A 65,391-nucleotide genomic window follows, 5' to 3' on the forward strand; every position below is an offset into this window, starting at 1 on the left:
AATTTAATAATGGAGCGGTAGAATGAGAATAGAAAGGATATTGATTTGACCAATATTTACATAAAGTTGAATATATTACATATTAATTATTTTCTTTAAAAAAAAAAAGCACAATTATTTTTGTTGTTATATGAAGTACAATATACATCAAAATATCTCAAAATTTTGTTTTATATATTGGCTTATATCACAACTTGATTACTTGACCATTTTTATCAACCAAACATTTACTTTAGAGACTTTTACAGAAAAAAGTATGAGAAACTCAATTCAGTTTACCACCATTTAAGTTTAATTCTGTGTTCTGATCTTAAGTACATTATCATACATGTTTTCATATATATGTAGATTGTAAAAGTACACACTTAACAACATTACGTAAGGAAATTAAAACTTTTTATTGTATAATAACTCCATTTGCTAATTTACACCATAATAAATGTTAAACACACAATCAATTAAAAATATGTCAATGTATTCGTCAAAACATGTAAGATGGAGTAAAAAAGAATAGGGGCCGAGGTGCAGTGTATACCTGCTGAGGAGTGGTGGAGCCATAAGAATCGTCCGACGGTTTCGAAAGTGCTTCTCGTGGTGGTGGACGGGTGTACGCTGTCACTTCACCGGAAAATGCACCCCAGATGATGGCTAAGAATAGTACTAATAATACACTAGCATTTGCCATTAATTAAGATTATTATTAAAGGAATTATCTCACAATCTCTTAACAATAATGTAAGAAATAAAATGGGAATGTGATTTGGTTGATTTATGATGAAATATAGTATGTATTTATAGACGAAGTATGTGAGAGGAGATGTATGTGTAGTGTGGCTTTGGTTATGTAGGGTGCAATAAATATTTGTTACGTCGACAACCGATTAATTGTAAGTACTACAATCTTGCCATGCTCTCGCAACTTCCCGCCGTAGCCAAACTCTATGCGGGCTCCACTTCTTCTTGGTGTATTTCATACGCGGAGGAATGTGTCTCCCAGTTAGATATTTTACAAATATTTAAATTGAAGTTGCGTTATATTCATCTGATTTTTATATAAAAAAGAAATTAATTATTTCAATTTTCAATGCAGACAATTTGGACACCTTTGCAGCACTAGAAAATAATTTGTTTGTATGCTAAATATAGAATATAATTTTTGAAGATCTCTAATTTATATATAGCATGTAGGTAAAACAAATAAAACAAAAGGTTCGATATTATGTAGAATTCAACAAAAAATAGAATTTTGTAAAAAAATAGAATTTTGTAAAAAAATAGAATTTTGTAAAAAAATTTATCTAAATAAAGACAAAAATAATGAGTAAGGCCCTGTTTGATTCACCTTAATTTTGCTGAAATGAACTTATTTTTACTGAATTGAACTTAATTTTACTGAACTGAAATTATTTTTACTGAACTTAAATTATTTTTACTGAACTGAAATTATTTTTACTGAACTTAAATTATTTTTACCGATTTTCTATTATAATTCTTCTTTAAGAAAACTGAATTTTACTGAATTGAACTTAATTTTACTGAACTGAAATTATTTTTACTGAACTTAAATTATTTTTACTGAACTGAAATTATTTTTACTGAACTTAAATTATTTTTACCGATTTTCTATTATAATTCTTCTTTAAGAAAACTGAATTTTACTGAATTGAACTTATTTTTACTGAACTGAAATTATTTTTACTGAGCTGAAATTAATTTTACTGAACTGAACTTATTTTTACTGAACTGGAATTATTTTTACTTAATATTATTTTTTTAAGGTGAAGAGAACAGAGCCTAAAAGCAATCATACTTGGGAATAATGGATAAGATTACGGAATAATTTCTTATACAGGAAAGAATTGTGGTCTTATTATTATGGTAAAAAAAAAATACTTATTCTTCTAAAATCATCAAGATTTTACATGAAAAAAGGTAAGAAATTGTATACAATAATACAGCAGGATGAAGATGGAAATGATTTCCAAATCACATAAAAGTCTAATTTTATGGAGATAAGAGATTGACAGATTGTATATATACAACTAGTGAACTAGGATGACTATAACTCTATAATCATGATTTCCAAATCACATTAAAGTCTAATTTTATGGAGGTAATTAAGAGATTGCATACAATAAATACAATAGGATGAATATGATCATGATTTAATTTCCAAGTCACATAAAAGTCTAATTATGGACAACAATTATTCAATTAATTCAATTGTTTGTAGTTAAAAAGATAAGGCTAAGATATGATATTGAATCTTGTTTGGTTTAATTTCTCCGTCATTTCCCTACGCAAATAACTCAATATAAATATTTTTTAAGTTTTTTCTTCCATATGAGTTTGAGGGGTTTTCAATTTTTATTCCATTCGTTTCATAATTGTTGAAACTAAAGATGGGCATGGGCTGTGCCGGCATGCGGGCGACACGGGCCCAGCACGATTCCGGCACGGCACGGCGGCCCACCTGTGGGCCGTGGGCCGTGCCGTGAACAAAAATCTGGGAATCGGCACGAGCACGGGACGGTGGCCGGCCCGTGGGTCGGCACGCCGGCACGACACGTGGCACGGTCTGGCACGGCAGTGGTAATTTAATTTTTATTATATGTATTGTTGTTTTTTGCTAAATTAATAAAATTATTTATATTAACTTAAACATAATTAGATAAATAATTTTTATAACCTTAATTAAAATAAAGTTTGTTCAAAACAAAATATACTAACATTAACATAAACATAAATTAATAACATTATTTATATAAAATTAAGTTGTACTAAACAATATTTATATATCGTTTTTTTTTTTTTACGTTCATTTAAAAAAAAAAAAAAAAAAAAAGTGGCACGGTTTAGCCTGAGGTCCGGCACGGCACGGCCCGCCAGACACGTGGGCCGTGCCGTGGGCCGGGGTGTGCCAAATTTAGGCACGGCACGCCCACCACCGCGGCACGGCACGGCCCGTTGCCCATGTTTAGTTGAAACTATAAAGAAAGGGATAAGAGATACGAATTTGATTAATCTGATTGCAATTTGTAACACACTTAAACAAAACATCACTGCCTTGCCTTATATAGGCCAATATCACATACAAAACAAAGCTGGAAAATATGCCAACTAATTACTTAATAATAGGAGCATGACTCCACTAACAAACCCACTATATCTTCTAATATTTCTCAACAACATTAAACATGCAAATGACTAATAAACAAATTGACCCACTAACATACTCCTAAATCCTTTAGGCATGACCAAGTACAGGTAACTACTACTCCTAATAATAAGGCATAACTATTTTGAAGCAATATACCAACAATAATAATGTTAGTCTCATTTAAAATCTTTTGACTATTAAAGTTAAATGATTTCTTCTAAATTTCTCTCTATATAAAACAAACATTAGATATTTAATTTTTATCTAATAGGAAATATATTTTTATCATCTTCGTGAGTAAATTAATACTTAATTTTTAAAATCTTTGTTGGTGTGAAATTAAAGATACAAAGGGGGTGTTTGGAAACCAGCTTTTCAGCTGGCTTTTGGCTTTTGGCTTGTTCAAGTTGGTCAAACAGCCAAAAAACATGTTTGGTTAGTGGCTTTTTTAACTAGCTGAAAAGCTGGCTTTTAAACCAAAAGCCAAAAGCTAGTTGGAGCAGCTTTTGGCTAATGGCTTTTGGCTTGTTGACATAATTAACTTTTGATTAATAATAATTAGTCATAATATATGATAATTAATAATTAATAATTAATAATTAATAATTAATAATTAATAATTAATAATTAATAATTAATAATTAATAATTAATAATTAATAATTAATAATTAATAATTAATAATTAATAATTAATAATTAATAATTAATAATTAATAATTAATAATTAATAATTAATAATTAATAATTAATAATTAATAATTAATAATTAATAATTAATAATTAATAATTAATAATTAATAATTAATAATTAATAATTAATAATTAATAATTAATAATTAATAATTAATAATTAATAATTAATAATTAATAATTAATAATTAATAATTAATAATTAATAATTAATAATTAATAATTAATAATTAATAATTAATAATTAATAATTAATAATTAATAATTAATAATTAATAATTAATAATTAATAATTAATAATTAATAATTAATAATTAATAATTAATAATTAATAATTAATAATTAATAATTAATAATTAATAATTAATAATTAATAATTAATAATTAATAATTAATAATTAATAATTAATAATTAATAATTAATAATTAATAATTAATAATTAATAATTAATAATTAATAATTAATAATTAATAATTAATAATTAATAATTAATAATTAATAATTAATAATTAATAATTAATAATTAATAATTAACAATTAATAATTAATAATTAATAATTTACAATTAATAATTAATAATTAATAATTTACAATTAATAGTTAATAATTAACAATTAATAATTAACAATTAAAAATTAATAATTAACAACTAATAATTAACAATTAACAATTAACAATTAACAATTAATAATTAGTATTTAATAATTAATAATTAGTATTTAATAATTAATTATTAGTATTTAATAATTAATAATTATTATTTAATAATTAGTATGCAATAATTAAGTATTATTATTATTCAATAATTAGTTTTTAATAATTAGTATTAAAACGGAGTAATATTAGTAATTTATAGTATATTACTATTGATAAATATCAATTTATAACTTATATAAAATTATTGTTAATTAATAACCAATAATTAATTTGAATTATAACTAGTTATTATAAAATTATTGTAAACTTATTGTAAATAATTAATAATTAATTTACAATTATTATTACCAATAATTTATTATTTTAATTAATATTAAAGTACTATATTAGTTCATTAGCGTTGATATTGTTTAACAACATCTAGCACCCAACAACCAATTTACCAAACACTACAACTCTAGTAAAACAGCCAACTCAAAAGCCAGTCAAAACAGCCAGTCAAACCAGCCAAGTAAAACAGCCGACACCCAACAGCCAACAGCCAACAGCCAATTGCCATACAGGGCCAAAATATATATATTTACGATCAAAGTTTTACATCAATTACATAAATTAGACTAACATTATAAAATGAAGAGAGTACTACTCACATGTTCTATTAATGAGATATTTGCCTAATAGTTAGAGCATTCCCACCAATGAGCAAAAATTGGTTTCCTCATTCTCTCTCTACCCACTTTCTCTCTCTTTCAACCCATGAGCATTTTTGTGATTATATTTTTTTCCCACCAATGATCAAAAAAAAAAATTCTTCCCCATTCTCTCTCTAGTACGTCTTCTCTCTTACTTTTACTAATACCCTTTTATATTTCTCTCTACTATATTATTTTTAATTCTTTTTTTTACTTGTATTGTGGACCCCACATGATTACTATTCATCTTAAAAAATGCTCATCCTATGAGCAATTTTCATTTTGCTCATGAGCATTTTTCAATATGCTCATTGATGGGGAACATCTTCTACCATTTTTGCTCACCATTTTTGCTCATGAGCAAAAAAATGCTCATTAATGGGGATGCTCGACATGAGTTTTTTTTTTTTTTTTTTTTTTTTTTTTTTTTTTGAAAAGTTAGGACATGAGTTTCGTGTACGATAAGTCACAAATTTGAACTCTTAGTTCTCATTTGTAATAATCATGTATATACTATATATTGAGCTTGTGGCTCATTCAAAAAAAAAATAAAAAATAAATGTAAATGAACACAGTGGAATTGAACCCGGCGGATTCAATGGGTCGGACGGCTAATGATCCCAAAAATCCACTTGATAATTATTACAAACTTTTGCATCTACTATTTAGCATTTGAATGCAATACACTCGAAGAATTTCAGTCGTTGGATCTAGTATCCTCCTTTCCGACAAGGAAGGTGGCATCATCTCAGCCGTTGAATGTTCAAATTTGTTCATTAACTATCAACTTATATTTAAAATGATTATTTCCCATCTAAGTTGACTTTTTTAAGACTAGTTATTGATAATTTTTAGGACTAATGTAAGAATATCCTTTTCTTATCCCGTACATTATATTCCGTTTGAAATTATTTTGTGTAAGCAATCACAGACATTTACATCAAGAGATACATGGACAAGGCTAAATTTATGCTAGTATATACGGATGGCATATTCCATTTTTCACTATTATGTTGACTTTATTATAAGGAAAAAGATATATGCAGTTCTTAAGGCTGCATATAATAAGCTAAAAATGGAAAAAAATTGACAATAAATAAACATTTATTATACCGATTTACTTGTGAGTTGTTGATAAATTCTCAACTTAATACTAAAAAATAAAGTATATTAAACTCTTATTATAATGACATAAACAAAAACTTCCTATTAATGAAAAACAAACAATGACACACAAATTCCATATTTTGATTTTTTTTTTCTGTCTTTTACTACTTTACATGGAACATTTGCTTAAAAATAAATAAATAAATGACAAAATAAATCTCGTTTGAAGAACATTGTCATTTAATTGGAACTTGTTGAAGAATAAAACCTCTCAAGTGTCACCACATGTAAGTGTCTCACATTGGTTGAAGAAGAGAGAAATAAACACTTTATAAGGCTAAGGGGCTACTCCTCCTATTGCCATATGGTTTTGGAATGGAATCTCTTTGGACTTGTGAAGTGGACTCTCTCTCTTGATTTGCGGGTGCGGCCCAGACCCGCGTTTAATAGAACTTTACCATGTCGGCATGCTCTAGCTAGGACTCATGTGGTAGAGATACAAGCATACAACGATCTTGGTGAAGTCACCAATCACCAGGAAATAATTCAAGCCTTTTCTACCACAATAAGACAATAGTTCTAAATTCGACTAATGTAATGATAACATACAAGAATCGGCTACGAACATTAAATTATTTAAAAATTTTCATGAAAAATTTGTCAGAAAGATAACTTATATGTTCAACTTTTGTTTTTGTTTTTTTTTTTTCAAGGAAGACCTAATATGTTTAAAGTGATGAAAAAGTTATTATATAAGTCATTTTTGTTATAAAGAGGGATCTTAACGTCGAAATATAGTATTAACTTTACTTTTTCGGTATTGACCATCATATGAAATGCTCATGATGTTTAAAAAGTAACATATAAAGACCTTTTTTTACCACTTTGAACATATAAGGTCCTTGTTCAAAAAAAAAAAAACAAAAAGAATACATTCAGCCATTCAAAAGCAAGTTGCAAAGTGTTATAGACGAGGTACCTTTGCGCTCCTCTTTCATGTTTCTGTCTTTTCAAAATAGGTGAGGCATATATACTGTATTTATGTAAATATTTGCTACATTTAGTACTGAAATTAATTAGTGTGATAAATTCATCATGTACGTGTTACAGTCCTTAAGGATTACTTGTAATTGATCATACAAGCTAGCTTACGCTAATTTTAATTTTGGGACAATGCATGCATGTATATATCTTCCTTTTCATAATTTAATTAAGCAATTAAAGCTTAGAAAGCTTATGCTTAGCTACTTGAAGAATAAATTGAAAACTTGCACAAGAAAATATAGAAGCTAGACGCTTAGATAGATGGTTAGATACCTCGATCTATACATAGTTGTGAATAAGATGGTCCATTTCAACTGTCTTTGAATAATATTTTCTGTTAAATATGTTGATTAATAACATGTCATTTTCATAGAATGATTAGACTTGCTTCACGTCATTAGAATCCCACCACAATAATATAAAACTTAACAACATAAATATATGTACATTTTACACATACCCTCAAATCAACCAACATAAACCCATTTTTGCAACAAAGAATGGCGACACCAAAGACTTGGTGCACAAATTTACTCCTTTCTCTCCTCCTCAAGTCCTTTCTTTTCTTCTCCTTCGCCCCTCGACCTCTCATCGCTGCATCCTCCGATGAATTTGTCCGGCCACCAGCTCGGAACATTGTCCTTACTCCCCACAAGCGCTCCGCTTCAGATCCCCAACAGGTTCATCATCTATCTCTTTCGAATTTAAATATAAGACAGGCTTATGCCAACCCGTATAGTCTATTTAAAAGATGAAACTATTTTAAGTCTTTGACTCGACTCTATAGTCTTGTCTGGGTAACATTTTAACTTTCACCCATGATCAACTTTACAATTTATCTTAAACTAATAGAGTTTCAAAATGCGTGTTAGGTACATGTGTCACTGGTTGGAAATGATCGAATGAGGGTGTCATGGATAACGGAAGGCAAAGGAATGGCACCATCAATAGTAGAATATGGAACAAAGTCGGGAGATTATGAGTCAAATGCGAAAGGAGATCACAAGACGTACCATTATTTTTTGTATAGTTCGGGAAGAATACACAATGTTGTAATAGGACCATTGAAGCCTAACACAACTTATTATTATCGATGTAGCAAAAAACAGCCCGAGTTTTCCTTCAAAACACCTCCTTCCTCTTTTCCCATCGAGTTTGTCGTTGTTGGTAAGTTATTTATTTTATTTTCTTGCTTTTTTTGTTTTTCAATTCTTTTTTTTTAATTTGTGCTAAAGTTTTAAATTTGATTACGTGGAATTTAAGTGTGCCATTCATTTTTATTTATTTATTTTTTTCCAATATGTGGCTTACATGTGCACAATAATTGTATTATATGTGAATATGTAGCTCGTTAATTCGTTATTAAGAGGTTATAGTCAATAATTCATGATTTTTTTGTATTAGACATAAAAAAATTCATACATCTTTCATGCCATTAAGAAAGGTCCTTATTAAAAAAATTTATAAGCCATATTATATAAGACCCTCATATTAAGTATAAACGAAGTAATTTTTTTTTTATTAGTATAATTTTAGAGAAATATAATTTAAATATATGATCTTAATGGGTGCCTTATTAAGATTCTGTGAAGGAATATGGCTTTGTATTTGTGTTACAAGAATAAAAAAAAATGCGTTTAATCGTTTAAAGATGAACATTTGCTAAGGCATTGAAGATGGTAACATGGATTTGATGACTTATATTCTACACCATATATTTTAATGAGCTCAATGGTCCAAAAATATTATGCATAATAGGTAAATTATATCACATCTATTGATGCATACCCTTAAAAGTATAATTGTATAAAACTAAATTTTGCTCGTACGTTCCTCCACACACACACACAAAAAAAATAAATAAACAAAAGGGTTCCTATGAGTGTGAAATGTTAATCAAGAAGACTACACATTCGTAATGAGCTAGTTACAAATGACCTATAATCTAATCATTCTAACATTACAACTAATTTACCAAAAATGTATTTAACCTTAATATAATACATATATATATATCCGAGTATGATTATTTTACATTTTACACTATACACTCGAGTGTAGAATGGACACCCTGTTTGCAAGTGGCCACATAAATAAATTAAAAAAAAAAAAAAAAAAAAAAAGTGGAGTAAGAAATTGTCTATTAGTACTTTTTTTTTTTTTTTTTTTTTAAGGAAATTGTCTATTAGTACTTGGGTTTCACTTTACGGCACAACTTCCTATCCCATTTAACAAATTGGGCTTGGCGTTTTGTTTTCTAATGTTTGGCAATATGAACAATCAATAACATAATACTAAAGGCGAATCTGATATGACATTTGTCATGTTTTGATTAAAAAAATTCCCGCCACTTTTACTTTCCTTTTTTTAACAATATTTATGAACATTATTTTATAATATCCTATAATATTTAACTTTCAATTTGACAACTATATATAAATATATTCTATATGCATTCAATCAATGAAAATATTTTGACATATAATATTTTATAATAGGTATTTTTCTATATCAAACAAACATATATGTACTACATATAAGGTAATATAAGGAATATTGGAATCAATAACATAATCAATAACATAATACTAAAGGCGAATCTGATATGACATTTGTCATGTTTTGACTAAAAAAATTCCCGCCACTTTTACTTTCCTTTTTTTAACAATATTTATGAACATTATTTTATAATATCCTATAATATTTAACTTTCAATTTGACAACTATATATAAAGTATATTCTATATGCATTCAATCAATGAAAATATTTTGACATATATATAATATTTTATAATAGGTATTTTTCTAAATCAAACAAACATATACTACATATAAGGTAATATAAGGAATATTGGAATAATGTAAAACTCCAGTTTTCCATAGTTCATATCATTCTACATCATATTTTTTTTTCCTTTGAAAGATTTTTTTGCTCCAACCGGGATTGTTACATTTCCTTTTATTTATTATTTATATATATATATATATATATATTTTTAGAATTGTTGATTTATTTATAAAAATAACACTACAATTCAATAACTATAAAATAAAAATTAAAAAACCTTGATTATTAATTGTCACAAAAAAAATATTCAATTAAATTTGTATAAAACATTATACCGTCAAAGTATGCTATAAAACATTGTGCCAGTCAAAACATGCCAACAAAATAGGGATATATGGGGTACATAAGTACATTTCACGGGTTATAATTAACATAACATTTTAATCTTATATAAAACCCTATAATCATTAAATATTGCTTCTTTTTTTTTAAAATAACTTTTGATATCAATATAATATAAAATTCAATGGAAAAGAAAATCAAGTATTGTTTCAATTAAAAATATTAATTTTTATTATTTTTAATTATTGTTAAATTAACATTATAATTTATAAATATGCTAAGTAAAAACCGTGTATTGCACGGGACTTAAACTAGTATTTTGCTTAAAGTGGGTTTCTGTTTGGCCTTTCTTTCTGGTTGTCAAAGTACCATTTGATCCACCAATTTCCATTTTAAGCTTTAAGCATAAATCTTGTTGTCGTCAACCCCCCAAAAATAGAAGTTTAAAAAACAGAATTTTATCTAAACGGCACGCTATATATTTAGTCAAAAATATGTGCTATCTAAACTCCAAATCTTCTAATTTACTACTTACGTAACGTACATGTTTTAGATGATTAGATGCATGCCTTTAGTAGAGTTTGATACTCCATGTTAGATGGTTTGTTAGTTATGGTAAAGTGATGCTTTCATGTCATCTCATTTATCGTGATCCATTGAATTCTTTTGAAATTATGGTTTTACAAGCTATCGATATCCAGAGTAATTTGAAAAAGACACTACAACTTTTTGCGCACTCAAGTACTCAATATTTATTATTTAATATTCTAACTTCTTGTATACCTTTCTTTACAAAATATATATATATATATATATATATATATATATATATATATATATATATATATAGGGGATCTTGGTCAAACTGAGTGGACAAAATCGACATTGGAACATATTGGCCAAAATGACTATGATGTGTTTCTACTACCGGGTGACCTCTCTTATGCCGATACCCAACAACCACTTTGGGACACCTTTGGACGTTTAATTGAGCCTTACGCGAGCCAACGACCAATGATGGTAACCGAGGGAAACCATGAGGTTGAGTTCATACCCTTAGTGGCCGACTCATTTAGGGCATACAATGCAAGATGGCGTATGCCCTACGAGGAGAGTGGCTCCTCCTCGAACCTTTACTACTCGTTTGATGTAACCGGAGCTCACATCATAATGCTAGGGTCATACACGGACTATGATGCTAACTCAGCCCAATACGCGTGGCTACAAATCGACTTGGCTAAAATTGATAGGGCTAAGACACCATGGGTCATAGTGTTGCTTCATGCACCATGGTACAACTCAAATACTGCTCATAAAGGCGAAGGAGAGGAGATGAGGCAAGCTATGGAGGAGTTGTTGTATAAAGCTAGAGTTGATGTGGTCTTTTCGGGTCATGTTCATGCCTATGAACGTTTTGTAAGTCATTACTTCATAAATCTTTCTTCTAAGTTTTAACACTACTCAATTAAATTGATCATACCTTAAGAAAACTAACTATCTTTTAATAGATTTGTGTGTTTATTAACCATGTTTTGATTAATAACTAGTATTTGGGCCTGGGCGATACCCCGGATTATTACATGGAACTAATCAGTTTTATATGTTTTAATTTATGATTCAACTTTCTTGTAATTAAATTTATTGTTCATATTGTCATTTGTTACATATTTATTACATAGCTTAGTGGTAAGACAATTAGCTCTACTAGAGCTAGAGGTTGTGAGTTCAAATCTTGTTCTGATTTTTTTTTTTCCATTATTCATGTAATGAAAACAAATGGAAGGGAGAGCCACGTGGCGTTATGAATAGTTACATGGGTGACGTGTCGTAGTGAGGAGAGTTTACGTGATACGTGGATGTTGTTAGAAACGCCTTTTAATATATTAGTATAGATTTGATTAAGTTACATTTATTATTAATTGCAGACAAGAGTTTATAACAACCAGGCTGATCCTTGTGGTCCAATTTATATTACAATTGGTGATGGAGGAAATAGAGAAGGCCTTGCTTTGATGTAAGTATTCTCATGCATGCAACTTGCCAACTTTGATCTATTTATGCATGTAAGAATATAGCTAGTTTATATTCTGTCAATGCACAATTTTGATCATTATTTTATCTGATGTAGGTTTGAGGATCCTGCTCCATCCATCTCAAAGTATAGAGAAGCAAGTTTCGGACATGGACGGTTGAGATTGTTGGATGGTAATAAAGCTCATTGGTCATGGCATCGGAACAAAGAATCGAATGCCTCAACCATTGCAGATGAAGTATGGCTTCAAAGCTTAAGCTCCTCCACCTCATGCTTGCCTAATGACTCAATGACTAAACACGATGAATTTTAAATATGTTTGTATTTTTTCTATATAATATATAGAGAAATTAATATTTAGCTTTCATCTTAAATTCTCAATTCATTTTGAAGTGTTATGTAAATGCACAAAGGGTTTTTTTTTTTTTTTTTATTTTTTTTAAACCTCTTAAGGAGACTATGTAGGTTTTGCAATTAGCAATTGTTGATTTGATCGAATTTGTATTTTCATTAACAACTCTATTGACTATTGTATAGCTATGATTTGAAATTATTAGCCTCATCATGTGTAATCTATGAGGTTTCCAACAAAAAAAAAAAAAAAAAAAAAAAAAAAAAAAAAAGTGTAATCTTTGATTTGTTAGACACTTAATTTCATGGACTCAAAACTATGTATAGTTCAATGGGCCTTTTAGTAAGCCAAGGAATTGGAAGTTTGGCTTTACTAGTCCAGAATTATCCTTCCACACTCATCTGGCTCCAGCCGTCTATTCGGCCCACTTGAGTTTGTCGTCATTAATGAATTATGAGTCTTTTAAATCTAATTCATGCCATATATCCCTCCGTTACGATTTACTCGCAACAAAGGGGTCAATTGCGGACTCCTAGGCAAAATATCCTAAGTGTGATTATTGGAAAATAAGGGATGTGCTTAATATTAATCCAATAAAAAAAAAAAAAAAAAAAAACTTAACACCAAGCACCACGAACGGAGCCCAGCACCACCGAACCCACCACCACCCAGCGCACCACCAACGAGCCCAGCACCACCACCACCTGCGAACCCAACCCACAACCCTGAAACCCACCACCACCACCTGCGAACACAACCCACAACCCCGAAACCCACCACCACCCACCCCGAAACCCACCATCCCGGACCCAGACCCAGAACCCACCAACCTCCACCCCGAAACGCACCACCCACGAACCCACCACCACCCACCCCTGAACCCCAGACCTTCAACCCCGAACCCACTACAACCCACCACCACCCACCCCGAAACCCATAACCTACCCAGACCAACAACCCCGAAACCCACCACCACGAACCGACCCACAACCCACCACCACCCACCCCGAAACCCAATTCCCACGAACCCAGACCCACAACCCACGAACCCAGATCCACCTCCGACAACCCCGAAACTCACAACCCACCAACCAGCACTACCACCTATCACCAACCACCCACCACGAAGCAGCAAGGAAAGGAAGAGAGAGAAAAAGGCGGCGGCGACAAGCAAGACGGCATGGTTGCGATGGAGGTCGGTGGTAGATTGGAGATCGGGGGAGATGACAAAGAGAGAGAAATTCTGGGTAAATAGAGTGGAGATCCGGTGGTAGTAGTGGTGGTGGTTGCCAATTAAGGTGGTGATGAATTTAGATAGAAGGATAATGATTTTGGTAGAAATGCTTAAGTTAATCAATGTTAGGTTTAAGTTAATAAGATAAAATTAGTTGTTTAATTAGGGTGTTTAGTATAAAAAGTAAGGGTAATGTTGTAAAATCACACAAAAAAATTTGCCATAAAAGGAAAGAAATAAGTTTGTTGCAAGTAATGTGTAACGGCCATTTTTAGTAATTGTTGCGAGTAATTCGTAACGGAGGGAGTATATATATATATATATATATATATATATATATATATATATATATATATATATATATATATATATATATATATATATATATATATATATATATATATATATGGAAAAACAACAATAAATTAATGATATAGAAGTATTAGTTAGTGCCCGTACAAATTGCCGGGTTAAAAAAATTAAATATGATAACTTAAAAATAAAATTAAAGTGAAAGTGAGAATAGCTCAAGTGGTTAGAGCTTCTCTCTCGATTTCAGAAGATTTTGGAATCGATTGCAAAAAACATCAATTAACTAAAAGTGAAACCTTGCGTTAGTCCATTTGAGTAACTCTTCTTCTTCTTCTTCTTTTTTTTTTTTAACAATTAGAATAATAACTCCACTTGTTTATTAAAGTAATCCTTTCATCCATTACAGTTCACTTATCCGTCAAGGTCATCTCATTTTTGTTTCAAAAAAAAAAAAAAAAAAAAAAAGGTCATCTCATTTCATCTTCATTGTAAGTTTAATTTATAACTCATAGGAAGTATTACTTTAGTTGATTAATTGCTTATATGTAAAATAGCCACTTATAAGAATATAAGAATTTGTGTAATAATAATAGATTTTATTTATATTTCAAAAAAAAAAAAAAAAAAGATTTTATTTATATAAAAACAACCAAGACCTAACTTATCTTGTCAACATAAGAGTTAATTAGCATTGACCCACATTATCATGACATGCATGATGGAAGACATTATAGTATTTGGGCCTGTAAGATTAGCGTTGGATATAATCTATAAATATTACTAAAGTAACAACCGCTGACGTCATCACTATTTACGTGTCACTCTCATTTAATTTTTTTTCCCGCCAAAATGCAAGGATGATGTCATATTGTTTTTTATTTTTTAATTTTTATTCCATTTTAAGCTACCCTATTTAACTGTTTTTAAAATTAAATTCAAATTGAATTTTAAATTTTAGTTTTCTACGCATATTATGCTATTTTATTATTTACAAGTAGTTGTTAAAAATAGCTAATAATATACTAAGTAGTTTAATTGATTCTTCCTAATTAAATATGAAAATAATGGATTTTTGAAAATTGTATTTTCATATATAATTAGAAAGTACTACAGAGAAAGTAGTTGTTTTCTCTCAACATGTGCTAAAGAGTCTATGGTTCATTTCTTATTTTAAAACCGTGCATCGCACGGGAAAAACCTAGTTTTTAATCAAGGAGCAGCCAGCAGGGGACCCAAAATAATTAAAATTTATTTAACAAAGTTTAAGGCATTGTCATCTTTACCTATGGAAATAAAATTATTTTTGCTAAATCAAAATTATTTTTTAGAAAAAGAAAATAATTTTGTCAAATTAAAATTATTTTTTTGGTTGGAATAAATTATTTTTTCTGATTAAAACCTTTATTATTATTATTATTATTATTATTATTATTATTATTATTATTATTATTATTATATATGCTCTTTTATTTTATTTTATTTTATTTTATTATTATATATGCTCGTTTAAGGTACTGATTTTATTGATTATAGATAATTTTATATTTTTTACAACTTATTGTACTAAACTTAACTTATTTTGAGCTAATGTGTTACAATAATAATAATGAAAGAGGACATGTTGAAGCTTATTGCTTCAATAAATACGACTTTATCCACTGATGGAGAAGCTATCAAGCAGTAATATATACGAGATTCAATTTCAATTTAATGTTCTGGTATCATACCTTCAAATTTCAATAATTACTTGAAGTAGTTGGCAATCACACACTCGACCAAGCATATGTGATATTGTTGTTTTCTACATCATGTGCTTAATTTTTTTGTTTTTGGACATCAAGCACCTCAATAATGTAATTAAAAATATAAGCAAATTGATTATATCTTATTTTTCTTGTCAGAAAAAGCACATGAATTTTAGTACATGCTCTGCATAAACTTGTAAATTGTAATGCATAGTTTTGCCAATACTGAATATGAAAATTGATGGGGACAAAAGAATACATAAATGAAATGATCAGATTTGATCTAAAAATGTGTATATTATAAGAATGATACTGCCAAGATTGTAGTGTCAAAGTTATTAATTAGTTATTTCGCTAAAATAAGGTACCAAAATGACAATATTTTTTTTTTCAGAATATAGCACATGTGTAGTACCCAAAAGTGAAAATTAAATTATTTTGTTAATATGGAGTAACATCTTATCTTGTATCTTCCATTTTGATGCAATGCAATGTAATATATGAAGTATTAGGTATATAGCACCTTTAGTTAAGAAGCTAAGATAGGTTTTCATATTTTACCTCGTCTAACAAATTAATTAGATTATCTTTTACAACTTTTAACCACGCTCATCAGCGAATCTTGGACTTATACAACGTATTGAAGGGGTCAAGATTTAAACCTCAAACTGACAAACGTGCATCTAATTTAAAATAAATCCTCAACCACTATAACGTAATGCTTTATTTTGTAACAATTATTAAATTTTACGGAATAAGTATGATTTAAATACATTTCATTCTATAGAAAAAAATTTCAAAGAGACATTTAATTTTGATTCTAAGGTATTTGATTTGGAAATTAGATTATCCTTATAAGCTTGCATATAGAGACATATATATATTGTCCAAGAGACAACTCTTGTCCTGAATACACCGGCCAAATTGTCCAATTCTCTAAGCATCTTAATTTTATTTCTTAAAAAAATAGCAAATTTGGATAGATTTAAATTAAATGGTACCTAGAATAGTAGGAGTACAGTCATGATTGAGGGAGACAAGAATATATTTCAAAGGAAATTGTGAGTGAAACGTGCAAATCAGATTAATATTTCAGGTGCTCAGTCTAAATGAATTAATAATGTATCAATAAAAGCGTATAAATATGAACAGGAAATAACAATTTGGAGTTGGTAAGCATTATGCTGTCTAAGTTTTCATATGGTAGTGTATAGATATCTATGTGACAATATATACTACTTGTATGACAACCATTGTATTTTAATTATAAAATAATAAGTATGATCGGTTATTTTTTCACATTATAATGTTAGACAATTAGTTCTAATATCTACTATGCAAATATTATTTTTTGAAATTATTAACATAACATAAAAATAATAATTTTTGACAAATTATAAAGTATGAATAAATTTATATAATATGAAAACTAAAAATTGGATTATTAGGGCTTGTTTGGCATCATTTTTGGTTTTTAGTTTCCTGTTTTTTTGAAAACTAAAAACCAAAAACAAGAAACAAGAAAAAGGTGTTTCCACTTTTTTGTTGTCAGTTTTCAAAATTATTATGATTTTAATAAGTTTAAATAATTTTTGATTCATTATGTGACATATATCATATACTTTTATACAACAAAAAACCAAAAAACAGAAAACCACAGCAATGCCAAACAAACCCGAAAATTGTTACTAATACAATGCATATATACCAAAATAAAGATATACTTCGTAGAATTTATTACTTAGAGTAAAATAAGTAAATTATAAATGGTATGAACATTAAAACATTATAGTAGTCATATTTCAATCGACCACTATAAAATTTTTAACTTGACATATATGTCTATTTTCCGTGAATTAAGTTTCATTGTTTATGTATGTTGTTGAGTAGATATCAATAATAATTCAAAATATCATTTACTTTTTCATAATTTATAGCAAAGTATATATTGAAGTAGTGATGCATTGATAAAAATGTTCATTAAAAGTTATGTCTCTAATTAGAATTGGAGCATAGTTAATAATCAAATATATGCAATTGAGAGTTGAGACAATGAAAAGAAAATATGGATAGAACATTATGGATGGAATGGAGTAAGAATATGTGAATAGCTTAAAATCATTATTTTTTTTTTTTTTTTTTTTTGGGACAAAGTTTATAACAATTATTGTTACAAAAGTAGTTGTTTTTGTAATGTTGCTTAAGACTTTAAAGTAGATACTCGTATGTTACTGTCTGTATTCCATAGTTAATACTCGTAGAACTAATTTAAAAGATGTATTAAATCCTTATATGTAACCCTTAAATATGCATAGCTTGTGGCCTGGATATCATGTTATCTATTTTTTAATTATATTATAAAAATAATAAATAATGCATATAGTTAATATCAGAAAGACCTGGTACTATCCTTCAAAAAAAAAAAAAAAGAAAGACCTGGTACTTAGTACCATTATTATTTTCTGCTATATAAACATCAATTTCAACACTTTGCTAACCATTTTAGGAAAAGACGCTCAAAACAATAAGAAAATAAAAATGAGAAAAGCTACATTTCTTCTTATGATCTTCCTCCCTCAGTTGCTATTCCAACAACAAGCTCTTGCCTCTGACAATGGATGTGTTGCAACAACCTCAACTTCAAGCTCCTGCAACTCTCAACCTCAACAGGTTTCTCTCTAGCTCTAGCTCTCGCCCTCTACTCTTTTTGTATCTATACATTAATACGTACTCTCTCTCTGTCTCAAAGGGTTTTTCGTGTTTGGACATGATTTATTATCTTACAAAAAAGTCAAATCATGTTAATTAATTGAACTTTAAGAAACGGAGAGAGTAATGTATACATTGTTTTTATCTAGCTATATCTTACTGAAACAATTAAACAAATTAAGTACGGATTTGGCATGCATTATAATGTTTATGCCTTTCTTTTTATTTCTAGATGAACTTACACTCTAGATTAATAAGAACTACATACATGAATATTGCTTCTATTGTTAATTTTATGATCTTGTATATGATTAATATTTATTATCTATTGTTACATTAATTAATCATTATCTATTGTTACATTAATTAATCATGATCTTCACTATTTTGGTCAATATACTGAGAGTGGTAATGTGTTTATTTGTGTTAATCATGATTATGCATACTAATGAAGATGGTTGCATACTATGATTAGTGGAATGAATAGTGGCCCTTTTTAAATTATGGAACTATTTTATAAACATTAATTAACATTATTTATACTAATGTCATAGATGGGCTGCTTCTTTATATAATAACTGCACTGGTTATTTTTATATAGCCCTGCCTCTATGGCACTTGAAAGATTATTGTTTTCAATTGAATCTTGATCCAAAGCATAACAACCACATGTACTATCATTATAATGACAAATTACTAATCTAAGCTTAAAATTTTGTTGAATAATCATTTTGATTTGTTCAGCAACAATATATAGATGTAATTCGTAGTACTATTTATTTGAACAGGCAATTAAGAAAATGTCGTCCAATCAACTTTGAAAAGTACTCTATTTTGAATCAAAATAAGCTAGATCGATCTTACTACACAATATGCCTTAGTAGATGTTACTGTAAAAGTTTGCAACCTTACCCTTAGTATAACAAGAATCAATATTGCTTAAAAAATTATACTTTTTTTTTAATGAATTATAGATTACGAAAAAAAAAAGATTTGAACCTGTACCATGTATATCATGGATGTCCTTAGTCTTTCGATTCAAATTACATGTTACTTATCGCACATATCCTTAGGGTCTGTTTTGATTTACTAAAACAACTGCACTGAACTGATTGGAGCTAAATTGAACTAAAATTAAGCTGAACATAACAGGCCCTTAGTCTCTGTCAATAGGCCAATATCCTATTGATGTATTTGATGTTTGATTTATCAATGTAAATGATGTAATGATTGTTCATTAGAGTAATTATAGCTAGCACAATGACAATCAGTCAAAGAAGTAGTGACAATTTTTTTTGCCTACCTTACATTAAAAGTGGACAAATTGAAAAAGTATATTACAAGAATGATGGACAAATTGTAAGCAATTGAAAAGCCAAATTGACCGTAATTAGTGGAGTTAGATTATATTATCAGAAACTAATTGTTTAATAAATGAAAGTGGACAATATATACGAAGCATTATGAATGAGAATAATAAGCCAAAGGAATCTGTCGTAATAAAGGTCATAGAATTGCCAGTTGGTCATGCATTGCTGTATGAAGAGCCAACTATAAATGTCTCAATCTCTCACAATCTCATTGTCACAACCTATTACATGTATAGATTGGTTTCACATGCACATACACCTAATGAATAATTGATAGGTTGAATCTACTTAATTGGTATAAATTAGAATTTGATTTGAATAATAATAAGGAAAAATTGCTCCCATTAATCTGAACTTTGCCTCGTCCGCCGAAAATAATCTCAACTTTCGTTTATTATCTATTGCACCGAACTTTGGGGGGTATTAATTTTCGTTGCACCCAACTTACCTGCAACCGGTTAATCCGGTCAACATTTGTGTGTTACATTTTTTTGGACACGTGTCACTACATGAATGGTCAAATAAAAAAAATTTAAAAAAAACAAAATTTAAATAAAACAAAATTAAAAAAAAAACAAAATTTAAAAAATAAAAAAAAAACATAAACCCACCCCTTCCCCCTTAACCACTAGCCCCCCACCCAAACCACCCCATCCACCAGCCCTCCCCCACCCCTTCCACCAGACCCCACCTGAAAACACCCCCCACGCAGCCGGAAAATCGCCCCCACCCCCGACCACCACTCCCCACCTGCCGAAAACGAAGGGGAAGGGGGCGGAAACGACGAAAACGAAGGGGAAGGGGAAGGGGATTCGGGTCGGAAAACGGCGGGGGAGAGGGGAGGAATTAGGGGTGGGGGAGGGGTTTTCGGGGGTGGGGAAAGGGAAAGGGGGAGTTTTGAGGGAAGGGGGAGGGTTGTGCGGCGGTTCCCGGGAGTGAGGGAGGGGTTTTCGGGGGTGGGGGAATGGTTTTCGGGGGTGGGGGAAGGGAAAGGGTGGGTTTCGAGGTAGGGGGAAGGCTGGGCGGCGGTTTCCGGCAGCAGGGGAGGGCTTTTTCGAGGGTGGGGGTGATTTTCCGGCGTGGTGGGAGTGGGGGTGTGGTGGCAGCTGCTGGGCGTGGGTGGTTTGGGGTTTTTTTTTTTATTTTTTGTTTTTTTAAAAAAAAAAAAAAATTAAGCCGCTCATACGCTGACACGTGTCTAGGTAACTTGCTACAACAGGTTAGATGACCTGTTGGGTGCAACGAAAATTAATACCCCCCAAAGTTCGGTGCAATAGATAATAAACGAAAGTTGGGATTATTTTCGGCGGACGAGGCAAAGTTCAGATTAATAGGAGCAATTTTTCCTAATAATAATTGATAATTTTGATGTTAAATCTATTTTAATATATTTTAATTTGAAAATTTCAAAAATACATCTTGAAAATTTGATTTGAAACTTTAAATAGTTTAAATGTCTTGAAAACTTTGGATAATTAGTTTTCATGATTGATTTGCAAAACTAAGGACCTGTGTACGATAGGTCACAGATTTGAATCTCCTGCTCCCCCTCTTTGTTATTTGTAATTCCCTTATGCCTTATTCATACCCTATAAAAATGATCACCTTAGAGTCTGTTCACATTTACTGAACTGAAGTGAATAGAATTGACATGAATATATTATAAGAGAAGAAAATTAGGAGCTGAACTGAAGTGAACTGAATTGAACTAAACTGAAATTAAGTTGAAGTGAACATGCCCTAACAGTCTTAAATATTGATGTATATAAGGAAGCACATACATTATTAAATTAATAATTTATTTTTTTACAAGAAAATATTAAATAATTAAAGATTAAAGCACTAGAATGCAATAATTTTGATGATGAATTTTAACTAAAAGTCGGTGCATATGTATGAATATGTAGGTACATATCTCATTGGCAGGAAATGGGTACATGAGAATATCATGGATTACAACTTACAAAATGGCAACATCTGTTGTGGAATTTGGTACCAAGTCTGGAAGCTACAATGAATATATACTTGGCGACAACTTTAGCTACCATTATTATTCTTATGTCTCCGGCAAAATTCACTACGTTACTATTGGACCTTTGACGCCTAGCACCACCTATTACTACCGTGTTGGTGGTACCGGACCCGAATACTCCTTCCGTACTGCCCCCGCTACCTTCCCCGCTGAATTTGTCCTTGTCGGTATGTTTCAATAATTAATTAATTGATTACTTATTTAGTAATGACACAAGCATAGATCAAGCGGATTTATAATAACCCGTTGGATTATAAGGTTAAAATGACTTTAGTTATAAAGAGTGACTCCTTATTTTGTTATAAGTAACACTGTACAAATAATTTGTTGGAAATAAAGAAAGGAAATTCAAAGGGTCAGATATGGGCACCCGATCGGGCGTCCGACGAGCGAGACCCGCCCGATCGGGCGCGAGAAGAGTCGTAAAATTCTGGAGTTCCGCCGTCCGATCGGGCAAACTCCGCCCGATCGGGCGCCCGACCTGGCGCTAGAAGACGTCTGGAAAAAAGGGAATATCCGCCCGATTGGGCACGTGTTTGTCCGTTGGACTCCAACGGTTCCCTTGGATTCTTCTTCTTGTTTGATTTCTTGTAACCCCCCATTTAAGAGGTTGATTATGGTGTTTTTAATCACCATAATATTTCTGATTTCTCTTTTTGGTTCATAGAAGATTCCTCCATGATCTTTCATCTTCTTTATTCATCTCTATAAATTGGAGGATGTTTTCTGATTTTTTATATACACAAGAAATACTTATCAAACACAAGTTTGCTTAAACACATACTCTATACTGGGCATAAGTTACTTGGCTCCAACCTTCCACCCAAAAGTGCCTTTGTGTGGAAGTGGTGTGTTAACCTTAGGGGAACGTGCCGGCGAATACAATAGTGCACCCCGGTTGCGCCAGAATTTCGTTTTCAAGTCAGTGATTTGCATCACGACACACCGTACTCTTTCATTGTCTCAAGATCATCTTTTCGATCTTCTTATTTTAGAATATAGCCTTGAAAATACTTCTTATATTACAACATAATTTACAAGTAATAAGATGTTAACAATGTTACTACTATATAAATAAACATTATATTGTTCACGAACAAATATAATTTTAGAGAAGAACTAACATAGCTAAACAACTTATGTACTCGTCTTTTTGAAATAGGTGGAGTTGGACAAACACAATGGACCAAGGCCACACTAGACCGCATTAGCCAAAGATGCTATGATGCATTGGTTGTAGCCGGAGGCCTCTCATACGCCGATGGTCACCAATCACTTTGGGACTCCTTCGGTCGTTTAATCGAGCCACACGCTAGCCAAAAGCCATGGATGGTCACATCTAGCAAATACGAAATTGAGGGTGTTTGCACAATCTCTAAAGGACCTCAACCCTTTAAGGCCTTTAATGCAAGGTGGCTCATGCCTTACCATGAGAGTGGCTCATCCTCTAACCTTTACTACTCCTTTGATGTCGCCGGAGCTCACTTCATCATGCTTGGTTCGTATGCTGACTTTGATGCTAGCTCGGCTCAATACGAGTGGCTTAAGGCCGACTTGATTAACATCGATAGGGCTAAGACTCCTTGGGTCATCGTCGTGGTTAACACGCCATGGTACACTTCTAACGTTGCCTACAAGGGTGAAGGCGAGTCCATGAGGAAAGCCATGGAAAGTCTTCTCTACACTTTTAGAGTTGATGTGGTTTTTGCCTCTCGTGTCAATGCTTATGAACGTTTTGTAAGTAACTCTAATCTACGTTATTCTTTATCTACCTTATTTTTACACTAACTCTAATAGTTATTGTTTAAACAAACAATTCAATTAATCATATATGCAGATATGCTATGATAATAAATATTGTTGTATGTTTTGACAACAGGCTAGAGTTTATGACAACAAGCCCGATGCTTGTGCGCCCGTCTACATTACCCTTGGAGATGCTGGCTTCAAACCAAACTTCGAGTATGTACAACTTTCGGGGAAATGATTTTGGCACATCAAAATTGATTTTGGCACACTCCTATGTGAGAGTACAATTATCTATACTCTTCTCACGTAAGGGTGTGCCAAAATTAACTAGTATTGTGCTAAAATCACTTTCCCAACTTTCGTAATTCTTCATTTAGTATTAACTTATATATTATAATGATCTAGAGGCATATTACATGTATATATCATTCTAGTTACAGACAATATAAGTTCTAATAAGTTAAGATAGCTTCAGATATATAAGATTAGACTATATAGGTTCAGATAAGTTATAACCAGGAGAATATATAGAACACACCCTTAGATGATTAATTATTGCTAAGTTTCTAAATCCAAAACTACACACATTGTTGTAGGTTTGAGCAATCCGCTCCATCAACCTCATTGCATCGAGAGCTAACATTCGGACACGGGCGATTGAGAATATACGACAGCAAGAAGGCTCACTTCGCATGGTACCGAACCGAAGATGACTCTGATTATGGCAACCCTAGTGATGAAGTTTGGCTTAAAAGCCTAATGTCCTCAGAAAATTGCGTGGAGAATTGTGCATGCAAAAAGTTCTCATGCGTCAAAACCGAACTTTGATTGAGTTTTGAAGATGAAATTATTGTCTTTGGAATGTTTTGTGTAATAGTTTTTTGATTGATTTCATCACCCTTTTGTTTTAGCTTTGCCAATGGCATCTTTTGTAATGGATTTGGAGAGTTTTGGACTTTGTGTTCCTCAATCTGTTAACAAAGACATGAAGAAAGCAATGTAATAAGATTGGGTTTTTGTTAACAAATTACAAAAATGGTTGTACTTTCCTTTCATGGATGAGCTCATCGTGTTGTACGAAGAAATAATATAATCTTTTACACTACTTATATATCATTTTTGTTATTCAATTAGCTAGATTTGTTTAATCTATAAAGAATCGATATGATATACAAAATACAAGATATTTTTCTTTCATCTAAAATTGTTGTTGAATTATCAAAAGATTAATCAATCAAATTCTATAACATTTTTAAAAGATTGTAATTTGTATTATTCTTGCTTGGTACTTGTAAAATTGTAATAACCATACACTTGAAAATAATTATCAAAGAAGGAAATAAAACTAAATGCTTACTGCTTAGTATTGTACAAATATAATTCAACAAGTCATGTACACAAAATGTGCACGTCAAATTATGTAAAAAAAGTTTTTCTATTTCTCTAAAAAAAAATATCATTCAAGAAAAGAAATGATGCTACTCTTCCCCTCAAAAAAGAAATGATGCTACTCTTTACTACGTGTTCAACATTTGGGCCCCAAACTAATTAGCCAATGCGTGTTATTCATGCTGGGTTCCACAGCCCATATGACTCAACATGGCCCGTGTTCAACAGCATAGCTTTAACACGGTCTCATTTTCATTTTCAACGGAGATTTATTCTTGACGCCCAACTTGGTTGATGCCAACTTGGCCACAGTGTCTCAACTTGCCTCATATTCTCGTGTTACTCCATACTTGTATAGTTGTATTTGTTTGAATAATGCTATGTTCAATTCACTTTATTTATTTTTTAAAAATTATATTAAAAATAAATAAAAAGTTTACTAGATCAATTAAGAAAAAAAATAAGTTCTGATTATATTTTATTATTGATTAGTGTGGCTCGGGTAATGTCCCGTTACTAGTTTGTTTTTGTTTAATTTGATAATAATGCTCGGTTGCTTTTTTTTCCTAATACTAGTATATGGAATCATCTTGAAATTTGTATAAGGGAACCATATACAATATTTTGTATGTTATTACTCTGTATGATCAAAGATATTTAACTGTTAACTATTTAATAAAAAATAATACAATTTTTCAAAATTTAAAATTAAAGTTATTAAATTATCTTATAATATGTAACAAAAAAAATACAATTAAGGACTAATAAAATTATCCAAGTTATCTATAATTTGGTTGAATAAGGTCACACAATAGATGGATAGCTAAGCCTAAGGTGGTAAGACTTGTATTGTAATAGTTGTTGGTCTCGGGTTCAAGTCTTGCTAAAAAGCATTTTTTAGATGTCAAATCTAAATTATGTTGTGCAGGTGACGTGACATGTTTATAGTGCTTATTAAGATGACACGTGACATATATTCATAACTTAGCACATTTATAGAGGCTTAAAGGGTGACACATGACCCATATAATTTTTAAGAACGCTTTTAATATATAAGTATAGATGTGCCGGTTTTTTAACGGTAAATATATATATTTAATTTCGTAATTAAAAAAATTATGAAAATTCACATTATTACGATTTTAACAAAATTAAACTGGATACTTCCTCCGTTTTTCTTTTATTGCGGCATAAGGACTTTAACACTATTCACTTAATCTTCATTGACCATCTTTTGTGATTTATCCATTAGGGAAAACATAGTCATGTGGTATCTAGTTAGATTCGTCTTAAAATTTGCTTTAAAATATCAATTTTTATAATTTTTACACAAGTATAAGTAAAGGTATTAATAGCCAAAGTAAAGCAATGGCAAGCGTGAATTGAAACTCCACATGGTGCAATAAAAAAGAACGGAGGAAATTTAATTATTTTTCCTTATATATTGTTGTATATATAAGTTTAATTGGGGGGGGGGGGTGTAAGGAAGGGGGTTGGTGGTTTGTGTAGCGCCGGCGCTGAGGGAAGGGGATTGAGGCTGGGATGGTGGTGGCAGGGGGTTGGTTGGCTGGGTGGGGAAAGACTAGGTGGTAGGTTTTTTTTTGTTGATTTTTTAAAAAATAATAATTTAATTGTTAAAATAATAAGCGAAATATAATTTTCAAGGATATAATAGTCAATTCGACTTTAATTAACTATCATTAGGCTGATAATTGTAGATTATATTAATCTCATTAATGTCACCACTGAATAAGTAAAGATCGATTTTTTTTTTTTTTTTTTTTTTTTTTTTTTTTGACTCCTAGGTCAATTAAGGAGAAAATGTTGGAACCTCATGGTTGTTGTTGTTGTTGTTTACTATTGAGAAAAATAAAAGGTTAGTTTAGATGAACTACTACGAGAGGGGGGGTGAATAGTAGTAGGTTCCAATCGTGGAACTTATGCGGAAATTAACAATTAAAACGTAAAAGGAACTTAAAGCACACAACAAGTTTTACGAGGAAACCATCCAGTGCCTAGCTGGAAGTAAAACCTCGGCCCTATTGGGACTTATAAACAAATTCCACTATAATAGGCAACTCTCCTAGTACAACCTATTACACAGACCTTTGCTTCGCAAGTTCCACCACGGACACTTGCCTATTTGATAGGACACCTCCTACCAGACCTAAGACACTTCCTAGGACCGTTTTCTCCCTTTACCCAGGACACTTCCTAGGTGACCCAAGACACCTCTCAGGTTCCTTTCACTCACTGTGCACTCACAGCTACCACTTGAATTTTAGAGAATTCAAACTCATACACAAACGTGAATTTGTAGAGAATTCACAATCTCACCCCAAAACCAATTACAACACAAAGACACACACTCTAACACATAAATGGAAAGCTACACATGAAACCTGAAATCAAAATGATAAAGCTTAAACCTTTGGCAAACTTACTCTTAAGCACTAAGTGGTTTTCACGCTTAAAACTCTCATTTTGCTTTGCTGACTTACTTCTATATTTATGGAGGTTCCTCAGCTCACAAAGTAGGGTTTTCGCAAATAAGATAAGTTAAACAGAAACCTTATCTTATCTCTTTAAAACCCGAAACCAAAACAGATTTAATTTCGCTTTATTTGAAAACCAAATTTTATCAAATTCGTTTTAGTTAAAAGATAGAATTTTATGAAAAAGATAAAACCGAGTTAAATTAGATTTTAAAGGATAAAATCAAATAAATACTTTTTCATAAAACTTATAAGGGTTTTTCTAAGCTATACCCCTAAGGTATTCGAGTTTCTAAGGTGTACCCATGCTTTTTCAAGTTTCTAAGCTGTGCCCTTCAACTCCTTATCAATACTAAAATGTACCCTTAATAGTCGTTTAAAAGTTATTTGAGAGTGTGATTTCGTGGCTTCAGTTTTCATTATTATGGTTGCGGTGGCTAAGATTTCTTTCTCCTACCATTTCCTTACCTTTTATCATCTTTCTATTAAATTTATAGTTAACTTTAGGTGACGTGGAAGTCCCAAGGAGGGTACCATTCATTAATGGTAGTGAGTTGAGAGGCACAACTTAGAAACTCGAAAAAGCATGGGTACACCTTAGAAACTCGAAAAAGCATGGGTACACCTTAGAAACTCGAATACCTTAGGGGTATATTTTAGAAAAACCCAACTTATAATTATCTTTTACGAATTGATTAGTTTTCCAAGCTTTATCTGATTTCTAATAAGTTCCATGCATAACAACCATTAACATGTTTACATCAACCTTCAAAACAAACTTATCTTTTATACAACTATAAGTTATGAGGTCCATATTTTTCGGTTGATATCTCGATCTTTGCACTGATCCTTGGTTGTTGAGGCTTGCCTCAGCATTACACCGGAACCAGGTCGTTACAACCCGTTTTGAAGTTCATGTTAGGAAACTTCGGGAAGTTCCATATCTGGAACTCTTCTTCTGTCTTTACTTGTCCTCATGGATCTTCTAAAGTTCCTTTGTCTCAGTTCCTACTTCAGCTCCCAACGCTTACTGAACCTGCAAACATCACAACACTAGAAAATCCTTATTAGATGGAAGTTTTCTCAACTCTTAACATCATCATCAAAACCTCATAAGGGTCAACAATTTCCCCCTTTTTGATGATGACAAACTGAGCAAACTTCTAAGGATAACAATTAAAGAAACAGAAGGTTAATTTTTCATTTTTTTTTATATAAGCTAAGGAAAGAAACAAAACTGAATGAAAAGAATGAAAAACAAACAGAAAGCAAATAAAAATTATAAGAAGAGAACAACCTTTGTTACTTACTTAAATGGAACTAGAATAACTTCAGCTTCCAAGTTTGCTCCTGCTTTTCCCCCTTTTGGCATTATCAAAAACCTGACTTTTCAAAGTTTTATTCATCTACTCACAGCCCCACAGGCAATTCATCGAATGTGGGAAGCTGGAAGCAGCGCTGGCTAGCTCTCTTAAGCTAGCACTTTCACACTAATTAACCTGTATTTTCTTAACAAGAAATGCATCCATATATAGACAAAGTTCCAGAATATTATAACAAAAACCAACCATCCAGAGCAGTTCAAAATATTACAAACCAAGTTCAAAATATTTAAAAACAAATAACAAAGTTCCTTAAACAGAAGCAGGGGATTCAAAATAGGCATAGGGATAAGTTGGGCAGAGAGCATGAGCTGATCAGGCATCAAGATTCTTGAGAATCTGCTCAAGAGTTGTCTTGTTGTCTTCTTCCAACTTCAGCAGCTTTGCCTCCATGGTGGAGAACTTCTTCTGGAACTCCTTCTCCTGGTTCTGAATAGTTCTCTCTAGGGATCTCACCTTTCCTGTCATCTCCATCAGTTGTCCTTCAACCTGCATTACCCTGTTAGCCAACTCAGAGACCAATTCCTCGGTTCCCTCATCCTTATCACTGATTTCCAGAGGTTCACTTAGGCTTGTCTTGACCTGAGTTCCTACAGTGAGTCTTCTACTCTTCCTAACATATTCTGTTGGTTGAGGACTTTCTTTCTTAGCCTTCGCCTTTTTGCTTCATATTTTTCACATCTCCCCTTCACAACCTCAAGACTCAATCCCCTCAAGGTGTCCCCATTAATTATGTTATCTCCCTTCTCCTTCATTCTACCATAGAAATCCTCCAACTTCACTCCTAGGTCTTCGAACACCGTGGACAGGATAGCACCATATCCTACTTTTATCTACTTCTCAATACAGTGTTCTAGGTGTTGCATCATCAAAGAGGGAAAGTTGATTTTGATTTTCTTAGACATGCAAAAGATCAAGGCCATGTCTAAGTAGCAGAGTTCATTTTTCTTTTGTGTTCTCGGGATCAGGGATTTTTTAACAAGATTGAACAAGAGTTTGTGCAAGGGAGACAGATCATTGTGGTTCATCACACTCACACCTCTTTTTCCTCCTAAAAATGTTACTACTTCAGTTTTAGTGTGACCTTCCACCTTCACACTCACAACACCTTTCATATAGGTTTCAAATCCCTCACATGGAACTTGTAGCAGAGTTCCCAATCTAGCAGCATCAAATTCTATTTCAATTTCATTAATTCTACTAAAACATACTCCATTTTCAAATTCACATTCTTTTATAAACTCATCCATGGCCATAGGGTACAAGTAATTTTTAGCTTTAGTCAAAAATAAAACATCCCACCCTTGAAAAGCAATCAATTCCAGAAATTCAGAAAATTCCACCTTCTTACACCATTCATAATCAATTCTATATCCTATCACATACCTTTCAGCTTGTTTTGCCAACAATTTTTGGTCTTCTTCCCCCTCGGAGTCAACCTTGTTGACAGTGTCTTCCCCCTTAGATCGATAGTGCATCCGCCTCCTCCGTCTGCTCATCAAGACTTTTCTCGATCCTCTGTTTCTTCCAAGCCGCAATTCGATCAATAAAACTTTGAAGACTAGCAGTAGACGAGGTTTCGGTTTCGTCTCGGGGTTTTGGTTTGGTGATTTTTGCTTCAGAGGTGATAGGGTTAGGAAATTCAGTAATAATCATCTCAAGTGGAGGTATAAAGGTTGGATCTTGGTCTTTGGTGGGTGAGTTTTCACTTTGGTTAGGGTTTGGATTTTCGCCTTCCATGGGTGCTTTCTTGGTTAAGCTGTAGAATTTTTGTGGTTGAGAGATTTTGAGAGTTTAGTTGATTTGAGTGTGAGTAATTTTGGTGGTTGGAAGGATATTTATAAGGGGTTAAACTTTGTGAAGCGGTTTATAGGAGATGAAAAGTTATGCTTCTAGGAACAATGTATTTATCCGATTAAAAAACAACTGGACGGATATTCATATTCAAAGTTTATCTTTTCCACAAATTCATGAGAAAAGATTTATAATTGTATAAGATAAATTTTGAAAATTGAAATTTTTTTTAACGGAAATTTCATGAAATGCCCTTGAATAATTTTTTTATTCACCAAATACCCATCAAAACTTTCAAATACACCAAATACTCCTGAGTTTAAGAAAAATGTCACCAAATGCCCTTAATGACTAACGGCGGTTAACACCGTTAGTCATTAAGGTTAATTATGCCACGTGGCATGTTGCAATTGGTTCTCTTTTAAATAATTAATCAATTAATTTAATTAATTACTTAATTAATATTTAAAAAAAAAAAATAAACCCACCCCCTCCCCCAACGCCTGCCAGCGGTCGTCGGCGGTCCCCCTACCCCTAGCCAGAACCGGCGCCGGTGGTCCCTTTCCGCCGGCGAGGCCAGCCCCATCTCCCTCCGTTTCCCCTCCCCGTCCCTCGAAAAACCCCCCTCCTTCACGGCTGGCGTCCAAACCCCCTCCCCGGCGCCGGTGAATATTTTTCGCCCCACCCCCCCCCCCCCCCGCCATCCCCATCCCATTTCCACCCTAAACCACCACCCAAAAACCCCTTAAACCCCTTAACCGAAAAAACCCCAAATCGAAATCTAGGGTTTCGATTTGGGGGTTTTCGATTTTTTTGGGTGGTGGCTTAGGCTGGAAATGGGGTGGGGATGGTGGGGGGTGGGGCGAAAAAGGTTCGTCGGCGCTTGGGAGGAGGTTTGGATGCCGGCCGCGAAGGAGGGGGGTTGTCGAAGGACGGGGAAGGGTTTAAGGGGAGGGGAAACGGAGGGAGAGGGGGCTAGGGGTAGGGGAGGGGGTGTCGAGGGTGGGGGGACTGGCCATCGCCGGCACCGGCGCAGGGGGAGGGGTAGGAGCTGGCGGCCGCCGCCGGCGCCGTCTGGCAAGTGGTGGGGTGGGTCTTGGGTGGTAGGATATTTTTTTTTAGTTATTTTTTTAATATTTTTAATAATTAATTAACTAATATTACAACAACTAACACTAGTAGAAACATACAAAAAGGCAACCCCTAAATAGCACCGGTTCAGACCAAACCGGTGGAAAAAACCGCCCTAAAAATGGGCGGGATTTTAGACCAAGAGTAATGGCACCGGTTCAGCTCAAACCGGTGCCAAAAATACAAAGGGCACCGGTTTGAACCGGTGCCACTGAACCATCCAACATTATAAAAAAAAAAAACCGGGTCATTTTTATACCCTAATAGCTTTCCTTTCTCCGCCTCCATTCCCCATTTCCTCTCCTCTCCTTCTCTCTCCTCTCCCTTCTCTATCCTCTCTCTATCTACGTTCTTCTTTATAACACCATTTTCGATCTCCTCTCATTTAGTTCTTCTTTCATCTCCCTTCGATCTCCACTCCCCTTAGATCCGCAGCAACCAAAGCCGCCACCACAACAACAACCGCCACAACAACATCCGCCACCACCACCACAAAGTTCGAGCACCGCCTCCATTCCCACCGGCATCAACATCAACAACAATTTCTGGGTTTTTGTTTTCAAGTTCTGGTTTTATTTTTTTAATTGTTTTTTTTTCGATTTTGGGTTTTTTTTTCGGATTTGGTTTTTTTTTTCGATTTTGGTTTTTTTTTTTCCGATTTTTGGGATTTTTTTTGTTTTTTTATTTTAAATGTTTATTTTTTTCGATTCAAATTTTTCAATTTTGGTTTTTATTTTCGTTTTTGGTTTTTTTTTTTTTTTTTTGATTTCTGGGATTTTTTTATTTTAATTGTTTTTTTTTCGATTCAAATTTTTCGATTTTGGTTTTTATTTTTCGATTTGGTTTTTTTTTTCGATTTTGGTTTTTATTTTCGATTTTAGTTTTTTTTTTCGATTTCTGGGATTTTTTTTTTTTTTGGTTTTCTGGGTTTCAATTTTGATTTTTTTTTTTCAATTTCTTGGATTTTGTTTTTGATTTTGGTTTTTTGGGTTTCAATTTTGATTTTGATTTTGATTTTGATTTTGGTTTTTGTTTTCGATTTCTGGGATTTTGTTTTTGATTTTGGTTTTTTGGGTTTTCTGGTATTTTGTTTTCGATTTGGTTTTTTTTTTCGATTTCGATTTTTTTTAATTTCGATTTTAATTTCTTTTTTTTTTTCTTTGTTTGAATTAATGCTTTTTTTCTGGGTTTGGATTGAATTTCTGGGTTTTTTATATTTTCTTAAGCTTATTTTTACCATTTTTTTTTCTGTTTTACTTGGTGCAGGTACAGATGCAAGAATATTGATATGTTCATATTGTAATTTTCTTTTTGATTTACGAGTATATTGTAATTTTTTTATGATTTATAATGTAGTTTTATTTATTTATTTATTTATATGTTAGTTGTAATTAATCTATATTGTAATTTTGTATTTGATTATATATTGTAAATTTTGGATTATATTGAAACCAATTCGATTTATATTGTGATGTTATTTTTTTTTTGTTGATTTAATTGTTAAGTGAAAAAAAAATGGACATTTTTGGCACCGGTTAACCGGTGCCAAAAGGAGGGATAATATTTTTTTTTTGAGTATTTTTGGCACCGGTTCAAACCGGTGCCTTAGGCCGGGTTTGAACCGGTGCCATTTTCATTTTTTCACGTAGTGTAATTAGAGGCTGCCACATGGCATATTAGTCATTAATGACTAACGGTGTTAACCGCCGTTAGTCATTAAGGGCATTTGGTGACATTTTTCTTAAACTCATGAGTATTTGGTGTATTTGAAAGTTTTGATGGGTATTTGGTGAATAAAAAAATTACTCAGGGGCATTTCATGAAATTTCCGTTTTTTTAAAGTGAATTTATCTAGGAACTTGTCACATACATGTCTACATACCCTTGAAAATTATTTACAGTCTAATAAGTGCTAATTGTACTAACCTCCAAGAATTGCCAACGGTGACATTCCCGTTTTGTTTATCACACCAAGATTGTGATAGATGTTTTATTTCTTCTAATTGATCCTACAATTGACAATGCCATATCTAGGAACTTCAGTTGCAATCAATTCAGCTTGATCATCCCAAGTTCCAATCTCATGTTCTCAAAGCGTTCTCTGCTCAAAAGCTTAGTTAGAATATCAGCAATTTGATTGTCAGTAGGACAAAATTATATTCTAACTTAATATAGCCTTTTTCCACATTATCTTTTAGAAAATGATGTCTAATGTGGATGTGCTTGACTTTAGAGTGTTGTATAGGATCTTTTGAAATACAGATAGCACTAGTATTATCACAATAAATTGGAACACATTCAAATTTTAAATCAAAGTCGCATATTTGTTGTTTTATCCAAAGCATTTGTGAGCAACAAGCTGCAGCAGCTACATATTCAGCTTCTGTTGTGGACAAAGCAACTGTGTTCTGTTTCTTGGAACCCCAAGAAACTAAACATGGTCCAAGAAATTGAGTCGTCATACCTGATGTGCTTTTTCTATTCACTAAATCACCTGCATAGTCAGCATCTGTGTATCCCACTAAATCAATTGATTCATTTCTTGGATAGTAGAGGCATAAGTCATCAGTTCCTTTTAGGTACCTAAGTATCCTTTTGACTGCTTTAAGACGAGATTCCTTTGGATTGGCTTGGAACCTCGCACACAAACCTACACTGAACGATATGTCAGGTCTACTAGGAGTTAAGTATAATAAGGAACCTATCATACCTCGATACATCTTCTGATCTATACAAGTTCCAACTGAGTCTTCATCCAGTCTGATGTTAGTTCCCATAGGTGTTCTTATAGACTTGGAACTTTCCATCTTATATTTCTTTATGAGTTTCTTCACATACTTTTGCTAGTGAATCATTATCCCTTTCTCAGTTTGCTTAATTTGCAAGCCAAGAAAGAAGTTTAGCTCACCCATCATGCTCATCTCGAACTCACCACTCATAAGTTCAGCAAAATACTTCACCAAAGATTCGTTAGTTGCACCAAAAATAATATCATCTACATATATTTGTACAAATAAAACGTCAATTCCTTTAGATTTCAAAAATAATGTTTTGTCTATTTTTCCTCTTTTAAAATCATTATCTAATAGGAACTTAGACAACATCTCATACCATGCCCTTGGTGCTTGTTTCAACCCATAGAGAGCTTTATCAAGTTTATAGACATGATTTGAGAATTCTAGATCTTCAAATCCAGGGGATTGTTCCACATAGACGTCCTCTTTTAATAAACCATTTAGAAAGGCACATTTGACGTCCATCTGGAACAACTTAATATCCATAAAAGCTGCAAAAGCAATAAGAATGTGTATAGCTTCTAACCTGGCAACTGGTGCAAATGTCTCATCAAAGTCTATGCATTCTTGTTGATTGTACCCCTTGACAACCAGCCTAGCCTTGTTTCTCACAATTATTCCATGTTCATCAAGCTTGTTTCTGAACACCCACTTTAGTCCAATGACTTTCTAGTGTTCCAGTCTAGGAACTAGGTGCCAGACTTTGTTTCTTTCGAATTCACTCAGTTCAACTTGCATTGCCATTATCCAGTCTGCATCTTGTAAAGCTTCATCACAGTTATTTGGTTCCAAAGTAGATAGGAACGAGAAAAATGTACAGAAGTTTCTCAGCTTGGAACGAGTCTGAGTTCCTTTGGTTATTGTAGACACCTAAAAATGTCTCCCCAAAACCAAACCCGATGATGAACAACCTTTCACCGCCACTATTGGTCGGGTTTAGTATTTAATCCCGAGAGTGCTTAAAAAATTGTATTTTATTAAATTCTTATTTTTGAACAGTCCATGGATTAGTCTTGATGTTTGGTAAAAGCATAGTTTTAATTTCAGCCCAAACTTATTAATTAATTTTTAGCCCAATCCTTTTTTATTTTATTGTTTTATTATTTATTTTTGGCCCAAACCCTTTATTTATTTTAATTTAATTATTTTCTTATTTTAGCCCGAATAATAAAAAATCAGAAAAGGCCCGAAATTATCAATCGGCACTTAAAATGCCGAAGGAAATTAGGGTTAAAAATGTATTTAGACGGAAAAACAGGCTGGAATTTCCCGCGCCACGGCAGGTACCTACCGTGTCACGGGAATCCTTCCCGTCTGACGGTGGGATTTCCCGTGACACGGGAGGTCTGCCGTGACATGGGACATTCCGTGTCTTTTCCGCGTAAACCCTTAACGCGTTTTTTATCCCGTTTTCTGAAAATTTCCCGCGTCACACCAAAAATGTACCGTGTCACGGGAAAGTGTACCGTCTGACGGTGGAGCTTCCCGTGTCACGGTACAGTTTGACCGTGTCACGGGATACTTTTTTAGGGTTTTATCATTTTAGGGTTCCGTGTGCTCCCTCAGCACATTTTCCCTATAAATACCCCCTCATTTCTGATGAACGGGTGTAGGGAATAATTTCAAGCCATTAAAATCCCACTAGCTTGAACCCCACTGTGATCATACACGAGGTGAAGGTTACACCCCTTAACGATCCAAGAGATCGTCAACTCCAAAAGGTCATGAACCAAATCAGGGTTCGGGGATGATGGTACAAATCCAACCTAAAAGAGATTGAACCTGCCCTCATAATAGGCCTCTACTTTATTCTGCTTGTATTCATGTGCGCTTTCTGACTAACATGCAATCAATAGGATTAACCCTAAACCTGTTTAATCTATGTTGGTTGAATATTAATGCACAAATAAACTATTATTGGCGATCACTTGAATTATAATCACAATTAACCCTAACAAGATTATTAATTATCTTATTAAGCGTGATTGCAAGTACAAATTCCCTTTAACATACAATAAAAGGTGATCAAGCAATAACAATATAAAATATAATGCATATCAAGCAACATAATAAATAATCAACATCATTAATAATAATATTAATCATAATCATGTTCATGTTAATATTAAAGCATAATAAAAATAGCAAGATCCTAGGCATGATACTAACAAGATTAATAACAAACCCTAGCATGTCACTAAGCATTAAAAATCAAATCTTTAGCCCTAACACAATACTAACATGAATAAATATTAGGAAGAATATAGGAAGCATCGTACTTTTAATCATACTTGATATTAAAGTTACCCTAGACATGATACTAGGAATCAAAATAACAATCTAAGCATGATATCCACATCATAATATCAATTAAACCATTAAAGCACTTACTTGGATGCCTCGTACCTCTTTCTAATAACAAAATACACGCGTTAGTAACTTCAAGGAAAATAATAATCAAACAATTAAATTAAATAATTGAAAGAGAGATTTGGGACCAAACCCTCAGAAATTAAACCTTTCACGTCTAGGACGAAGGCAACTTCGAATATGGCTAGGTGTTTCAAGATCTTGTGAATGCGGAATTTTGTATTAAAAAGCAAAGAAGAAAGAATGCATAAATGTATGAAAGCTTGATGAATGAAGAGAGAATTAATGAATGCTAATTAAAACTAATTGTTGATGAATGTTAATGAAAACTTAAGAATAAAGAGAATTGGTGACTCTTGATTCTTAAAAACGGAGTTTTCGATACGATATTTATAGAGAAAATCATCCAAAAAAGATAATTTATCAAAACAGAGTCTGGAGATCGTAAAACTAACTTGGCGCCAGCCCTGGCTCATTGGCGCCATGACCAGTGGCTAGCGCCAGGCGCCAATGCTGGCGTCTGGCGCCAATCCTGGTTCCAGGCGCCAAGGCCTGGGTTTGGACGCCAATTCGGATTTCAACACGTTTTCGAAATTCTGATAATTTTACCGTACTGGAAAATAAAATAATATAATTTCAGTCGAAAATGCTATTTGATCTAATTAAAACTCTGAAGAGTCCTAATTAAATTAAGAATGATAAAACCTTCTAGAATGTTCTAGAAGACCAAAACCATTCCTAATTACATTAGGAATGATAAATCATATTAGGCCCTCCCCTAGATCATTGGGCCGTACTTAAAACTCAAACCGGGCCCAGTTTAGTAAATTGGCCATAATTTCCTCAATATTCATCGGAATTGGGCTTATGATATATCGTTGGAAAGGTCTTTGCAAACCCCATCCAAATACACCACTATTGGACCCATATCATGGACCAACCAAACTGGATTGGTTGTTTTCTCAAAATAAAGTTTTCAAAAACAGAGAGAAAAGAAAAGAAAAGAAATAAAACTTCCCGCAACACTAGACCTTTCCACACTTTCGTTTCATTCGATTATGATTCGACGTGAAAGGCACTCATCACTGGGTTTGGTTTTGGGGAGACACAAATGGGTGTCTACAGAAGCCCCCACTTTGACTGAGTTTGGAGAAACGCAAGTTTTGAATACGAAAGTCAAAGTATCGATAGGGACGGAGAATGATTCAGAACGTTCTGCGATCCTAAATCAATCTTGTAACGCCGATACCTGCAAAACAATGTTAGTTAAACAGATAAAAGAGTTAAGAAACGCGTATCTTGCACCATCGAGCACACGTCTCTGAAAGTAACCGATTGCTGCTGCTGTTGTTTGTGTTTTGATGACCTCCTGCAAGCTAGAGAACGCCATCTTGCTGTTTTGATGTTCACTCGTCTCTGAACAAAGAGCTTCTTTTTCCCGCTGTGATAGTCTTCGAAAAGATCACTGCTTTTTAATATTTGCTATGCCAGTACGTCGGCGCTTTGCTGCTTGTGAACCAGTATGTCGGTGCTTTTGCTGTGATGACAATCCTCTTTTCTTTGGGAATAGTTGCCAACACAACTCTTGTATGATGTATGACAATCCGATTTAGGGAAAGTTGTCAATGCTTCGTAACAATCCATCCTTGGAAATGTTATCACGATGAAGCGACAATCCGTACCTCGGAAAATTTGCCAAAATCCAATTTTTGGAAAAGTTGCCAATGCTTCGTAACAATATTTCATAAGAACTTTGCTACGATCGATAATCCACATCTTGGAATATAACTCTTGAAAGCAATCCACCTTGGAAATTTGCCAACGCTATGCGACAATCCTTTTAGGAAAATATTGCCACTATTGACAATCCGCGTCTTGGAACATTTGCAAAAAAGAGTCGACCGACAATCCACTTCGGAAAAATTTGCCACTTGCTGAAATGAATGACAATCCACGTTGAGGAACTTTTGCCGAAATTTATGATGAATAGAAACCTACAACAATCCTTTGGGAAATTTTGCTATAGGGAACTGGGTGTATGACAATCCAATCTCGGAAAACTTGCCAGCGATCTATGAATGTATGACAATCCGAACTTGGAAAAACTTGCCAAACAAAGAAGGAGCACGACAATCCACGCTTGGAAACTTTGCCAGAGATGACAATCCAATCTTGGAAAAATTGTCGTTGAAGAAGATGCACGACAATCCATTTTTTGAAATATTGTCAGTTGGGGATGACAATCCGAGTTTTGGAAAACTTTGTCGTTTAATAAGAATGCGCGACAATCCATATTTTGAAATATTGTCGTTTAAGTGCTTTCTTTTGAACCGATTGTAATGAGCCAGTGTTTTAGGCGCTTAAGCTAAGTGAGACGATTTTTCGTCAGATCGATCACTTATTACAATTGTAATCAAACCGACTACTTAATCATGTCAAATTGCTTATAGGGGCTAACTGGCGTACCAAGGAACCCGAAATTGCTGCATGAAGTCGAAATCACCTTTTTGAGAGGCTTCGAGCTCTGTCGTTGCTGAAATATCTCTGGTGCCAGGCGCTGGAGTAGGGTCTTCCCTGTTCTGCTGCATCTGTATTTATTTTTGACTATAGAACTTTGCCAATCTTTTTTAATTATCTTAGGGTTGACCTAAGGCTTAATGTTGCTTGACTCATTGACTCGACACAACTCAAGGTATAAACTTGACTCGATATGTTTGACTGACTCGAGGTTGACTCGACTCAAAGTGTAATGACACATGTGTTAAACTCATGACCCGTGTGTGCATAGTGTTGATTATGCGACTCGAAAATGCCAAAAAGCAAAAATTTTCCGTCAATTTTGTGCAGGGTACCGACTTTCTCCCGAAAAAGAAAGACGTGAAAAAGAAAATCAAAAGTTTGAAGATGCATGTTGAATGAGCTTAGTCAAATGTTGTTTGATACTATCTCTCAAGGTGAAAGGATTAATCCATCCTAGGCTATCTCAACTGGTTGACTCAATGATGAAAGTATTTGGGTAACTTAGGCACGGAGGCTAAGCACTTCATACTTCTATGTAATGACAATTATGAGTGATGAGTGATGTGACAAGGCATGCTTCATCGTTATGTTAAGATTTCATGACAAAGGGTTCCTAAGGGAAATATATTTGGTCATGTATCTGTGCAGTGTGTGATAGTGACACTAAAGTTAGGCCGCAAGAGCTAAGTGTGTGGGAAGATGTTATTTGTTAAAAGAGTCAAATGGTGGTGACTCTTAGGCTAGGTAAGCTAATGATGTAGGGATCAAGCCCCCAAGTCTAGCTCTAAATGAATAGGGATGAGCATTGGAGATTCCTTGATATGATTATGGTGTAAGTGTGTGAATGTGAATATGAATGCATGTTTATTACGGCCGCACCTCGATGTGGGGTTGCCTACGTATCCGTTAGGAATCAGGCCGAACGTAGCTCTAGCCAAACCTCGCACAAGTGTGTATACCTCAAAAAGGTCTTTTTAAGGGTTGTAACTTGGTTAGGCTAAAGGTTTAAAGAAGAAGGGGATAAAGGCTCAAGACCCTAGATAAGCCCCCAAGGTGTGCAACCTTGATTTTGAATCTTTGTATTTTTATACTTGAGTTTTCTACTCTTTTTTTTTTTAGCTCTTTCTTTTGCTTTAGCATTTATTTTATTTTAATAAGTGTGGGCAATCCCGATCATGCGGTCTATCACTCACTTGGCATTCATGTTTCTCAAGCACGGTACCGAGTACTCGATAAGGGACGCAATCTGAGACGTGTTCTTATCGTAGATACTTTCATATCAAAGACATTGGAACACTTGCCCTTTTGTACACTTTTATTATTTTTTTGCTTGCTTATTTTTGCTATTTATTTTGAAATTTTGAATTTGCTCAAGCTTTCTTTAGAATTGCATAAGCTGCACACCATCCTATCCCAAGGTTAGGTAGATGTAGGTTGAAAAAAGAAGGGTCTATCGTTAGACGAGGCTCAAAGTGGTTTATGAAGAAAGGATCGTATAATTGAAGGGCGAAAGGAGATATGATGTGGCTACAAGAGGTGCCTCAAATCATTGGTATACCTTGTGCTTAATTCGACATGGTTTTTTTTTTTTTTTTTTTAATGCAATATAATGAAATGATCATGTGCAAGAACATAGATGCTCATTTTATTAAAGGAAAATAAAGAATCTACAAAGTTAATCTACGGGAAAAGAAAGGATGCCTATGCTAGACTTATTGGGGAAAGAGTAAAAATGAAAAAGAAATAGAAAAAAAGAGGTCATGAAATCTTTTCGTTGAAGCTCGCCTCTTGTCTTGTGTTATTTCATCATTGCCCTCATTTTTTGTTTGTCAATCATATGACTCAAACTCGATTCAACACACATGGATTGGAATAGAATGTGAAGAAAAGTGATGGAGGGATATGAAGGATTAGGAGTAGAATGTACCCCAACTCAAATGACGGAAAGATCGACTCATGCATGGACCTACGACATGGTCATGGTGATGTGTACTCAAAGTGTGTGCTAAGACTAATGAGTGTAGATGATACTTTAAGACTCGTGTCATGACCATGTGGCTAGACTATGTAACCAAGACTCGATTAATGACTTGACAGGGTGTTATTGACAGCGGAAATTAACCGAATTAATTAGCAAACTGGTTAATTAGACCCTAGGTGATGACTCGACAAATAATCCGAACTATCGGCCAAGCGACAGAACTGGCGTCACAGTACGGTGGTTGGCGCCAGACTTTTTAGTAAATGTCTGGCGCTACACACCATGCAGTGGCGCTACAGCTCAGATTTTGGCACCAATTTTGGAGCCTCGGTCTGGGACTGTTTTCGATATTATTAGTCAACTGGGGTATGCCTAAAGTCGTACTAGGTCAATTCCGATTAAAAGAAGAAAAAAAAACTTTATTGACTCGAATTAATTAATTAATTAATTAATTAGGCAAAGTTCTTTAAGTCACTAATTATAATCTCAACACAAATCAACAAACGGTTAAGAGGAACATAGAATATATATGCACAACAAATAATGCACAATTAGTTAAGTAGGCACAATATGATGCAATGAGTTCGCAACCTAACCATGGCTCTAGTTCTCTAAAGTTCGGGATATGGTTTAGTCAAATAGGGTCCATGGTTAATTGTCCAGATGCACCGCGTAGAAGCCTAACCGTGAAGGGTTAACGCGTGTGGATAGAACACCGCGAGTTTTTAAAAAAAAACTCACTTCCATGGTTTGGTGAATTCAACATCTCAGATGTACCCTTTGTTGCCAGGAGCGTTCAATCGGGTAGATAGAGCATGAATTCCCAGAGGGTTATGTCCATATGTAGAACACATATGGGTTTCAGAAAAGTGAGAAAAAATTCAATCAGGAAGTAGGATCGAGCAAACAATACGAAAAACCGGTCGAAATTAGAACGCATATTTCTGGCTTGGTATTGGGGGAAATTGGCGCCAGCAAACAGAGACTGGCGCCAACTTTTAACTGTAGCGCCTGGCGCCAATATTGGCGTCTGGCGCTACGGCTAAAAGTTTGGCGCCAAGCTCTGGCCCCTGACGCTACTTCCCACATGCCTCAGCAGCTTTCTGTGCTCAATAAAATCATCCAGTTTCACGCGGTGTTATTTCAGTCCTAGTTGTGAAAGACATTTCTCAAATTTCCTACGTGTAGAATCCTATGTTTTTGACTCATTACAGATGGTCTTTCCAATGAGAACCTTTTTATGCATATGACAATAATGTTAATCAAAATTACGCACGTGAAATACTTAGAACTTTTCGAGTCTCATCCACTCATTCTAGATCATTGCCGAAACAAATTCAGGAATTAAAATAGAAATCCTCCCCAGTGGAGTCGCCAAAAACTGTAGGGAATCATTTCAAGCCTTTAAAATCCCACTAGCTTGAACCCCACTGTGATCATACACTAAAGTACGGTGGCGTCCAAAAGGGAAGAAGATAGAGCAAAAGAGTCGCCAACAAGTTTTTAAGGAACTTGTAAACCGTTCACGAGGTGAAGGTTACACCCCTTAACGATCCAAGAGATCGTCAACTCCATAAGGTCATGAACCAAATAAGGGTTCGGGGATGATGGTACAAATCCAACCTAAAAGAGATTGAACCTGCCCTAATAATAGGCCTCTACTTTATTCTGCTCGTATTCATGTGCGCTTTCTGACTAACATGCAATCAATAGGATTAACCCTAAACCTGTTTAATCTATGTTGGTTGAATATTAATGCACAAATAAACTATTATTGGCGATCACTTGAATTATAATCACAATTAACCCTAACAAGATTATTAATTATCTTATTAAGCGTGATTGCAAGTACAAATTCCCTTTAACATACAATAAAAGGTGATCAAGCAATAACAATATAAAATATAATGCATATCAAGCAACATAATAAATAATCAACATCATTAATAATAATATTAATCATAATCATGTTCATGTTAATATTAAAGCATAATAAAAATAGCAAGATCCTAGGCATGATACTAACAAGATTAATAACAAACCCTAGCATGTCACTAAGCATTAAAAATCAAATCTTTAGCCCTAACACAATACTAACATGAATAAATATTAGGAAGAATATAGGAAGCATCGTACTTTTAATCATACTTGATATTAAAGTTACCCTAGACATGATACTAGGAATCAAAATAACAATCTAAGCATGATATCTACATCATAATATCAATTAAACCATTAAAGCACTTACTTGGATGCCTCGTACCTCTTTCTAATAACAAAATACACGCGTTAGTAACTTCAAGGAAAATAATAATCAAACAATTAAATTAAATAATTGAAAGAGAGATTTGGGACCAAACCCTCAGAAATTAAACCTTTCACGTCTAGGACGAAGGCAACTTCGAATATGGCTAGGTGTTTCAAGATCTTGTGAATGCGGAATTTTGTATTAAAAAGCAAAGAAGAAAGAATGCATAAATGTATGAAAGTTTGATGAATGAAGAGAGAATTAATGAATGCTAATTAAAACTAATTGTTGATGAATGTTAATGAAAACTTAAGAATAAAGAGAATTGGTGACTCTTGATTCTTAAAAACGGAGTTTTCGATACGATATTTATAGAGAAAATCATCCAAAAAAGATAATTTATCAAAACAGAGTCTGAAGATCGTAAAACTAACTTGGCGCCAGCCCTGGCTCATTGGCGCCAGGACCAGTGGCTAGCGCCAGGCGCCAATGCTGGCGTCTGGCGCCAATCCTGGTTCCAGGCGCCAAGGCCTGGGTTTGGACGCCAATTCGGATTTCAACGCGTTTTCGAAATTCTGATAATTTTACCGTACTGGAAAATAAAATAATATAATTTCAGTCGAAAATGCTATTTGATCTAATTAAAACTCTGAAGAGTCCTAATTAAATTAAGAATGATAAAACCTTCTAGAATGTTCTAGAAGACCAAAACCATTCCTAATTACATTAGGAATGATAAATCATATTAGGCCCTCCCCTAGATCATTGGGCCGTACTTAAAACTCAAACCGGGCCCAGTTTAGTAAATTGGCCATAATTTCCTCAATATTCATCGGAATTGGGCTTATGATATATCGTTGGAAAGGTCTTTGCAAACCCCATCCAAATACACCACTATTGGACCCATATCATGGAACAACCAAACTGGATTGACTGTTTTCTCAAAATAAAGTTTTCAAAAACAGAGAGAAAAGGAAAGAAAAGAAATAAAACTTCCCGCAACACTAGACCTTTCCACACTTTCGTTTCATTCGATTATGATTCGACGTGAAAGGCACTCATCACTGGGTTTGGTTTTGGGGAGACACAAATGGGTGTTTACAACGGGGCACCGAGTAATTCTCTAATTTTATTCTCCTCTCTTATATGCTTTAGCCTAAACACTAGCCTACCCCTTTTTATATCAAAATTCCTTCTTCAAGTACTCAAAGGAGTCCATACTTTACTCGTGGTTCTATCCTTAAGCCAAGGCGTGAAAGGTAGAATTGTTTGAGAGTTTGGCCCCAAAATCAATTTTACTTTATTTAATTTAATTTAATCATCGTTTTATTATTTCCTTGAAGTTACTAACTCGTTTATTATTTTGTAGTTGCAAACAAACAGAATCAAAGTAAGGATCATGCTCCTTTTATTTTTATTATTTTTCTAACGATTTTATGTTGTTGGAATTGTGATTAATTTGGTTTTAATATTAATGTTGTTCTACTATTTTTTATTATGATCACCATATTGCATGTTTAAAGGGAATATGTAATTGAAAATCACGCCTAATAAGATAATTTGGACAGCCGGTTTAGGGTCCTTTTAATCTTATTATTAATTGAAGTGATCACCAATATTTTAGAATTATGTGTACATTAATATTAAACCAATTTAGTTAAATAATAGTTTGGAGCGAATTGAATTATTGTTTGTATGCCTTTGAGATCACAGGAATGCTTTTCAATATAAGAATCGAGTAGAGGCCAATACGGGCGAATGTGACTCCATGACTCACTTCGTACCATCATCCCCGATCCTCCTTTCGTGGTTCCGAACCATATGGAGTTAGTAATCTCATGGATTATGAATGGGGTGTAACCTTCACGGGTCAATCGTTGTTTCCTATCGTTGTCCCTTATCGTGGTTGCCTTTTATGATCCGTGAACGGTTTACAAGTTCCTTAAAAACTTGTTGGCGACTCCCTACTTTATTTGTCCCTAATCGTATTATGTCAATTCCCACTTCCTATGAGTGCCAAGCATATTCACACATGCTTTTAACGTAGGCGCACTTCGAACGACGCCTACAGTTATGTCACTCATAATCATATCCACTGGGTGAGACTTTTGATGTTTCCAACGTTTAGGGGTAAAGTCTTTAATTGGGTATAATTTCTCAGGTTCAACACCATTGTCTTTTGTCCCTTGATTCAGTGGTTCTGGATTCTCAGGTTCTGGATACTCAGGCTCTATGTGTTCCTCTTGAGGAACTTCTGTTTCAGTTGTAGTTTGGTTTTCAGCTACAGGATTCTTGTCTTGCTGCTTCATGGATACAGTTGATTTCTCATCAGGGTCATGTCTTCTTACTAACCCTATTTCGAAATCATCATCATCAGCCTGTACATCAATCACATAGTAAGTTTCATCATAAATTATATGTACTGACTCTTCAACACACATTGTTCTTTTATTATAAACTCTATAAGCTTTACTACTTGAGGCATATCCTAAGAATACAGCCTAATCACTCCTTTCATCAAATTTTCCCAAGTTTCTCTTTCCATTGTTGTGTACAAAGCACCTGCAACCAAATGATCTAAAGTATGAAATATTTGGTTTTCTTCCTTTCATTAGCTTATAAGGTGTCTTGTTGGTTATTGCTCGAATGGAAACTCTATTTAATATGTAGCATTCTGTGTTTATTGCTTCTGCCCAGAAGTTCTAGGCAGTCCACTGGAAATCCGCATTGTTCTTGCCATGTCTTCCAAGCTTCTGTTTTTCCGTTCAACCACTCCATTTTGTTGTGGAGTCCTGGGGGCTGAGAAGTTGTGGTCCATTCCATGTTCATTACAAAACTCATCAAATTTTGAGTTTTCGAATTCAGTTCCATGATCTGACCTCAGGTGGACTAATTGGCAACCTGTTCTTCTCTGTTCTTTCCTAACAAAAGTAACAAACTGATTGATGTGTCTGTTTTATATAGTATTTTACCCCCGTCCCTTGGTCGTAATTAGTAGTGTTTTTGGCTCTTTAGAGCCATTTTTTATTACTAATTGGTGTTTTCTAGTGTTTTCGTAGATTTGGTTGACTTTTGCAGGGATTTATGCTTTTGGAGTATTTTCCCGAGTTATTTTGGAGCAATCACGAGCATTGGAGAAATACGACCATCTTTGAAGCCCAAGGCCGGTTAGAGTCATTGATCCGGTGATTAAGGGCTCGGTAATTAGGATCCCGAGGCATTTGGACCGAGTATTCAAGACCCGAAGAGGAAATCCGGATTGGCCGAGAAATCAAGCCCAATCGAAGTCCGAGCCTCAAAGTGGAGCAAGGGCCCGATCGGGCAAGAGGTTGCACGATCGGGCGCGGCGCGACGTTGGTGCTGTGCGTGCTTATAGCGCGCCCGATCGTTTAAACGTCTAGCACGATCGGGCGATGCTGGGGAGAAGGAACGCGAAGAAAAAGGCGGGCCCGATCGGGCGACCCTTCGCCCGATCGGGCGCGTGTTTTTATGGAGCCTGATTAGTTTAGTTTTAATTTTTGTTTTAGGAAACGTTTATATACGAGTTTTGTATGGAATTTTGATTATCTTCTTTTCTTAGACTTTCTCTCTCTACTCAGGATTTTTCTCTCTCTTAACTCTTCTCTCAACTCTTGTTCTTAATTTTTCCATTAATACAGATTAGTTTGGTAACTATTTCTCTTCTCTTAATCTTAGTTGTTTATTTTATTTCTTTCATCATGACTTGTTTTATTGCTTTGATTAGTTCAGTTTTTATCATGAGTGAGTAGTTTTCTTTCTTGGGTTTATGGGGATCCATGAATAATATGAAGGGGTAATTTATTGTTGTTAATTGTCAATGCTAGATTAATTTCCTATTGATTGATTTAATGCTCTGTGACTAGATTTGCGAAGATCTTTTATGCATGAGTTTAACAATATTGATTCGAGATTCGACAGATGAGAATTGATGTTTAGGTCTAGTTTCAATAGGCAGGTTAATTTATAAATGGTTAAGTCGAGATTCGAAAGATGAGATTTAATACCGGTAAATTAATTGTGTGATTATAATATGTAGCGAAAGCCCTTTATAATCTGATTAATGTATGTATTGATGAATGATTATTATATTTTACCCTGGAATATTATTTATTGGTGAACCTGTTCCCTAGATCCTTTTATATATTATTTTCTCCCTATTCTTGATTTCCATAGTTTAGTTTATTATTCAAATTCACATATTGGTTACCTAATAATCTAGATCATATTAGTTAATTAGGAATAGAAAGACCCGTTTCTATGTGGATTCGACCCTTTTTCCCTATCTACATTAGTTAGAGGATTTAGGTATTACTTTTGATTTGGGGATACGACTTTACCCAGTCACTGATCAAACGTATCATCCTTGTTTACAAGAAAGAAAACCCAAGTATATTTGGAAAAATCATCTACAATAACCATTACATACCTTTTGCCACTTCTGCTTTGTATCCTCATAGGACCACACAAATCCATATGGATAAGTTCCAATGGTTTTGTGGTGCTTACCATATTCTTAGATTTAAAAGATATTCATGTCTGCTTACCTTTAACACATGCACTGCAGACTTTATCTTTTAGGAACTTTATGGATGGAAGTCCTTCCACAAGTTCTTTTGACCTAAGTTTATCAAGCAAAGAAAAACTAGCATGGCCAAATCGTTTATGCCATAATAAGGAATCATTCTCAATGACACTAAGACAAGCACTACGTGAAAAAATGAATTTGGCACCAGTTCAAACCCGGCCTAAGGCACCGGTTTGAACCGGTGCCAATGTGGGGGGTGCCAAAAAGTGGTTTAAAAAGGCACCGGTTCAAACCGGTGCCAAAACTTGAAATTGGCACCGGTTAACCGGTGCCAAAAATGGGTTAAAAAAATTATGGAATTGTTTTTGGCACCGGTTAACCGGTGCCAAAAGTGCCAAAGAATTATATATATTTTTTTAAAAAAAACATCAAACATTAAACATCAAACAATTAAAAATCGACTAAAATTATTTAGAACATCAAAATATAGATCGAATATAAATCAATATAATAAAAAATTTACAATATATAATCAAAAAAATTTTACAAGATAGATCAATACAGTAGTTCAATTACAACATATAAAAAAAATTACAATATAAATAAAAAAAAATAAACTCAATATTCTTGCTTCTTGATTCTTCCATTTAAGATCTAACTCAAGATATTTGCACCAATTAAAGCCAAAAAACACGATTAATATAATTAAGCTTCGAAAAAAAAACCAACTAAGATTCAAACCCAGAAAAAAAATTTGAAATCGCAAAAAAATTAAACCGAAAAAAAATTAAATCGAAAAATACCCAGAAAACGAAAAAACCCAGAAATGGAAATAAATTGAAATCGAAAAAAAATTGAAATCGAAAAAACCCAGATAAAAAATAAAAATTAAAAAAACCCAGAAATCGAAAAACAAAAAATCAAAATCGAAAACAAAATGTATTAAAATCGAATAAACAAGAAACAAAAATCAGAAAAAAAAAATCAAAATTGAATTCGGAAACAAAATAACCTAGAAATCGAAAACAAAAAAAAACGAAATTGCTATCGAAATAAAAACCCAGAAATCGAAAATCAAATAAAAATCGAAAAAAATAAATCTATTAAAATCAAGTTAAAAAAAACCAGAAATCTTAAAAAAAAATAAAAATCGATTAAAATAAAAGAAAATTCGAAAATCAGTTAACAACCCAGAAAATAAAAAAAAATCGAATTAAAATCAAGAAATTATACCCTAACCTTGCTCATGCATGTGTTCGTGGTGGATTAAACCAAATTTTTTTTTATGAAACCCATAAAAAATTAAAGAGAAGAGATGGTGGCGGCGGCTTTGCGTTGTTGTTGTTGTTATTGTTGTTGTTGCGGTGGTGTTGTTGTTGTTGTTGTTGCGGAGATGCTCGAAGAGAAAGAGAAGAGATTGGGAATGAAGGAGAGCTAGAGGAGAGAGAAGGGAGAGCAGGGAAGAGAGAAGGGAGAGCAGAGAGTAAAGAGGCGGAGTGAGAGCAAAGATAAGGTTAAGTTTTTTAGGGTTATAAAATGGCCGGCTTTTTTTTTTAAATAATTAAAGGCCCGGTTCACAAAGGCACCGGTTCAAATCGGTGGCCTTTATGATTTTGGCACCGGTTTGAAGTGAACCGGTGCCTTTTACTCTGGTTCAGCTTCCCACCAATTTTGTAGGCCATTTTTGGCACCGGTTTGGACTGAACCGGTGCCAATTAGGGGGTGCCTTTTTGATATTTTCTACTAGTGAAGTCAAGCTACTACTTGGAACTTCATTGAGATCCACAATATATGTGTTCCCTTTTCTGGTTCCTTCAAGAATAATATTGTTAGTGTCATTGTTAATGATTCTACAAAGATTGGAAGTAAAGCTAACTGAGTTACCTTTATCACAAAATTGAGAAATACTTAACAAGTTGTGTTTAAGACCCTCGACTAAAAAAACATTTTCTATAGCATGAGAACTTGACCTTCCTACTTTACCAATATCAATGATTTCACCTTTCTTATTATCACCAAAGGTCACAGTTCCTCCATAGTAGGCATCCAGTGAGAGAAATTTAGATTTATCTCCAGTCATGTGCTTAGAACAACCACTGTTGAGGTACCAAGTGTTGTTCCCCCTCAATGGAACCTGCATGAAAACTAAGCGTTAGTTTCTGGAACCCAGGTTTTCTTGGGTTCCACTGTTTTGGAAGAAGAGTCAGATTTCTTCATCCAGACCTGTTCAGCATGCTCAGTATCCTTAAGAGTATCTTTAATTCTTTTAGGACATGCAGCTCGAAGGTGTCCTGTACCACCACAATAGTAACATAATTTCTAACTGGGTAGATCCACATACTTTTTATTCCTCCTAGACTTCTTCTTATATCCTAGTCCTTCTTTATGTTTGTTTTGAGCATTGGCTATCCAAGATGGAATTCCATTATTAATCACTTCTTTGCCTTTCCTAGCTCTAGCAAGTTCCTCCTCCAACATTTGATTCTTTATTTTAAGTTCTTCCAAATCTGATTTCAATTTTTCAAAATTTGGGAGTTGGCTTGCGAGAGGAACTTCATAGTCAGGAAAATCTATTCCAAGTTTTAGTTGGGCTAGCTCTACGTTTAACATAATATTATCATGTTTCAGTTTTTCAACTTGTTCTTTTAGAAGGTCATTTTTATCATATAAGTCAAAGAATCAAGTCTGAATATTAGTTTTCATATTATCAACCCATTCACTATGTTCTTTGTGGATTTTTAAAGCTTGATCAGTTTAGAACTTTGACCTATTTAGTTTTTTACAATCATCTTGAAGTTCCAGAATAATGCTCATAAGATTTTCTTTGTTAAGATGTTTGAGCTGTCGAAAGTCATACCATACCTCAGATTCAAGTTCCTTCAGACGTGCTTCATCATCAGTTTTAGCCATTAAACATAGGTTAGCTGTTTCCTCCATGGATTCTCTTTCCCCTTCATCTTTTGAGTCAGAGTTTCCCCAAGCAGCCATCATGGCTTTCCTGACATCCTCCTTGGAGAACGATGATTTGTAGTACTTGTTTGGCTCCTTCCCTTTATATTTCGGTTTCTCATCCTCCTTAAGTTGAGGGCAATCTCTGATGAGATGGTCCTTGGAACCTGTAGACACCTAAAAATGTCTCCGCAAAACCAAACCCGATGATGAACAACCTTTCACCGCTACTATTGGTCGGGTTCAGTATTTAATCCCGAGAGTGCTTAAAAAATCGTATTTGATTAAATTCGTATTTTTGAACAGTCCATGGATTAGTCTTGATGTTTGGTAAAAATATAGTTTTAATTTCAGCCTAAATTTATTATTTAATTTCAGCCCAAACCTTGTTTATTTTATTGTTTTATTGTTTATTTTTGGCCCAAACCTTTTATTTATTTGCTTATTTTCTTATTTTAGCCCAAATAATAATAAATCAGAAAAAGGCCCGAAATTATCAATCGGCACTTAAAATACTTAACGAAATTAGGGTTAAAAATGTATTTAGACGGAAAAGCGGGCTGATAATTCCCGCACCACGGCAGGAATCCACCGTGTCACGGGAATCATTCTCGTCTGACGGTGGGAATTCCCGTGACACGGGAAACTTGCCGTGACACGAGAATTTCCGTGTTCTTTCCGCGTAAACCCTTAACGCGTTTTCTTCCCCGTTTACTAAAAATTTCCCGCGTCACTCAAAAATTGCACCATGTCACGGGAATGTTTCCCGTCTGACGGTGGGGCTTCCCGTGTCACGGTACAGTTTTCCGTGTCGCGGGATACTTTTTTAGGGTTTTTATCATTTTAGGGTTTTGTGTGTTCCCTCAGCACATTTTCTCTATAAATACCCCCTCATTTCTGATGTACGGGGCATCAATTATTCTCGAGTTTTTTCTCTCTTCTATGCTTTAGCCTAAACACTAGCCTACCCTTTATTCTTTCAAAATTCCTTCTTCAAGTACTCCAAGGAGTCCATACTTCACTCGAGGTTCTATCCTTAAGCCAAGGCGTGAAAGGTAGAACTGTTTGAGGGTTTAGCCCCAAATCAACTCTACTTTATTTAGTTTAATTTAATTATTGTTTTATTATTATTTCCTTGAATTTACTAACTCGTTTATTATTTTGTAGTTGCAAACAAACAGAATCAAAGTAAGAATTATGTTCCTCTTATTTCTATTATTTTTCTAACGATTTTATATTGTTGAAATTATTGCTAAATTGCTTCCAATATTAATGCTTATTTTTATGATCACCATATTGCATGTTTAAAGGGAATATGTAATTGAAAATCATGCCTAATAAGATAATTTGGACAACCGGTTTAGGTTCATTTTTAATCTTGATGTTTAATCAAGTGATCACAATATTATAGAATTATATGTTGCATTAATATTAAACCAATTTAGCTTAATAATAGTTTGGAGCAAATTGAATCTTTGTTAGCATGCCTTTGAGATCACAGGAATGCTTTTCAATATAAGAATCGAGTAGAGGCCAATACGGGCGAATGTGACTCCATGACTCACTTCGTACAATCATCCCCGATCCTCCTTTCGTGGTTCCGAACCATATGAAGTTATTAATCTCATGGATTATGAATGGGGTGTAACCTTCACGGGTCAATCGTTGTTGCCTATCGTTGTCCCTTATCGTGGTTGCCTTTTATGATCCGTGAACGGTTTACAAGTTCCTTAAAAACTTGTTGGCGGCTCCCTACTTTCCTTGTCCCTAATCGTATATGTCAATTCCCACTTCCTATGAGTGCCAAGCATATTCACAACATGCTCTAATGTAGGCGCACTTCGAACGACGCCTACAGAACCGCATCCGAAACACTTGATCTCCTTGGAACTTAGCTGTCCTCTTTTGTTCTTTTCTCCTCTCTTTCCCAGCATCCTCCTGAATCTTCGTACCAGCATGGTTGTCTCCATGTCATCATCTTCAGAGTCGCTTGATTCATAAGCCTTTAGAGCAAGGATTTTGTTCTTGGAACTTTTAGTGTTTGCTCCAAGATGAAGTTCATGAGTGAGTAGGGATCCATTGAGCTGTTCAAGGTTGAACTTGGTGAAATCCTTGGATTCCTGTAGGGAAGTAACCTTGGATCTCCACCTCTCATCTTGAGGAAGACTTCTTAGAACTTTTCTGACCTGTTCATCAATCGGTATGGACCTGCCTAAAGATTCTAACTCATTGACAATGTTAGTAAATCTAGTGAACATATCCTGAATGGATTCTTTGTGTAGCATTTCAAATCTTTCATATTTTGACATTCGTAAGACAATTTTGGAACGTTTAACTTCATTTGTTCCCTCATGTATTATTTGCAATAAATCCGAAATCTGCTTTGCGGACTTACAACCCATGATTCTACTGTGCTCATGAGGTCCTAGTCCACAATGCAAGATTTTCACTGCTTGAGCATTTAACTCGTATTTTTCATAATCTTCCTTATCAAATTCAGCTAGTGGTTTAGGGATTACCTCTTTGTTTGCATTGGTTTTTGTTACCTCGAAGTCACCACTTTCAATGACTCTCCATACTTGGTAATTTTCAGCTTTGATGAACATCTCCATTCTATTCTTCCAGTATGAATAAAACTTGCCATTGAACATTGGTGGTCTTTGGGTAGAATACCCTTCTTCAAGTTTCTTGTGTGCATTCATCTCTTCAGGAACTTTACTCTACAAGGTTGCTTGTAACTTCGTGAGAACCTGCTCTAATACCAATTGTTAGTTTAGATGAACTACTACGAGAGAGGGGTGAATAGTAGTAGGTTCCAATCGCGGAACTTATGCGGAAATTAACAATTAAAACGTAAAAGGAACTTAAAGCACACATCAAGTTTTACGAGGAAACCATCTAGTGCCTAGCTGGAAGTAAAACCTCGGCCCTATTGGGACTTATAAACAAATTCCACTATAATAGGCAACTCTCCTAGTACAACCTATTACACAGACCTTTGCTTCGCAAGTTCCACCACGGACACTTGCCTATTTGATAGGACAACTCCTACCAAACCTAAGAGACTTCCTAGGACCCTTTTCTCCATTTACCTAGGACGCTTCCTAGGTGACCCAAGACACCTCTCAGGTTCCTTTCACTCACTGTGCAGTCACAACTACCACTTGAATTTTAGAGAATTCAAACTCATACATAAACGTGAATTTCTAGAGAATTCACAATCTCACCCCAAAACCAAATACAAAACAAAGACACACTCTAACACATAAATGGAAAGTTACACATGAAACCCGAAATCAAAATGATAAAGCTTAAACCTTTGGCAAACTTACTCTTAAGCACTAAGTGGTTTTCACGCTTAAAACTCTTATTTTGCTTCGCTGAATTACTTCTATATTTATAGAGGTTCCTCAGCTCACAAAGTAGGGTTTTCGCAAATAAGATAAGTTAAACAGAAACCTAATCTTATCTCTTTAAAACCGAAACCAAAACAGATTTAATTTCGCTTTATTTGAAAACCAAATTTTATCAAATTCATTTTAGTTAAAAGATAGAATTTTATGAAAAAGATAAAACCGAGTTAAATCAGATTTTAAAGGATAAAATCAAATAAATACTTTTTCATAAAACTTATAATTATCTTTTACGAATTGATTAGTTTGCCAAGCTTTATCTGATTTCTAATAAGTTCCATGCATAACAACCATTAACATTTTTACATCAACCTTCAAAACAAACTTATCTTTTATACAACTATAAGTTATGAAGTCCATCTTTTTCGGTTGATCTTTGCATTGATCCTTGTTTGTTGAGGCTTGCCCCATCATCACACCGGAACCAAGTCATTACAACCCGTTTTGAAGTTCCTGTTAGGAAACTTCGGGAAGTTCCATATCTGGTACTCTTCTTCTGTCTTTACTTGTCCTCATGGATCTTCTAAAGTTTCTTTGTCTCAGTTCCTACTTCAGCTCCCAACGCTTACTGAACCTGCAAACATCACAACACTAGAAAATCCTTATTAGATGGAAGTTTGCTCAATTCTTAACATCATCATCAAAACCTCATAAGGGTTAACATAAAACACTTTAGAACATCATTGATCTCAATAAGAAACTAGGGGAGTAAAGAAACTCTTAGGCGTTGGAGTTGTGTAATGAAAACTGTGCTCAATTGCTTAAGTTTGAGCCTAAGAAGGAGTCAAGCCCTCGTCACCACATTATTGTTGTGATCTTAGTTCCTTGCAGGTAGGCAGGAGCTTTGGCCCTTGGTGGCCAAGAAACCCACAGGTTTGGGCTGCAAACGCGGGTTTTGGCGGGGATTGCGAGTCGGTTTATACGACTTGTTTTCTTTTTCCCTCATAACTATAAATACCTTTGAGGCTATTATTTTTGTGCATCCGAAAACACATATAGTATAGTGAAACCCTAAACACAAAGTTATTCCTATAGAGATTTGAACAGTTCTTGAAGTAATTTTAACCTTCCAATCGGGGTACAAAGTTGAAAGGTAATTGTGTTATCCTTGGGGAGCAATCGTTACTAAGAGTCTTGTAGAAATATGCTTGTAGGACAACCATAAAACGTGTCAAAACTTACATGAGAACTTCAATTGAGTATTGTATTTTTGCCCTAATTTCTCTATTATTAATTTATTTTCATGGTTGCAACATCCTTATTTCCAACATTAGGCATTGAAAAGGATTTTCCTAGGAGGCATGATGGACCATTACCAGGTATGGACTCCTTTGGTCCATACCTAGGGGCAAAATTTACTTTCAAGTAGATATTTAGACAATAATTATTTTGTTACCCGCTGTAAAAAAAATACTCTCTCTCCTCTTTCCCATTCTCTCTCCTCTTTCCCCCTCTCTCTCCTCTTTCTCCACCGGAATTCTCACCGGAAACCTTTTTTTTTTAAAAAAAAAATCTCTCCTCTTTTCCTTTGTAATTCTAAGACCTCAAGGCTAGTTTGTTGACCAGAATTTTCACCAGAAAATCAATTATCTTCATCTTCATCAACAATCTTTAAATGAGAGGAGAGAATAATCACCATCATCATCTTCGTCTTCATCAACAACAATGCCGGTGGGTTACTACATCGTCCTCACCACCACCACTATCGAATATGTAATAATAATATCCAGAGCTACAATAACTGTATAAAATCATATGATAACAGTATATAAATCAACCATAGTAGTTTAAAAATCAATAACAACAATATAGTCAAACCCACAATAATCATATACCTAAAAAGTATACAAAAAATTTAATAATAACGGTATACAAATAAAAATTAATAGTATACAAAATAAAATAACAGTATACACGTTAATGATAATGGAGCACAGACAAACAATTAATGTTGTCATCTTCAACTCCTTCACATCCAAATTGTTTCGAACTTCGACAACACCAAACAAAGAACTCACCGTTTTTCATGGAGAAAGTCGTAAATTTGCACACCGGTGGTGAATTCATCGTCTCTCGTGACCAAATTAACAAGATGTTTGAAGACCTTGAAAATCCTTTGCCGCCCTCCAATTATACTACCTTTTATCAACCACAAAATTTGTTGCTCCGATCCGACGCCGGCCATTTTTTCATGGGAAACAACGGCAAAGAGGGGAAAGTAACTTCTCTCTCCTCCTTTTTCTTTTTTACCCACCCCTTGTTCTCATTTTACCCCTATTTTATTTTGCCTTTTTTTAATTCACAAATATTATTTTTTTTATTCAGGTATTGGACAGGGGATCCAATACCGAGTATCAGGCAATACTTTCTCATTTTCCTAGGAGGCTAGTGGTCAACTACGGAGTATGAGTACGTTAGGATCCTAGGACTCTAGTCTCTAGGAGGGTGAAAGAGACTAATTTTATCCCACTATGATTGTACGGGACAATTAAAAACAAAATTATTTTTTTTCCTTATTTTTTCGTAAATAAGTGCACTTAAGAAATTAAAAATGTGTGAGGTTGTATCTTGTATGGTACAACAAGTTATATCATGGATGTTTTGAAACAAAAAAATAGCATATATGGTACACTACATCATTGTCTTCTTTCCCAAGCAAGAGGTCTAGTTATTAGCTTCAATTAAACTTTGGATTCAACTATAATTACATTGTTGATATATGATTTAACTAATTAAGCTAACGTTAATAACATGCAAGCTCAACATACAAAGTTTTCAATAGGTATAAAAATACAAAAGAGATATTTTAATTTGACATATTTGTAAAGTATGAGTATATATATTTTGTATTTTGTCATTATTTTATTTATGAAAGACACATTATAAAATTAGGGCTTGTTCTCTTACGTTGAAGTTCAGTTCAGCTCAGCTCAACTCAGTTCAATTTAGCTCATAATTTCCTTCTCTTATAAAATATTCATTTCAATTCAGCTCAGTTTAGTTCAACTCAGTCATTGAGAATAGACCCTTACTCCTCATCAATTTAAAGAATCATTATCCAACTTGGTTGCTTACTCATGGTTGACAGCTAAACAAAGGGGCAAGTACGCAAGTTCATGCACCATACCTTTAAAGCCTTAAACAATGAATGTGGGAATTTTGGACATTTTCCTGGTCATCTCATTCTCATCTAATAATGTTAATCAAGATAAAGCTTACGTATGTACTTGCGCAATTCATGTCTTTTTTTTTTTTTTTTTTTTTTTAAGAACAATTCATTACGTACATTAGAAAACATTTGTTAAAAAGTCAACACGCTTATGCTATTAATGAGTTTTATAATTTTCCTTATTCAATACCCATTATTCCATTAAGCAAAAACAAAAAGACACATCAAAACATAAAAATGATTGTAAGAATTAAAATGGTAAAGAAAAGAAAAAGGCAACATATTAGAAATGAGAAGATAATAGAGTATATACTAAACATTTTTAATCCACCTCAATATTATGTGCCTAATAAGGGAAGGAAAAAAATTACATTCCCAAATTTTCCATTTTTTTTCCCACCCATCCTTAATCAACTATGACAATTGATCTCATATCCCACAAATACACTCAAGAAAATATTCATTGAAATTCATAATTTGAGGGGTTTTCCAAATTTAGTCATCCTATAATTCTTCAAATTTTCTCCAATTTCTCTGCCTTGATCAACGGGTTAGCCTTTGCAATTGCATCTTTGCCCATGGTCTTGTAATCAAACGTGCACCCATGTTGTTCGGGGTACCGATGGGACCCACAGAACATCAATCCGCACCTACACTTAAACCCGGTCAACCCAACCCGTTTACGACACGTTAAGCACCGGTTAGGTTGGGTTGACGGGATAGCCACGGGCCCAGCTTGGACATCGGCGGTTGAGATCATCGTTGTTGGAGTCTCAACCGCCGATGTCCAATCCACCGCAGCCGGGCCAGCCAGTTTAAAACTGGCCGACTGGGTGGATGAGCCCGGGCTATGCACCAACCCCGGAAGGACGGGGTTGGTGCTATCTAAAGCGGCTTTAGCAAGCGCATCTTGTTCTTCTTTCATGTGTACATCCCTAAAACATTTGGAACATAAATTTAAAGTTGCTGAGCTTCCAAAAAACCCGCAATTATTTGCACATAATCTGAGCCCTTCTGATGCTTGAAATCCATGTTCTTCTGCCATTTTTTTTTAACCGTAAATATCAATTACACAACTTTCTCTCTCCTCTTTTTGTCACAGAAAGTTTGTTTTCACCAATAGATCTACAAAACCCAATAAAAAAAACACGAAAAATTTTATATAAAGCCCTTAACAGATAAAGACCACACGTAATAAGAATATAACACATAAACATAAATATTAAATACCCGTCTTATATAAACATTAATAAGATCAATTGACGCATAACTTCAAATCAATAATAACATGAAATGAAATTAAAAGCAGAGGAGACTATATTAAATTCAAGAGATTGAATAATACCTGAAAAAGGAAAAGAAAATGAAGAAAATATGAATGATTTCTGCAACAAACTAGAAGAATGGGATGGGTGTGTCAGAGAGAGAAAAGGGATTAATAAGAAGAGAAAAAGAAATGAAGAATGGCATAAATAAATAATTATAGACAAATATTAAGAGGAGAGAGAAAATGGAGGAAACAACGGCGAAAAACAGACAAATGATCACCAAAGTTGTTTTTTTTTTTTTTTTTCCAAAAAAAAATAAAAATAGGAATAAATAAAGGGGAAAAAAATTAAAAAAGAAAAGTAGAGAGACAGGGTGGAAAAGGGAAGAAAATAGGCAAATGGGAAGTAGACACGGGAAATGATGGGAATTAATTGGAGGGGATTATTTGTAATTAATCAAGAAAGATCCTTTATTTTTTAATTTTTTATTTAATTTTTTTGTTAAAGGGGATTTTTTAAAAATAATAATTTAGTTTTTAATATATTGAAAGACACGCGGTTTGCTTTATATGGTTAGATGTGGCGGATGATAAGTGGGTTAAGAATGTACATCAACTTTTTTGGGGTTAGGTGGTGAGATGTTGTTATTAAGAGATCATCATGAGTTCATTTTTATTTTTCAATTTTTTTTTTTATTATTATTTTTTTTTAATCATCTATGAAATCCGTATTTCAAAAAATAATATACTTGTATGAACAAAATATTGGGAAAACAATTTATAATATTATCATGTCGTTTCGTTTTCGGGGCATGCGAAGGTGTTCAAGCTTGTAGGAGGGTCACTACGCCTCGTATTAATTAACTGATCTGATCTAAAATATAGAGTATTTTCAATTAAACTTGGTGATAAGTTGTGCACAAACTATACTTGTGTTGAACCAATTTTGCTTTAAACTTGGTTAAACACAACATGAAAACTCATGCAAGTATGCAACCATGCCTATGTTATAATTACTTTTGGGTTTGTACTGTTTAGCTCATTTTCACCTGTTTAATGTCTAAAACTTCTAGATAATTCACTTAAGTTTAGATAAGTTTAATTCAATAAACATAAGTTTTAAAATGAGTTACCTAAATTAACATTACAAGACATGTTTTCTTCAGCTTAATTTCAGTTCAGTTCTTAATTTCATTCTCTCATAAACAATTTATTTCAGCTTAGTTCAGTTCAGCTCTAATCAATTCGGTTCAATTCAGCTCAATTCAGCAAATCAAATTAGGCCCGCAATAGTTTGTTCATGAAAAAATAGATATAATCTGAATTAAATGAAGTTTGTCATCTCTATTTAACCCAAAAACAAAAAAAAAAACACCCGTATCATTCTATGCAATACGCGAGTCAAGTGGTTATGTATGTTGACATTTGATCTATTGATCGAGTTTAGCTAATTAAGCTGTAATGTTGCATGCAGCATCATGTTGCCATGTTGTTTGGTCAACATAATTGACCACTTTAAAATCACGTTAATTATCTTCAGACTTCAAGTATAATTTCTCTACTGATCGATAGATTACTTTTGGGTTTTGGGGCAGTCTATATTGTTCACGAGTATGTACGATAATTATTTTTCATTAGTTTTACGCTTTTTTTTTTTTTTTTTTGAAGCAGAAAGTAAGCAACACAAAATCACAAGAAAACATCAACGTAATCTAGAATCTTTTTTCCTTTTTTGCCAGCTCATTTTATTCTGATTATGATAATCAAATTGCCAATTAAGCTAAATGTCCCACATTAATAGAATTGACTCTTGTCGAATTTGTTTTTCAATTATTGTGATGCAATTACAATTGGATTCCTTGAATTGACACACAAATTAAAGATAAACTATAATTGGATTCCATGCATTAATCGGTCTGGTCTTCGGGATGTGAAATTCATTTTTTCAGTCTTTGATTCGATCCGGTCCAAAATCCTATAAAAAACTGGTTTTGGACTGGAGTGATTTTTATAGAATTGACTTTTGTCGATTTTTTTGGTCCGATCTGAGTTCGGCCCTAATTATATACCCCTAGACTCTAGTGTAGCTATCTATTCCTACACCCCCCTTCCTAAACAACACCTAAACAATCCCAATAACTCCACTTTTTGCAATTGTGTAGTAACTGCACAGTAACCACACTTTTTACCCCCTCATAAATTTTTTTTAAGAAAATAAACCATCATTTCATTTTCTCTCTCCTTACCCATTTTTTTCCATTTTCTCTCTCTACACCCATTTTGTATTTTCTCTCACCAAACCCATTGATATACTTTTTCTAATAGAAAAGTTCTACGAATTAGTGACAAATTATCAATAAAAATTGTTCAATCATTACAAAATTCAACAAAACAAGGTCGAAATTCGAAAAAATAAGAGATTTTGTTCATATTTGGTTCAAAAACAAGTATGAACCCTAGGTTTTACTAAATTTTTGTTGTTATTGTATTTCAAAACAAAAATCGAAACATCAACAATGGAAAATGCATCAACGTAAGTGTTTGCTATATTTTTAGGAATTTTTGTTCAAAAACTAGTTAATCAAACCGGTTGATTTATTTTTTTTTTTTTTTTTTTTTTTACAGTGAAGAAAACAGTTCCAGAGAAGGAAAACATATGTTGTGGAAAAATTTAAGTATTAATAAAATTAATTCGTTGTGAATTTTTACTTTTGATAAATGTTCATTTTTATTTTGATAAATGCTCATCTATACATTTGTATACAATTATTCACATGTTTTTTTTTTTTTTTTTTTTTTTTTTTTTTTTTTTTTTTTTTTTGAAAAAACTATCATTTACATATTAATAGATAATTACTATAAATGCTCATTTATTTAATAATTCATAGTCATTCGTGTAATAATGTTCATTTTTTTCATAGTCTGAAGTGGAAAATTATTTTGACGAATGTTCATTTTTATTTTGGTAAATGTTCAATCACACAATAGTACTTGGTCATTCACAATTTCACATATTAACATAGAAATTTGATAAATGTTCATATTCTTTTGTTATCTACTTCAAATGTTTCATGAACATTTCAATATATGCATTTTCTCATATGAATATATGGTCAATTACATATTGATATATAGCTTCAAGAGTTCATTCGCGTATATATTTCATGTTTATCAATTGTTATCTTTCATGCATGATCATTTTTAAACTAATATTTGCTCATTTATAAATAAATAGTTGTTCATTTTCACATTGAATACATAAATATGTTCATTTATGTGTTAATAGTTGTTCATTTTTATATCGATAAATGGTCATTTCCATACTAATATATATTCATTTATATACTGATAGATTTTCATTTCCATATCAATCATGTCAATTGTTATATTCACTCATTTTCATATTCATATAAATATTGGTTCAATTTAACACTTATTCTGATATTGCTCAAATCTAATACAGTAATTTTTTTTCCTATTAGTTAAACAAAGAATCGTGAATATAGTGAGTTAGATCACACAATAGCAAGGAAAAAGGAAGACATTATTACAGCAAAAATAAGGAGATCAATAAGGCATGGATTCGTCAAGCAACATGAACCAATAACATGAGCTTGGATTTTTCAAATTCGGATCGAAACGTTTATTGTGTTGGATAATATGTGTGGAGTTGTATTGTATATTTTAATATTTATTTTCATAATAATAGATATCCATTTTCATTCTAATCATTTCATTTTAATAGATAGATTTACATTGCAATATTAATGATATAAGATATTCATTTATAAGATGTTTGTTTAAGTTTTAATATATTTTATTATATATAGAAAAATGTACAACTAATTTTTAATATTTATTCATTGTCATACAAAACTTTATTCATTTTGTAAGACACATATGTTCACTTTTAAATAATTATATGTTCATATTTATAAACATCTATTTTCATTTTGATATATATTTATTACAAAGTACAATATTTATACACATGGTTATTCACATATAAATGTATATATGTTCATTTTCAATTCAATACAAGTGTTATTATTATTATAAAGAAGACTAAAAGACAGTCAATTAAATTACTCAGCTATACCAATAAAATAGTGTCTATCCTATAAAACATGCATCAGATGCATGTAATTATAAAGCTACTAGTTGTTCAAAAAAAAATTTATTATATAAAAAATGTTCATTTTTATATTGATAAATGCACATCTTCATTATGATTCATTATCATTTTATTTTTAACAATTAAATGTATTTACTTTAAATAAAAATATACATATACTTAAATGCTCATTTTGATACTAAAACATCTATTATGTCATGAACTTGTTATTTTTTTTTATAAAATATACTTCATATTCTAGAATGTAATAGTAAACGTTTACGCATATATAAATGAACATTAAAATAGTACATATTCATGTTGATATATGTTCATTTGCATATTAATGAATAGTCTATAACATATCTTAATACTTGTATGTTATTAATTTTTAGATATAGAGTTATTTGTTCATAATAACTTTTGAAGGTTGTTTGTTTTTATTGATCACTAATAAATTTGTAAATGATACGTTAACCATAATAGGCGAATTTTAATACTCCATGATTAGATGTTCAATTATAAATAATTAAATGTTTATTTACAATCATTAAAAAATATTGTTCATTTATAAACTAGTACATGTTCAATCACGGTGTATAAAAGTTTTCCAATAATTTTTCCTATTCAATTTTCGTAAATCACGAATACAAGATTGCTGCAAAAATCAATAACACTCAATTTTACCAAATTGAACCTAATAACAATCATTTAAAAAAACAAAAACAACAAATAATACAAAAGTAACAACCTACATTGCTAATAACAATCGCGATAACAAATGTAATTGAATAGGGAAAATACAACTAACTAAATTCAAATCAATAAAATCGAAAAAATTGCAATCAAATCAAAAAACACAAATACATAAATCAATTGGATGGAAGAAATTGCAATCAAACCATAAATTTAAACCAGATAAAAAATCAAAATAAAAATACAACTATAAGAAAATGGAGAAAATAAATCTATAAAATTGACTCCATGGAATTGAGCTCGAAATCTCCATGAAAGAAGAGAGAGGGGAAAAAAACAATGGAGAAAGAAGATGAAATCAGTGAAAACAAGGAGAGAGAAAATGGAAATTGGTGAAAAGAGGAGAGAGAAAATGAAGCAATTTGGTTATGTAAAAATATTTATATACTTGCTTGATTAGAAAGTAAAGAAAGAGGAAAAAAAACCAGCAAAAGATGTCACAAGATGATGAAGTGACGTAATATAGAAGGGGGGGGGGGTGTAGGGGAAGCTGCATACACTAGAGTCTAGCGAAAAATTTGTATTCGGACCCAGCTTAATCGGTCCGGTCTTCGGTTTTTGAAATTCTATTTTCGGTCTTCGGTCCGGTCTTGGACCGATGAACAGCCCTAGCCATGGGTGATGGGTCATTACATATGAGATTAATCATTGGTTTACATTTAATTTATGACTCTATATATTTTCTCGCTACCAAATTTGTTATTCAAATTGTCACTCACTACATATTACGGAGTATTGTTTTGTTTAGAAAAATAAAATAAAGTATGACATAGTTTGGTGGTAAGACGTATGAATATAGAACATAGTTTGGTGGTCATTCACCTCATTTTCACTTATTTTTATTTAAGGAAAAATAAGTTCAATTAAGTTTAGACAATATAAGTTCATAAAAAATAAGTTCTAAGAGATGATACAGGATACTCAAGTTCAAATTAGAACTAAAATAAATTCTAATATGTTTTAATAGGTTTAGATAAGTCCTTTTTCTCTTTCCCTCATTTTTGCTGATTTGAAATAATTTTGGCGCAATAACGCAGACAAAAAAGAGAATTCTT

At 33.2% G+C, this 65,391-nt stretch overlaps 3 protein-coding genes and 1 pseudogene across 3 annotated transcripts; 2 read left to right on the forward strand and 2 right to left on the reverse strand.

Moving 5' to 3' along the window:
- The first annotated feature begins 7,815 nt into the window (after positions 1 to 7,815).
- On the forward strand, positions 7,816 to 13,065 carry LOC145623781 (purple acid phosphatase 22-like). Its single transcript, XM_081676648.1, has 5 exons — positions 7,816 to 8,032; positions 8,225 to 8,519; positions 11,333 to 11,898; positions 12,408 to 12,496; positions 12,611 to 13,065. Exons 1-5 carry the CDS (start codon positions 7,853 to 7,855, stop codon positions 12,825 to 12,827), a joined length of 1,347 nt encoding a protein of 448 aa, XP_081532774.1. The 5' UTR covers positions 7,816 to 7,852; the 3' UTR covers positions 12,828 to 13,065.
- A 5,630-nt stretch (positions 13,066 to 18,695) lies between these two features.
- Positions 18,696 to 25,053, forward strand: LOC145611097 (purple acid phosphatase 22-like). Its single transcript, XM_081666341.1, has 5 exons — positions 18,696 to 18,827; positions 22,144 to 22,435; positions 23,431 to 24,005; positions 24,148 to 24,230; positions 24,614 to 25,053. The coding sequence occupies exons 1-5, from the start codon at positions 18,696 to 18,698 to the stop codon at positions 24,843 to 24,845; spliced, it is 1,314 nt and encodes a 437-aa protein (XP_081522467.1). The 3' UTR covers positions 24,846 to 25,053.
- Positions 25,054 to 34,325: 9,272 nt separating this feature from the next.
- Positions 34,326 to 35,015, reverse strand: LOC145624772 (secreted RxLR effector protein 161 pseudogene; annotated as a pseudogene).
- Positions 35,016 to 58,431: 23,416 nt separating this feature from the next.
- On the reverse strand, positions 58,432 to 59,704 carry LOC145623783 (zinc finger A20 and AN1 domain-containing stress-associated protein 4-like). The gene is made up of 2 exons (XM_081676651.1): positions 59,545 to 59,704; positions 58,432 to 59,324 (listed from the first exon to the last, which is right to left on the reverse strand). Exon 2 carries the CDS (start codon positions 59,242 to 59,244, stop codon positions 58,714 to 58,716), a length of 531 nt encoding a protein of 176 aa, XP_081532777.1. The 5' UTR covers positions 59,245 to 59,324; positions 59,545 to 59,704; the 3' UTR covers positions 58,432 to 58,713.
- Positions 59,705 to 65,391: the final 5,687 nt, after the last annotated feature.

The sequence above is a fragment of the Chenopodium album genome, chromosome 3 (genome assembly GCF_948465745.1).
Source record: "Chenopodium album chromosome 3, dcCheAlbu1.1, whole genome shotgun sequence".
Lineage (NCBI taxonomy): Eukaryota > Viridiplantae > Streptophyta > Magnoliopsida > Caryophyllales > Amaranthaceae > Chenopodium > Chenopodium album.

Bases quoted from the DNA above. Each gene is read 5' to 3' on its own strand.
- LOC145623781 (XM_081676648.1), top strand. From the start codon at position 7,853: ATGGCGACACCAAAGACTTGGTGCACAAATTTACTCCTTTCTCTCCTC. The intron at 8,033-8,224 runs GTTCATCATCTA...AATGCGTGTTAG, and splicing joins CCGCTTCAGATCCCCAACAG to GTACATGTGTCACTGGTTGG. The intron at 11,899-12,407 runs GTAAGTCATTAC...TATTAATTGCAG, and splicing joins TTCATGCCTATGAACGTTTT to ACAAGAGTTTATAACAACCA.
- LOC145611097 (XM_081666341.1), top strand. From the start codon at position 18,696: ATGAGAAAAGCTACATTTCTTCTTATGATCTTCCTCCCTCAGTTGCTA. The intron at 18,828-22,143 runs GTTTCTCTCTAG...ATGAATATGTAG, and splicing joins GCAACTCTCAACCTCAACAG to GTACATATCTCATTGGCAGG. The intron at 24,006-24,147 runs GTAAGTAACTCT...TTTTGACAACAG, and splicing joins TCAATGCTTATGAACGTTTT to GCTAGAGTTTATGACAACAA.
- LOC145623783 (XM_081676651.1), bottom strand. From the start codon at position 59,244: ATGGCAGAAGAACATGGATTTCAAGCATCAGAAGGGCTCAGATTATGT.